Raw genomic sequence first — 72,089 nt, forward strand, 5'->3', positions numbered from 1 at the left:
CACACGCCTTTTCAGCGTTTATAATGTTCGTTGCTGTTAAATAAATTCCCCGATAATTATACATTTTGATTTGTAAAGAGATTTTACATGTTTGTACTAATAGCTTAAACTTGTATGCGGAAACAATTTATGTTTGCACTTAAAATACATACAATGCATACAAACTGTAAAAAAAAGAACATTTTTAAAACGATTGCTATAAAAGGAGCAGACATAAACAAACAAAGTTTATTTTTTAGCTTTGTTTTTTTTTTGTAGTTCGATCAAGCTCTTTTGTTTGAATCTGTTAGAAAAAATAATTGTCTGTTACACCAATTTCTACACGGTATTACAATATATTTTATATATTGAATAAGTTCAGTTAGTCTTTAAGAGTAATAAAACATTAAATTTAGATATTCTATGACGTTAAGTCGCCGGTGTTTTAGTAGCCTAGCAATGAACTAAAACTACCTAAAAAGAATTTATATAACCCTCAGAAAGATAGAGTATTTATAAATGCTTTTACGTTTATAGTCTAATTTTTTTGACTTGTAAAATATCAAGTTATAATTTCTTATAGTTATCATTGTTAAGTTATACATTTATAATAAAGTATTTGCATTACATTTTATGCTTACGATGTTTTAACTCAAATTTTACAGTTGCTAGAGTCGAGACGTAATAACCATGTATATTATTTTACTATACATAGTGTTAAACTAATGGAAACATAAATATTTTTTTTGTTTTATTAGTACAATAGACGTTTTTAAAACAATAAATTACAATGATTATTGAAGATTAACATTTTTATGGTTGAATTTAAAATTAGAAATACTCTACTTTTTACTTGGCTTTATAAAGGATAATCTACATAAAGTAACATGAGACAAAAAATACATAAATCACTAAAGTTTGAACACGTAAAAACTAATTGAAGCGTTTTTATTACTTTACTAAAAAGCGTTTGAAGTTTTAATATAATGAGTTAAAGATGTAGATGCTTTCAAAAGTCCATATTTTTCGTTACTGTTTGTTCTCTAACTGCTGTTTGGTTCAAGTACTTGATATGATATTTTAAAAATCAAGTTTAACTAAAAATTTTTCTAGCTACAAAATATTGTGTACTTTTTACTTTAGAGATTACAATAAAATTTCTCGACTTAATGTTAAGAAGAATAATATCACTTAGAATTCTTAATTTTTATTGTATAATCAATGCTTTACTCGTTTGAATCAATTTTGGTAATAAAATTCAAAAATTTGAAGAGCTACAGGATATTATTATTTTTAATATTTGTTTTTCGTTTTCATTCGTCATTATTGGCACGTCAATAATTAATTCTTTTATAAGGAAAACATTTTAATTAATCGTTTAACGTTAAATTATGTCCTTTTTATGTTTTATTTTATTTTTATGTTTTATTTAGTTAACAGATTACTTTTATATAAGTTAAAACTGGTCAGTTCCCATAAATTTATTTAAGATAATACATGCATTTCAAAGGTGCATGAATGCATCTATTGATTTAAAGCTTTAGTTTAAGTGAGATATAGTAGTATACTTTAGAATAAAGCTACTTTTTAAATTTATTTAAGTACATTCGAATTTTTCAAGCTTATGAGATTCGGAGTAAAAGTATTTTGAATAACTTTTAAATAAGGTAGTTGTAATTTGAACTGATATGATGTGAATTAATTCATCATGGAACCAGTTAAGTGTTGGTAAAATAAGGTAGTCCTGGACAAGACGTTAAAAGGTATCAGTTGTGTGCGGCTCGATAACCGTAAGGTTCTTTGCGCACCAGGTCCTAGAACCAAACTTTTTGAGCGCTTTTTTTTGTCGCTCAATAAACTATATAAATGCTGCAAATAACTTTACTTCATCACCTAAGTGTGTAATTAAGAGCTGAATTTGATGTGCTGTAGTTATTGAGTAAATATATTATAAAGTAAGTAGAAAACTGATAAATAGTTACGATAATTTATCTTTTTATTGGTGATTAATAATTTTATTCTATTTTTATAACTAATGAGAAAACCTTACATGAAACTAAAAAAAGCTCATTGCGGGTAGGCTCTGTTAAAAACTTTCAGAGGCAAGAATAAAAAGTCATCATTCGTTCTCTGGTTCGCTCATCAATACTTGCCACTGGAGACGTCAATAGTTCCAACAGTGACGTCATAAAAAAGCCTGATTTCGTTGGAAATGCGAGAGTATTGAGCCAGGATGAACACTGGAGGTATTTCACTGATTATTGGATAGGTCTGGAGTGTTGTTTGCCAGACAGAGTTAGAACACAAGTTGAATTTTTTGAACACTCTGTGTACCTAACTAGTGCTTGAACTTGAGCTATAAGTTTATTGAGGTTTTTGATTAGTCAAGAACTTAAGTTCAATCAATCACCTTTGAATGTGTATTATTTTTATAAGGTCAGTGATTTTTTGCAAAATAAATAACTTTGTGTATAAGAGTAGTAAAAAAAATTATAGTTTTCTCATTAAGTTAGCCAGATAGTTTCATATATGATGTTCCTTTAAGTTTAAGTACTTAAAGTAAATTTTCTATCAGTTTATTTTGTAAAAGAAAATTTAAACTATTAGTAAAATTTCAAAATCAAGTGCTTATATAAACCTATTATAAGTAATAGTTTCTTAGATTACTGTAAATGGATAATAAAGCTTTTTTTACACGTTTGTTTCATTAATTTATTGTTAGAATTACAACATATTTTTACTTTACTTTTAAGCTATAATATAATGTCTAATAAACTATCATAGTCAAAAACATAATATAATCTTAATATTAGTTAATCCTTTTATCATAAATAGTTTGTTGTTTCGTGTTCTCAGTCAATTTAAATAAAATTATAAATTGTACAAGTACTATTTTTTACTATGATTTAAAAAAGCTTAGCTTCAAAGATCAAACTATCTTAAAGTAAATACGTTTTAAACTAAAATACCAATAAACTAATTATCAATAATTGAAAAAAAGCTGTTTTAAAAATGTTGTAGAGTTATATATATTAATCATTAATTTAAATGTTAGCTTTGAGAAAAGCTGAAAAACTGCGATTAAAAATTACATTGAAGATTTTTTTGTATGTACTCTTCCTAAGTTTTTGTAGAATTAACTGTAAAGTGTTTAGTATTGAATCTGTTTTTACTTATATAACTTTAAAAACAATTGTGTCTTAAATCTTTTAAATTTATAGATCAATAAAGTTATCTAGAATAACTAAAACATGTTAAGTAAAAAAGGTTTCAAAAACTGACTTAAATCAAATGATTGATTTATTTTTTTCTTTTTTTAATGAATTAATTTATAAATAAAGCTATTTTACCTACAAACAAATGAAAAAGTATTAAAAAAATATTTTTGTTTGTTTGCATTAATCAGGAATTGCACTTTTTATATTTCTAAACAACAAACTGCTAAAAAAAATTAACTACAGATAGGTCTAGGTTTAATCAGAAAAGGTAAAGTGATTAAAAGATTATTATAATTTTAACTACTTTGGTTACGTTTCTAAAACAACCTAAGTTATAAAATATCTATAATTAAAATAAGTTAGTATTACCTATTGTTCAATGTAAAAAGGTAAATTTTGTTTCTAAAATTTAAGGTACGCGCTTTTGCTTGCGTTCAATCTACTGTACATTGTTCAAATTTTTGAAACGATGCACTTTAATTGGCTAAAAATACTAATAAGTTATGCTTCATGTTTTATAATAAAAATTGTTGTAAGTTCAAATCTTCCTGTTTTTACTCTTTTTTTTTGTTATAATTTTTTTTTTTTTAATTACTGTTTAACTTTATTGTAAACGCTTAATTCAATTTAATTGTATGGTAATACTTAAAGCATTTATTATAATAATAATGCATAAAATGATTTTCATCATTGGTAATTTATTTGTACTTGAACATCTGCCTCTCAGTGAAATTTAGTCGTACCAAATGAACATAACAGAACACTAAAATTGTTGTTTTTGATCAATTGAAGTTTGATTACTTTTTTAAGCAGGGAGTATTTAAAAGCTAAAGAACTAGTATATTTTTAAATTATACTTTTTTTTTTTGTTTTTGTATTATATTTTCAATCAGTTTGCCAGTATTATGATTTTCAAAGTATACTTATAATGTTGTTAATTTAGCAGCACTAGTGTCTAAGTCACTTTTTAAGAGTTAAAATTATTTATTTTGTTATAATAGAAATAGTTTAATCTATTAAAAAGTGGTTGCAAATAAAAGCTGTGACAGTTTGGTAATTGAATTTTGTGAATTTTGTTTAATCAACTTACAATTAGTGATTACTTAGCAACCTTTTTTAATGTGTTTATCTAAATATTTAAGCTTTAGTCAATTTGTTTAGTTATATTCTATTTATTTATGCAGTTAAAAGTATGCATTTGCATAGGCTTTATGATACAAATGTTTTGAATCAGATAGTTTGAAAAGTTTAAAGATTTAGACAAACATTTTGTTTAAATTAAAAAAAATTAGTAGATAACTAACACAAAAAAATTGTTTAAGAAACAAAGTTTTTGCAGTAATAAGCTTAAACATTTCAATTTAGTTTTTTTTTTTTGATAGTTTGTTTACACTCCGTACACTTTTTGATAAAATATATTCTATATTTGTTTGTCTTAACTAAAAATTATTGCTCGATTTACTGTAATGTATAGAGCTTATTTAAATAATGAATCTTAATATTAGTGCAAATTTAACATTTTAATCACTACCAGGTTTCGGTGGAAAGAAAGTTACGACCTTGTCAAGTTTAATAAAATAGTAAACTGACCTTAACAATGTTGCTACCGACAGTTTTATTTACAATAAACTAAACACCAGACTAATTAATCCATGTTACTAAGACATAGGATAGATAAATAAAACTTTAAAAGACAAAATTAACAACAGTTTAAGAGAAATAAACCTATTTGACCAATGGAAAAGTGCATAGTAAGTAATCAAAAGGTACAAAAATCTGGAAATGCATAAATACAAGCTAATAAAACTTGACACAGAAAACTTTAATCCATCAATTGTTTATTGAATGACAAAAATAAAACGCTCAAAATATTTGGTTCAATGACCTGGTACACGAGAAAACTTTTCAGTTATCAAGTCGCACACCACGGATAACTTATAACGTCTTGTCTAGGACAAACAGCTTACTGAAAGATACTTTAAACTTTGCCAACAAAGTCACACAAATAATAAAACAAAATAAAATGAGAACCCTTAACGCATCAAAAACAGTATCATATAACCAAGAAGAAAAATTACAGAGACTACGGACTAATAGCTAAAGAAAAGAAATTAATCAATGTAGTAATAGTATAAATAGAAATAAAAGTAAAAGCATGCACAAATCTACTAAAAGCATAAGCATACATTTAGTAATAGAAAACCCCTCTTGGAAGATTGACTACTTAGATCTTAATTTCAACCTCCTGAGCCATACATTCTACCCATACTGGAAAGACAACAACAAAATAAGTTATATAAATTCAAAGTCAAACCACCCACCAACCATACTCAAACAAATCCAAAAAATGATAAAGATTAGATTTTCTTAAAGTTCAAGGAACAAAAACCTGTTCAACAACATAAAAAAGACTGTAATGATGCTTTAAAGAAAAACGGATACAATTATGAAATTAACTACAGAGAAGAATGCAAAAACAAAAAAGTAGCAAAAAGATCAAATGTATATATATCAACCCCCTATACTGTAAACCTTTATAAACAAACACAGGAAAAAATTTCTTAAAATAATAAACAAGCACTTTGGAGAAAATAGTAAACTAAAAGAATAACTAAACAAAAACAATATAAAATTAAGTTACAGCTGCATGCCAAATATCAAAACGGGAACAAAAACCACAACAATAATAAACAAAAATTAATCATGTAACTGCAGAAAAAAACAGTCATGCCCCCTGGAATGAGGAGATTGTATAGCGGAAAACGGAATTAATTTACCGGACAACAATAAAACAGATAGTTCATCAATAGTATACATTGGACTAAGTGCCAACCAGCTAAAAAACCTTACAGCAACACACAATACCACAGTTGATATTAAACCGAACGATAGAAACTACCTTTTATACAAACAAACCATCGAAATTTCAAAACTAACACACAAATTAAAAAAACGAAAACGAGAACTAGAAACTAACTTGGTAAATACTAAAAATGGAGAAAAATTAAATCAGGAGTAATAACATGCAGATTGTGCTTGAAAAAAGCTTTGCTAATACTTGAATACGATACAAATTGCATCAACAAAAGGAAAGAATTAATGATCTCAAGCAGACACAGGAACAAACTTTTATTATTAAAGTGGAAAGCAGATAATACTTAAATAAATATACAATACTATTACAAAATAGGTTTTTATTCTTTATTGATTTTTGAATTTTGTCGATACTTCCTTTAAATTCAGATGTTTAGATAGTTTTAATTCCATTTAGATATGTTTTTAGATAGTTCTGATTCCATTTATATTTTGACCTGTAACATTGATTTAATCAAAGTTGTTTTAAAACTAGCACAAACTTAACCCAATTAAACAACTATAAGTTTGAAGTTTTAATATGCAGCACTTTTGTTTTGTTAAGATTTTTATTTTTCATTCATGATTAAGTTTGTAGATAACATTGTAGATAAACAACGTTATTAAGTGCAGCTTACTATTTTATGAACTAGAATACTAGTTTATTATACTTGAAAAGTTTGTGATTTTTTTTGCCACCGAAATTTTAGTGAATAAAATATTTAGTTTGCACTAATGTTATTGTTTAGACAAATAGTGTTCAAAAACTGTTTTTTTAAACCCAAAGGTAAGCTTTTTAAAAATACTTTGTTTTGAAAACTTGTACATGTTTAGATGCAGCTGAGACAACTTTAAGCTGTACGCAAAGCTAAGTAGTATTAAATCTACCTTTTGGCAGATTACTTTGTACTTCTTTAAAAATAAACAATGTTTAGCATGTTATCTTGTAGAAAGCAAACAAAGATTACAAGTTGCTTATGAACGTACAATTTTAACTTGTCTTTGAATTTTTAATTATTAAAAGTTTGCATACTTAAACCCAACTTATTCAAAAACAGCAAAGAAAAAACTTTAGAAGCCAGATAGATGTTAAATTTTGATAAAAATGCTGTGTAGTCTTATTCTTAGAACTTAAAATTCGTTTACTTAGATGTTTCAAACACGTTTTGCAATAAAAAAGCTTAAAACGTCAATAAACAAACACTACCATGTTTACTAAAATTTTTTTTTTATATAGTATAACAATTAATTACACTTTTGGAAAAATGAAAATTCATTTTTTAATCTTAAAACCTTAACAGTTTCTTTAGTTGTAATATTTTTTGGTTATATAAAGTCTGTAAACATTGTTTTCAGTTTTATAACTTTATGTAAACAGTTATTTTTAAAAATAAATTTTTGAAACAAAAATAACTTCAGCCCTCAATAAACAAATAATACCAGGTTGCTGTTTTCTCAAGACAATGTATAAAAGAAAAGCAGTTGAACACAAATTTATCATTTGATCAATTCAATATTTGAATCAGAAATCAAAATGAAACTTTTCATCGTTGCTTTGCTCGTTGCAGTTGCTTCTGGTATGTTTACATAGTTTTCAAACTAAATTATACGAAAGTCTTATATAAAGTTTTTAATTTTATATCAACTCTAAAGTCTTTTAAAGCGTTTTAGTTTTCTAGGTTGTAAATGCTAAGCCGGTTTTTGTTTTTAAAGTATAAATTAAATTTTTCTAAATATAATTGATAACTATTGCAGAACTTTAGGTTTTTAGATTATAAAAAGAAAAATGTATTTTCCTTTTGTATTATTGTGCAACAGTTAAACAGAATTATTAAAATATTACGAGCATTTTTATATCTATTAACTGTTAAAAAGTTAAAGAATGTAATGAAATATCGGTAAAACGCTGTTTCAAAAATTAATAAAATGCAGCTTTTTTTAACAGGAAGGAGTAAATTTTGCTAAAATCGCATAGTTAATTAAAAAACTATTTTACAGCCAATGACGACAAAATCGTCAATGGACAAATTCAACCAGCCAACTCAGTTAAATTCATCGCCAACATCAAGAGATCAGGATCGTTGATGTGCGGAGGATCCCTTCTCACCACCAAATACGTCGTTTCTGCCGCTCACTGCGAATACAGGTTCTTATTTTACTTATGATTTGTATATTATAGCTTAAATTAATTTTTTATAGTAATAAAATAAAATAAATGTAACTATAAAAGCATCGAGTTTAAATATTCTTAACAGGTAGTTTTTTTAATTTGTCTAGAATTTTTTTAATTTTTTTAAAACTTAATTTTTATGCAAAAAAGTAAACAGTATTTTCATTAAATGTAAGCATATCACTTTTAAACTTATAAAACTTTTTGATAATTAGACAATATGTAAGCATATCACTTTTAAACTTATAAAACTTTTTGATAATTAGACAAAATAGAATTTAGGTAAATTTAATTTACTACTTTACAGTATGCCATCTCGTCTTACTATCACCGTCGGAGATGTCACTCTTGCATCAACTGAATCAACTGAACAAGTCTTCAAAGTTGTCCGTCAAATCCCACACGAGTCATACAGCTCAAGCGGTCAAGACAACGACATCATGCTTATCGAACTTGACGTTTGTTATATATATAAATTTAATTCAAAGCTTTTTTAGATTAGTATTTAAATTATTATTAATAAATTACATATTAAAATAAAATTTTATTTTAAAGTTTCAAGCTAAAACCGTACTTTTAAGTACTTTTAAATTTCAGGGAACTGTCACCTTGAACCAATACGTTGAAACCGTCAGACTTCCATCATCATCACCAGCCGTCGGTACCGTCTGCACTGTCTACGGATGGGGAACTACTTCATCAGGAGGTAAAAATTATAAAACTACAGAATAAAGACTGTTCTTTATTAAAACAGTTCTTTAAACCTTTTTTTTAGTAATCTATATCTTGAACATTAAAAATGTTGTAGGATCAATCTCAAACAACTTGCGTGGAGTCAACGTTCCAGTCATCTCAAACGACGATTGTGACACTTACTTGTACTACAGAGGTGCCATCCATGATGGTATGATCTGCATGGGATTCCTTGAAGATGGTGGTTACGATTCATGCCAAGTAAGACTTCTTATTAGTATTATTTCAAGGTGTTTTGCACAAAAACTTCTATCTTACTTTTGATTTCTAGTAAATGAATAATTCTATAAATAAATAAAAAATTATAGGGAGATTCTGGTGGTCCAGCTATTTGCAACGGAGAACTCGCCGGAGTTGTTTCATGGGGAGTCGGATGCGCTGAACCAAAATACCCAGGAGTCTACACTCGTGTCGCTAACTACGTCAGCTGGCTCAACTCCAACGCTGTTTAAAGCTATTTTGTTTTTGTTTATTTATGTTTAGTTTTGCGACAAAATAAAACTTTAATAAACAAAAAGCTTGTTTTTTTACATGTTAAAATGAGGTATTTTTTGTAGTGTCAGCTAGAATAAAAAAAACGTTTTACGCAAAGGGAAATTATTTTTTACTTGTTTAGAGCACTAAATGATTTACATAAGAAATAATTGTTTAGCCAAACGTTCAATTAAAGATAAATACGTAAAACGGAATCATGTTACAAAAAGAAATATTTTATGTATCTATAAGTATTTTTATAAAAAAAAATTGAAAGGAAAAATTAATAAATAAAAGCCAGGTTTTAATAAAACTTTCAATAATAAATTGTCAAAATAAGTAATTATGTCGTCACTAGACTAAAATATTTAACCTTCCCGATTAAATCATCGTCAACTTATTTCACAAGAAAATGTTGATACTTTATGTTTTTTTGTGAAATATCGATTTGTAAATGTGAAATTAAAAAGTAAGTAAATATTAGATTTTATAGAATGCTGCTTTGTAAAGACTAAACAGTGTTTGAAGAAATGTATAATTTCAAAGCGTGTTTATCTAAATTTAACTTTTTATCATACTTGCTAGACTTGCAATACATTAGTACGAAAAAAAATTGGTTGTTATAATAACTAAACTAAACTTTTTCAGAAAAAAAAACAATAAATTTGTATACGATTAATTTTTTTAGATTAGGCTTTACTTTAAAGAAACTAGCTTAGTTTACACGTGTGTAGCAGTTATAAATAAATTTTAAATTTATTATATGTTTTGCTTGTATCTTTTAAAATAATACTTGACATACTATTTAGTATGTTGATCATAAATAACAAACTGCCATAAATAAAGTGTTTAAAGTATAAATTAATTTTAGTTTTATATGCTTAGTTTTGCTTATTACAAAAAACTGTTATACTTTTAAAACCCATTGAATTTAAATAAAATTGTCACTAAACATTAGTTTAAAACTTTTACACCCAAAATTAAGAATAATACTTCTATACAGTATATTTTAATGATTCAAAATCAAAACAAGTTGAAATCTTTTTTGAGCAACATATAAGGATTTTTAAAAGACATGTATAGGATTACAGTTCAAAAACTTTATTGTTTTTATAATGTATGTACAATAAGTGTTTTTGATTTTTTTTAACTTGGCTATAAATAATAAAACATAAACTTTTAATAGAAAACAATTTTTACGTGATTATTTTAGAAATTTAAGCTTAATACTATCACGCACACGCCTTTTCATCGTTTCTTATGTTCGTTGGTGTTAAGTAAGTTCCCCGATAATTATACATTTTGATTTGTAAAGAGATTTTATATGTTTGTACTAGTAGTTTAAACTTGTATGCGGAAACAATTTCTATTTGCACTTAAAATACATACAATGCATACAAACTGTAAAGAAAAAGAACATTTTTAAAACGATTGCTATAAAAGGAGCAGACATAAACAAACAAAGTTTATTTTTTAGCTTTGTTTTTTTTTTGTAGCTGATCAAGCTCTTTTGTTTGAATCTATTAGAATAAATAATTGTTTGTTACGGTATTACAATCTATTTTATATATTGAATATGTTCAATTAGTCTTTAAGAGTAATTTAACACTATATATAAATATTTTATGATGTTAAGTCGCCGGTGTTTTAGTAGCCTAGCAATGAACTAAAACTACCTAAAAAGAATTTATATAACCCTCAGAAAGATAGAGTATTTATAAATGCTTTTACGTTTATAGTCTAATTTTTTTGACTTGTAAAATATCAAGTTATAATTTCTTATAGTTATCATTGTTAAGTTATACATTTATAATAAAGTATTTGCATTACATTTTATGCTTACGATGTTTTAACTCAAATTTTACAGTTGCTAGAGTCGAGACGTAATAACCATGTATATTATTTTACTATACATAGTGTTAAACTAATGGAAACATAAATATTTTTTTTGTTTTATTAGTACAATAGACGTTTTTAAAACAATAAATTACAATGATTATTGAAGATTAACATTTTTATGGTTGAATTTAAAATTAGAAATACTCTACTTTTTACTTGGCTTTATAAAGGATAATCTACATAAAGTAACATGAGACAAAAAATACCAAAATCACTAAAGTTTGAACACGTAAAAACTAATTGAAGCGTTTTTATTACTTTACTAAAAAGCGTTTGAAGTTTTAATATAATGAGTTAAAGATGTAGATGCTTTCAAAAGTCCATATTTTTCGTTACTGTTTGTTCTCTAACTGCTGTTTGGTTCAAGTACTTGATATGATATTTTAAAAATCAAGTTTAACTAAAAATTTTTCTAGCTACAAAATATTGTGTACTTTTTACTTTAGAGATTACAATAAAATTTCTCGACTTAATGTTAAGAAGAATAATATCACTTAGAATTCTTAATTTTTATTGTATAATCAATGCTTTACTCGTTTGAATCAATTTTGGTAATAAAATTCAAAAATTTGAAGAGCTACAGGATATTATTATTTTTAATATTTGTTTTTCGTTTTCATTCGTCATTATTGGCACGTCAATAATTAATTCTTTTATAAGGAAAACATTTTAATTAATCGTTTAACGTTAAATTGTGTCCTTTTTATGTTTTATTTTATTTTTATGTTTTATTTAGTTAACAGATTACTTTTATATAAGTTAAAACTGGTCAGTTCCCATAAATTTATTTAAGTTAATACATGCATTTCAAAGATGCATGAATGCATCTATTGATTTAAAGCTTTAGTTTAAGTGAGATATAGTAGTATACTTTAGAATAAAGCTACTTTTTAAATCTGTTTAAGTACATTCGAATTTTTCAAGCTTATGAGATTCGGAGTAAAAGTATTTTGAATAACTTTTAAATAAGGTAGTTGTAATTTGAACTGATCTGATGTGAATTAATTTATTATGGAACCAGTTGAGTGTTGGTAAGATAAGGTAGTCCTGGACAAGACGTTAAAAGGTATCCGTTGTGTGCGGCTTGATAACCGTAAGGTTCTTTGTGCACCAGGTCCTAGAACCAAACTTTTTGAGCGCTTTTTTTTTGTCGCTCAATAAACTATATAAATACTGCAAATAACTTTACTTCATCACCTAAGTGTGTAATTAAGAGCTGAATTTGATGTGCTGTAGTTATTGAGTAAATATATTGTAGTAAGTAGAAAACTGATAAATAGTTACGATAATTTATCTTTTTATTGGTGATTAATAATTTTATTTTATTTTTATAACTAATGAGAAAATCTTACATGAAACTAAAAAAAGCTCATTGCGGGTAGGCTCTGTTAAAAACTTTCAGAGGCAAGAATAAAAAGTCGTCATTCGTTCTCTGGTTCTCTCATCAATACTTGCCACTGGAGACGTCAATAGTTCCAACAGTGACGTCATAAAAAAACCTGATTTCGTGTCTTGACTAGTTGTCGTTGGAAATGCGAGAGTATTGAGCCAGGATGAACACTGGAAGTATTTCACTGATTATTGGATAGGTCTGGAGTGTTGTTTGCCAGACAATAGTGAGAACACAAGTTGAATTTTTTGAACACTCTGTGTACCTAACTAGTGCTTGAACTTGAGCTATAAGTTTATTGAGGTTTTTGATTATTCAAGAACTTAAGTTCAATCAATCACCTTTGAATGTGTATTATTTTTATAAGGTCAGTGATTTTTTGCAAAATGAATAACTTTGTGTATAAGAGTAGTCAAAAAACTTATAGTTTTTTCATTAAGTTAGCCAGATAGTTTCATATATGATGTTCCTTTAAGTTTAAGTACTTAAAGTAAATTTTCTATCAGTTTATTTTGTAAAAGAAAATTGAAACTATTAGTAAAATTTCAAAATCAAGTGCTTATATAAACCTATTATAAGTAATAGTTTCTTGGATTACGGTACATGGATAATAAAGCTTTTTTTACACGTTTGTTTTACTAATTTGTTGTTAGAATTACAACATATTTTTTCTTTACTTTTAAGCTATAATATAATGTCTAATAAACTATCATAGTCAAAAACATAATATAATATTAATATTAGTTAATCCTTTTATTATAAAAAAATTGTTGTTTTGTGTTCTTAGTCAATTTAAATAGAATTATAAATTGTACAAGTACTATTTTTTACTATGATTTAAAAAAGCTTAGCTTCAAAGATCAAACTATCTTAAAGTAAATACGTTTTAAACTAAAATACCAATAAACTAATTATCAATAATTGAAAAAAAGCTGTTTTAGAAATGTTGTAGAGTTATATAATTTAATCATTAATTTAAATGTTAGCTTTGAGAAAAGCTGAAAAGTTGCGATTAAAAATTACATTGAAGATTTTTTTGTATGTACTCTTCCTAAGTTTTTGTAGAATTAACTGTAAAGTGTTTAGTATTGAATCTGTTTTTACTTATATAACTTTAAAAAAAATTATGTCTTAAATCTTTTAAATTTATAGATCAATAAAATTATCTAGAATAACTAAAACATGTTAAGTAAAAAAGGTTTTAAAAATTGACTTAAATCGAATGATTTTTTTTTTTTTCTTTTTTTAATGAATTAATTTATAAATAAAGCTATTTTACCTACAAACAAATGACTTTAACATAAAAAGTATTAAAAAAATATTTTTGTTTGTTGGCATTAATCAGGAATTGCACTTTTTATATTTCTAAACAACAAACTGCTAAAAAAAATTAACTACAGAAGGTCTAGGTTTAATCAGAAAAGGTAAAGTGATTAAAAGATTATTATAATTTTAACTACTTTGGTTACGTTTCTAAAACAACCTAGGTTATATAACATCTATAATTAAAAGAAGTTAGTATTACCTATTGTTCAATGCAAAAAGGTAAATTTTGTTTCTAAAATTTAAGGTACGCGCTTTTGCTTGCGTTCAATCTACTTTATCATTATATCTACTGTACATTGTTCAAATTTTTGAAACGATGCACTTTAATTGGCTAAAAATACTAATAAGTTATGCTTCATGTTTTATAATAGAAAATTGTTTTAAGTTCAAATCTTCCTGTTTTTACTCTTTTTTTTTTGTCGTAGATTTTATTTTTTTTTGTTTTTTTTTAATTACTGTTTAACTTTATTGTAAACGCTTAATTCAATTTAATTTTATGGTAATACTTAAAGCTTTTATTATAATAATAATGAATAAAATGGTTTTCATCATTGGTAATTTATTTGTACTTGAACATCTGCCTACCAGTGAAAACTTAGTCGTAACAAATGAACATAACAGAACACCAAAATTGTTGTTTTTGTTTAATTGGAATTTGATTACTTTTTTAAGCAGGGAGTATTTAAAAGCTAAAGAACTAGTATATTTTTAAATTATAATATTTCTTTTCTTTTTGTATTATAATTTCAATCAGTTTGCCAGTATTATGATTTTTAAAGTATACTTATAATATTGTTAATTTAGCAGCACTAGTGTCTAAGTTTATTTTTAAGAATTAAAATTATTTATTTTGTTAGAATAGAAATAGTTTAATCTGTTAAAAAGTGGTTGCAAATAAAAGCTGTGACAGTTTGGTAATTGAATTTTGTGAATTTTGTTTAATCAACTTACAATTAGTGATTACTTGGCAACCTTTTTTAATGTGTTTATGTAAATATTTAAGCTTTGATCAATTTGTTAAGTTATATTCTATTTATTTATGCAGTTAAAAGTATGCATTTGCATAAGCTTTATGGTACGGATTTTTTGAATCAGATAATTTGAAAAGTTAAAAGATTTAGACAAACATTTTGTTTAAATTAAAAAATATAAGTAGATAACTAACACAAAAAAAAAATGTTCAACAAACAAAGTTTTTCCAGTAATAAGCTTAAACATAAATGAGATTTTGTATACAGACCTAATGTAAAAAATGATAAATCCAGTAAACTTAAAGTTTTGAATTGAAAACAAAATTATCATAGAAGTAATTAGCTATATTAAGCTGACATTGTTGATTATGTCTTGGCATTGGGTTAGTACTTCATTAAGATACTTAGTTTAAAAATTTAGTTCATTACTCTTACACAGTTAACATCAGAAGACCTTTCGTGCAGCTTCTAGTTAACTAACCAAAAATATGGATTCTAAAAGTGATTTTGAAAAATTTTGTGAGGCTTATCCCGCAGCCTTCGGACCAGCCTTCCACAATTGCGCCAAACATTTCAAGGATCAAGTTCATCCCCTGCTTACATCATCCTTTCCAGATCTTCGAATCGAGTTCACTCGTGGATTTCACGCGGCTAAGGTCTACTTCGGACGGAGCAGGGTCTACGAGGGGTTCCGTTATGATGCAGCATCCATCAGTGTCGCCCCGGATCGCTGGGCAAACCGCCTTAAAGACGACAACGGGATAGATTATTCCACCCCAAGATGCATCGAGGGACTTTTGCTGATAGATGGCCGCCACCAGAACGATTATGATTTGTTGGAGTGGTATTCATTGGAAGACATGATCAGTGGCGTGAAAAAATTGAACGGTGAATAATTTTGTTGTGAAACGTTTTGTTGTTTAAAATGAATTTTGTTTTTACTTATGTTTGTGCATCAAAGAACTATTTAAGTTAGTCGTAATAAACACCAATAAAGTTTTAGATTTTTTTTATCATCTAAGCTATATCTTAAAATACAAATAGTTGTAAAGCAACGAGATCACTAAATGTTAATGTTAGTTTGTAGTTTACGAAAAATCATTACTTCTACATTGAGATGCCTTAATATTATTTGAAAGCAGCTTATATAACTGCGATTATAACACAAAAAAAAAGATAAAAACTAAGCATTTAATCTTATGTAAAACATTACTTATAAATAACATAACTCCTGATAAACTGAGCGAAACGTAGATTTTTTTTAATTAATAGCGAAATTTATTTACTTTAGTCCAAATAAATTAACAGTGTCCAATACAGATTTGTGACCTGTTATAGACGTCATTTACCTTTTATTAAAAACGGCTAAACTTAAACTACCTTTTATTAGAATTTAAATGTAAAAAAAATTAACGCGAAGAAATTTAAAATTGTTTGATCAAATTATGTTATTTTAAGTTTTTAGGTGCATGTTAAAAGTTTAAAATATTTAAACACTCAAGTACGTAATTTTGATAACTTAAAATAGAATTTAAAAAATTATGAGCTTAAGTGGCGATTTAAATGGTACATAAAAAGTTAATAGATTTATTAACTATATGTTTAAGCAGCCTACAAAGTCATTAAATAAATTAACTACAGACGTTGCTTCACATTTAAGCCACTTTGCAAAACGCTTACTTCAAGTTTGATGACATCTACATTTGTATAAAATTTTGGCAACTTATAAAGAAGCATTTTTTCATATTAAGTGCTGTTGTGTTTATTTACTTGTAACTTATATGTAGTTATATAGGTTAAATCCCTTTTTGTATCCTTTTTTTGTAAATGTAAAACAAAATTTACTGTTGAATAACAGTTCTATTTAGTTTGTTAATTTATAAAAAAAAATATAAGTATTTTGACTTTACCGCTTTTTCTAAACCAGTGCCCAAAACTAGTTTGTACTTATTGTTAAGATTACACAGTAAACTACTAAATATTTAGTAAAAAACAAATTCAGTTGTTATAAATTTGTTCTTTACTATAGCACTTTCGATTGAGGAAATACAGAAAGAGTGAAAAATAAATCCCAATTACTACTTTCAAAACTAAATTTAACATGATTTAGTAAAAATATTTCGTTGGTTGATAAAAAGTTACAATGAATAATGTACTAGTTTACGTTAAACTAAAAAGCATATCTAAAAATTTTGTAAAAGTTTTAGCAGAAGTTTTGAGAAATGCATATTTTTTTATAATACTTATGAAATCCTAGTAGTTATTATAGTTAAAAAACATTATAAAAAGGTTATGTTAAGTGTAAAATTTATAATTTTGCAGAAAGAAATTTATCTTAAAGCATTATTTTTATTGGAGGTCTTTTAGGATTTCTGAAACTTTTTTCATAAGGTCTCCTGTGAAAAACTACAACAGCAATGATTCCCTCCCATATTATTTGTCTAAAAATTGCTATAATAACAATTTTTTGTGCTTCATCATCAACTTCAACAGTATAGGTTTAAAATTTTCCCGTAATATCTGGTATTAGTTCCAAAACTACCCTAAAGTACACCTAAAGCCTTTTTTTTCATCCCCATCTCCAAAATATCTAGTAAAAGTTACAAGTTATAGCGTTTAAAACCCCTGTGGACTCTTTGCAGCCCTTTTGGGCTCACTTTGGGAAACCCTGCACTAAAGTAACTCAAAGTCAGCAACTTTTTAAGGCAAAATGTTTACCTATACTTCTTTAAATTACAATTTTGTTTCTTATCGAATTACCACTAGCACATTAGGCTAATCACAAAATATCTTAGTTAATTCAACTGAACCTGGTCGAAAATTATAACAATAAGAAAATTAAAAGGTAGTTATCATTTTTAAACAACGTATAAAATAATCAACTACTCATACAATCTTATTGCTTAATAAAATGCAATAAATCGAAAACTAAAAGTTTAAGTAGTCTTTATTTAGTGAGTTTTATACGCAGCTTAGAAAAACTAAGCTCAAATACATACTAAACAAATACAGTTGAAGGAAACATAGCAACAACTAAAATAGTTAAATTATTAAACTACTTTTTTTTTAATAAAAAGTTTAGTTTTGGTTAGTTGAAGGCATTTTAATGTTTTCAACATATTGATGTATCATTAATTTCTCTAAGCCATTCATTACCCTAATAAAAAACCCTAAGACATAATACTGTAGCCGACCCTTATAAAATACGTTTTTTGACTCAAGTTTTTGTAATTATTTGTAAAACAAGTGTATTTTAGCTTAGCATATTTTTATTATGCATACATTTTTCTAAGTTTTTTATAAATATTAACAGTTAAAAAACTAATACATACTAAAAGAAAGCATAACATTTTAAAACTAAACTTTTATTTTTTATACATCTGTGTAATGTTTTAAGCTATTTTTATTTGAAACATTTATGTCTTTATTTTCTGCAATATTGATATAATTAACAAAACTATACAAGTAATACTATACTTCAAACTACAACAAACTTTAAAAAAAATTCTTATTACGTAGTTAGTTGTTAATCGAATTAAAAAAAGGAAAGCTTAAAAAGTATGGTCTCAAGACCTGGTATACAAAAATAAAAATTTTGGTTATCGAGTCGTACACCTTTTAAATACTTTTTATCGTCTTTTCCAGAACTATCTACTGTTCTAGTCGCATAACTTTTTTAATCTGTTTTATTAAATCGAACCACTAATTTTCACCATCAATATTTCTACTTACATGCAAACTTTGTAAATTTACGAAATAGTTGGAACAATTAACATCTCAAAAGCAAAGAAACATAAAACAACCCAAGCTGTAACTATTTAGCAGTATAATAGTTTTTTCAAAATTCATTTAGCCAAAAATTTTTAAAAATATTTATAATAAATAAAAAAGTAAGCAGTACGTTGAATATGCAAAGTGTCACTTTAGTTCAACACGTAGAGCTGGAAAGTAAATGGAAAAATTAATCTAAATTGTATGGTTTTTGCTGATTTTTGTGGAGATGGTTACAATGAGTTTGCCTGTTGTAATTCTTGTTAGTTTTTGTTTACTTGTTTATTATAATTACTTTTATTGTAAAAATAGTGTATGGTATTAAAATTTGATTAATTAGGTATAATTGGTACTGAAAGTTGATAAATGGTAAAAAAAAGTTAAACATTTAATTTAAAAAAAAGTATGTAAATATGCTATAATCGAAAATTTTACAATATAGACATTGTTGCCAAAAAACCTGGATCCTAAAAAACCTAAAATTTGAGAATTTAAGCAAATATCTGGAAACACCTGGAATTGGAAGAATTTTCAACAACTTTACATTTCAATTAATAAAATTTTGATTTGACACAAAAATTTATTGTATAGATAACACTTTTTTGTTGTAAATCTATTTTTATTAAAAAACACATTTAAAGAAGCTTTAGTATATGTTTTCAATGTCAATATATTATTTAACCCAGTTTTCTACCTTAAACTTAAATCAGACTTAATATAGATCCTTAAACATGTAATTTTAAAAACCTGAAAAATTTTTGAAAACCTGGAGAAAGTTTGACAAAAAACAATTGACAATTTACTCTGTATAGAGTAACTAAAAGGTGTTGTTCTAATAATGACTTTATGTTTTATAAAAAGGCCATAGGGGAGGGATCCAATATTTTTTTCTACAAAAATTAACATTGGCTTTTACTTAATTACCAGCCAGATTTTATAGAGTTTTTAATTTAATTATAAATTTATTGTTTTAATTTTTGTTTTCAAATTTGCCACCTCTTTCATTTATACTTTTATTAAGTTTCAATGAAATATTCTATAAAAATATTAACTTAATGTAGTTTAAAGTACAAAATTTATTATTTTAAAAAAGATGTTTTCTAACTTTACATCAGAGAAAAATCAAATGGAACGCTTTCGCATACTGTTAAGAAATACAGAATACTTGAAAATGCCAGTCACGTTCTGTTGGACGACATAAATAAAAATGGCAAATTGGAACTTCTTGTTTCTCACACTGACTGCTATGTGTCTGCATACAGGTATTAAAGCTATTTTTTAACAATTTATTTTTGAAGTATTTACACCTTGAGGCTTAATATAAAATTTACTTATTTTAAATATTGTATTTATCGTTATTTTATGTATAGTATTACATAACTTTACTAAATTTGTAAAGTTTTTGTTTTAACAATAGATAGTTATATAGTTTGATTGGGAAATTTAATGTTTCTACTGTTTTTTATACTTTTGGTTCAAATTAAATAATTAAAGTTTTTAACTTAAAATTTGGCAACATAAATTAACCCTTCAAAAAACATTGCACATAATTATTCTACGTGCAAAAAGCAGTACTGCACTAGCAGTAGTATACTTAAGGTAATGTTTTAGTTTGCAAAATAAATATTGATATTAATATAAAAACATTCTTATAATAACCATTTTAAATAAAGATAGAATTCAAAATAGTTTACATAAAGTAACCTCTTGCTTATTTACGCACATTGTGTCCACAGACAAAATGCGTAAAGATACAAGAGATTGTAAAGATACAAGAGTTACCACATGTACTTACTATAATGGCTGTTTTTTGATACTGCTTCTAGTTAAAAGTAGACTGGGGACTTCTCCAATTTTAACAATTTGTTAACTTTTATTTATAAAAATGAATACAAAAGATAAAACTATGTATACATATGTGAAAAAAAGGATTTAAATTTATATAAAATAGTAATATTTGTTGAAAAAGTTTACTAATTTTAATAATTAGTAGATTTTATCTTTATCTTTATTTATATGTGACTTATTATTACTTCAAATTTATATTCTATTCTACTTAGCAAATTCAATTTATAATTAAGCATTTGTTTAGAATTAAGAAATAGTGTGGTTTCTGTATTAAAATTTGTTTCTATAACCTTTTACAAAAATATGCATTTGGTGCTGTGCTGGATTTCTTCTTTTGATCAAAAATATATAAAATATAAGAAAAATGTTTAATAAAAATTGTTTATGCTACTACAACTTTTTTAACTTGACCTTTGCCCACATAAGGATAGACTTGTCTTGCATTGTGTTAAAGATATATTAATGGATTTTTTGAGTAGGAATGAAATTTCATGCTATAAGGATTTAAGGAATTAAAATATTCTAATTGTTTAAGGCCATAGGGGGAAAACATTTTTTTTTACAAAAATTAACTTTGGCTTTTATATGAAAGCTTTAAGTACAAACTACAAGCCAGTTTTTATAGAATTCAAAAATATCATTTAAATTTTGAGATATTTGTTTTTTGTAAAAGTTTTCCAATATAAATGTATGGACCGCAAATTTTTCTAGGTCAATTTTCTTGGAAATTTTAAAATTCACAAAAATCTATCTCCTCCTTCATTTTTTAAGCAATCTTCTTCAAATTTTAAGGAAACGTTCTTTATAATAAAAGGAAAAAACGTTACTTTAGAATTTTATTAATTTGAAAAATAAAAGTTTTATCACAAAAATTAAAAATAAAAGTGTTTTTTTTTCAAAAAAAAAAATATTTTTACAAGAAATTTGTTTAATTCCAAGTAACGTATTCTTGTTATTGTATAAAGATTAGACTGTGAAAGTTTTGAGAAAATTGCTTGAAAAATGTAGGAGAAGATAGATTTTAAATGAAATAGTCTTTTTTTTGCTGTTTTAGTTTTCCCTTCCCATAGGGAACCTATTATGCGGCCCGACTTTGACTGGTCATATCTCAAAAAATAATTCGGATTTTTTAAAATGATAAAAACATCTTGAAGCTTAGAAAAAACTTTATAAAATAAGATCAATTTGTAAAAAACATGGCTTACCCCCTATGGCCTTAAAGGTATAAAAGGAGGGGTGTTAAGACAACTAAGCTAGAAAAATCAAAGTCATAGAGTACAATAGGATCCTTATGGGAGGAACAAACTAAAAATGTGCAATGTGAATTTTGATTTAATCTCTTATTGTTAACAAAATTTATGATATACTGAGGTATAACTAAATGTTTATCAATTAGTCAACAAACATAAGTTTACAAAGTCTAAAGATATAGAGAGGTGAGTTAGCATTGAAAAACATATTTTAAATTAAAAATATATAATAAACCTAATTTGTGCAATATAAAAAAAAAAGTTTTAACTTTTTGAATTTTTTAGAATTCTAAAATGTGTAACTAAATGAGAGTGCGTAACATTACCAGTGCGTAAAGATGCAAGAGGTCACTGTATTTCAAGAATAAGAATTTCATTTTATGTGAATCTATCAGTACATTTTTATTACAAGGTGGAATGAAAAGAAGTGCAAATTGCAGACGTTGCAGATATGGAGATTGCAGCATTTTGCAGGCAACATTGCAATTCACTGCGGTGAGAACGAGCAGGCCAAGTTGATGGTTTCCCAACCCGGTTGCTCCTATGCAGTCCTGAGAATCAACAAGAAAGACTGGGTTGGTCTGATATAGTTTCTGAATTATGTTTAGTATTTGTTTGTTAGTTTGAATCTTAAAAAGTTCCAGGTTGATTGTAAGTATAATTTTGATGAGTGTTGCAAATTTGTTTAATTCACTTTAGCCAACTTAGCTTTGAACAAAAATCACATGTTACTTGTTATAGTAATTGTTTTTTTGCGAGTTACCACTTTTAAATAGTTTCAATTTTTTTATATCCTTCTAAATGTTAAAATTTAAAGTTTTGTTTTTGTAGAAAATACTTCTACAAAAAATAAAGCACTTAAAAGAATTAATACTTTAATTTAATTATGAACCACATCCCTAAAAAATATAAATACTTCTAAAAAATGTACTTTTCACATCTAACAAATAAACTTTATTTTTTTAGATGAGTCCAAAAGTAGGTTTTAATCTTGAAATGTTCAATTATTATTGTTAATAACCATTGATCTTTCCACTTTACTAAATATCAAAAGTTAACATGATTTTTATTAATTTATATAGAAAAATCTGCTAGTTTTTTTCATTTAATTTAGATTTCTTAAAACTATTATAATACATTTTATTGTTGGTACTTTACTAAAGTTATTAAAATATTTTCGCTTATAGCAATTTTTCTAAAACTTTCAATTTTTTTAATACTTGAAACTTTAGATAAAATCTATATTTTTTAAGCTGCTACATGAGCTTTTTCCATTCGATATAAACTAGCTATCTTTACAAGTTTTTGTTTAAATAAGCAATTCTTTACAAACTTTAAGGCTTAAACTTATTGTCTTATTAGTAGCCTTTCAATAGCCCTTTGACTATTTTTGTTTTTTGAAAAAAATAATTACAAGTAGAGTGCTATAGTTTATTTTGTTTAACAACAGCTGTTTCGAAAGACAGATAGTCAATCTCTTCAGGCTTCAACAAAATAAGAATAAGCACGTTTTAGGCAACTATTAATAAATACAAAATAACTATTCATGCGTAAAAAGAAAGTAAATGAAAGTAAAAAGAGAGAGAAAGTAGAAATGCTTTTTGTTAATTATTTAGATTAGAATAAGTTAGCAATTAGAAAAATATATTGTATTGTAATTATAATAATAATAATATCAGAATGTTTGATTATAGTAAATTATAGTAATAGAAAAAAATAATTAAAAATATTAGCAACATTGTTTTGATTAAAATATTATATACTAGTTTTAATGTTGTATTCTGATATTGTTTAATGGTCTTAATAAGCTACAATAATTCTACTACTGCCATAGGGATCAAGGTATTTTTGTTGATAAGTTATAAAGTTTTATACAAAAGCTTCAAGCAGAATTATAAGTCACTTTAATATTAAATTCCAGTTAAATTTCAAAACTTGTCAGACTTGTTAAAAGTTTCTGTTCAAAATTAAAGCCCACAGTTTTTTATAATCATTTTCCCACAAATTGAAAATGTCATTAAAACTTATCTCAGGGTTGCCAAAAAACCTGGAATCCTGGAAAACTTGGAATTTGAGAAATAAAAAAAAAACCTGGAATTTTAAACAACTTTTACAGTTTAAGCAGTAAAATTACGATTTAACACAAAAATATATCTTATCAATTTTTTTTATTTTAAAACACATATAAAGAAATTTATAAATATCGTTTTATGTCGTTATACTTTTTAATAAATTTTTTTTTAACTTAATTTTAAACTAAAAAAGACCCTTAATTTATGTGTAATTTTAAAGAACTGGAAAAAAAAATTGAAAATCTGGAAAAGTTTTTAAAAACTTGGAAAATTTGCCATAAACATTTGACAACCTTGTTATCTTCTTTTTTGTTGGAGTTAGAGACTTCGAATGTAAATTAAGAAATTTTAATTAGTATTAATATCTGAAATAATGGAATTCGAACAAAACTTTAAATATAAACTTTCAACTTTAACTCCAATATAAATGATCTCCCTTTTAAATAAATAAAGAGACTTTACCTCCAAATTAAAAAGTTCCAAGTCTTAGTATTTTAAAGTTTATTAAGAGTTAATTGTAAAAATTGTAAGAAAATGTATTGAAAAATAAAGGAGTAGTTAGATTTTAAATATTTTTTTTGTTTATATTAGATCGCACGTACTAAAATTAAACTTACAAAGTTATCCTCTTAATTTAAAATTCTACACTGTGTTTTTAAGCTGTGAAAACTTTCTGGTAGCTGAGATAGTATTATAGAAATTAGAAACCCCTATCGGACCCCTATGGCTTTAACATTGTATATTGTTCACTTTTAACTTTACACCAAGAAAATCAAACCTAGACCACCTAAGTAAACAACATATGTTGAAAAATAAAAAAAGTAAATGACAAACTTAAATAATCAATTTTTGCTACTGACTTTGAAAATTAATACACAATAAGTTTATAATTAATAATAATAAAATAGGTTGCGCCTCCCATAAGGATCCTATTGTTGTTTCCGACTTTGACCAGCTATATCTCAAAAATTATTTTGAATTTTTAAATCTGCAAAAAGTGTCTTGTAGCTTAGTAATCACTATATAAAATAAGATCAAAAACCAAAAAGGGTATTTACCCCCCCCCCCCTATGCCCTTAAGTTTTTGTTACATACATAACTGACCATTACGTTTACAAAGCTCTAAAATTTCAACCTTAAAATTTTTAAGATTAGTTATTCAGAAGTAATTTCAACAAAAAAAAAATGGAAATTATCAGCTAGCAAGGAAACAAAAACAATTTGAAAAGATAATCATTTTAAGAGGAAAGGAAAGTGTAGCTAATAAAATAAAGATAAATAAAATAAAATTTTTTGGGGTCAATTTACTCAGATATTAAAAAAAATACTAAAAATCTATTTTCTTCTTCATTTTTTTAGCTATAGACCTCAAACTTTCAGGAAACGTTCCTTTTATAGTTTAAAAGACTTTGAATGTTGGAATTTTAGAAATAAAAAAAATAAAAATTTCAGATAAAAAAAGGTGGTTTTTCATTTAATAAAAATTTTATTTTTTCTTATTCAATAATACACTTTCTGTGAAAATTTGAAGAAAATTGCGTAAAAAATGAAGGAGGAGATAGATTTTTAGTAAAATGGTCTTTTTTCGCGTTTTTAGTTTTCGCCTTTTATAAGGAACCTAGGTCACCAACTTTGATCGCTCATATCTCAAAAGTTACTTTGAGTTTTTTCAAGCAGTTAAAAATGTCTGATAGCTCAGATAAAACTCTATAATATAAGATCAACTTATAAAATTAAGGTACACCCCCCCCCCCTACGCCCTTAACAAAGTCTGCTCCGACAGTTTTTGAGCATTATTTTTTATAACTTACCAGACTAATATTTGATAAACTACTGACAACTTGTACAAAATTGACTATAAATTATTAACTAAAGTATTTTATACCGAACTATAAATGTAATACTCAATTTTTTGTTTAATATACTTCTAAATATGTTTTTGCCGCTTTTCACCAAAATGTATTAACACATTTACTAAAAAGTGTTGGGATACTTTATTTATATGTTGATAAAATGTACAAAGGCTTATTTATTGTTAAAATGTATAAGTATATATGTTTTTAATTAAACAAATATAAACTATTGAACTAAAATCAAGTAGAAATAGTTAACTTCCTTTTAAAATTCCGTATGATTGAAAAATATCTGAAACTTGAAATAAATTTCTTTTAAACTGTATAAGGGTAGACTTGATATTTTGATAAATTTTCTAAGTTCTGAGATAAACAGCAATGAAAAATTTGTTCTAAAAATGTTTGTAAGAGAAATTTTCACAAATCTGTTTGTATCTTGTAAAATAATTAAAACATTCTTGTTCTGTTGAAGTATACTTTTAACTTTTATTTAAGGACAAATGTGAACTCTTGTAAAAGCTGTTTACTCCCCTATTGCCGCAATAAGATTTACTATGGAATATTTTATTAAATATGTTTGTTAAAATATCGTGCTTTTCACTGGTAGTCATACAATATTGCAGTTTCTTCTTTATATATAGTTAACAGTAAAAAATGGGTATAACATTGACAAATAATGTCATTATACTAAATGGTGATCCTGTATGTATTTCTTACTGGTTTAATTTTTTAAATTTCTTTCTACAAACTTTTTCTTCATACGTGTGAAAGTTAAATTATAATTAAGCTGATATGAATACGAAAATAGTTTAGAACATGTACTAATTAATTTTAGTAAGTTGTATTATATTTTTTTGTGTTTTTGTAAAAATCTTTTTTGATATCTATAATAACTAAATTGTTTTATTTTTCGTAAATTTTCTTAAATAAACAAAAAACTACATTTTTATTAAAATGTTGTATTCAACACCTTACACGTTGCATATCACACTACTTTAATGATTTTCAAAGCTATTTGTTTTTATTATATGAAGTTTATATAAATTGTTTAATATTTACTCAGGAATCTAGCGTGAAAGACATTGATGAAGACGTGAATCTTATCAGTCACTACAATGTTTGGGGCGCTGGATTCGTTATATTCACCACTTTGTCGAGGTTCTTAATCTTTTACATATATAAACTAGCTTAAAATATATTGTTTAAATTCATGAACTAACATCGAGAATAAAAAGCTGAAGAAAAAAAACTATATTTAGAAGTTTTAAAATTAATTACAAGCAAATATTTTTACTATGCTTTTATTGTAAACGACCTTTGTATGATAAAAATAATGCACTCATGAAAGCCTAAATAAAAACTTAATAGTTCTACTTTAGTTGAAATAGTCCTTCAAGGATTGACTATTTTTCTGCCACAACTGAATTTTGAGCCTGATCTGCTCTACACATTGCTTGAGTTTTCTCTCACAAGTCTTGCTAATTTTGTCAGTCAAAAACTCTTTCACTTCTTTTAGCATTTCTTCAGTCGCAAAATTAGGAGTAGAAGCTTCAACGATCTTGCCCAAGTGGTGACTTCCCTTGAACTTCCCGTAAAAGACACCCCACTGTTCCTTGACAAACTTCCAAGATTCGTCTCGACCCAACTTGGATCTTGTTGCCATGCCATTAAGGATCTTGTATTTTTCGTTGTCACGCACGTGGCTTGACATCATGTAGTTTTGAACAAGTTTGAGACATTCCAAACCCTGTACGCATCCCAAAGCTGCTTCGATTTCACTCTTCTCTTCCATGGAATCAACTTTCTTGTGGAGCTCTACCATGATGTTTAAAGCCTCAAGACCTCCTTTTGAAGTGTAAACTTCGTAGTCGGAAGAACGAATTTCTGGACTGATTGGTGTTGAGTTCTTGAAGAAGTTGTTCATAATTTCCATGCACTCTTGCTTGACTTGGTCGTCGTTTGAAACTGTGATGAGAAGCGCTCTCAAGCTGGCATCCAAATGAGATTCATTTTGTTTAGCTTCCATACCAATATGGGCCATGGCGCTACTGAAAAGATCTTTTTTGAATTGAGAAAACTTGTTTGAAGCTTCATCGTCATTCCACATAAGCTTAGTCATTGCGCTTAGGCTTTTGACGATCTCCTTCCACACTGGATACTCCTTTTCGCTTTTGAAAACTTTTAGCAACTCAAGATATGTGGCAAACGAAGTTTGTCCAGTTGTAGCCATTGCATGGACGTCACTGACTATGTTGAGACGATCAAAGCAGTTAAGTTGTCCGTTTTCAATTTTGGTAATTAGTTTGGACAAAATATCTTGGCTGTAATTCACTCTGTAGAAGCCAATAAACCCTGGGTTGATTTTAAACCAGTCGTTTGCACCAACACCTTCCACTGTTATCCGATCTGACTTTGATGAAAAGATAAAAGATTGTTGTTCTTCAGAGGTTGATGTGGATATTGTAATTGGCACTTGCCACGAGCTGCCACTTTCATCACATGAAGAAATACAAAACTTTTTCTGGGATAAATTCAGTGTTACAGAGTTGTCGTTTTGGCTAGCAACATACACGTCAATAACAGGGTACCCCATCTGTTTGGTCCAAGTTGACATAACCTCTTCAACTGGCTTACTGCTAGCATCTTCGAAACATTTCCACAAATCTTCTGTTTGTGTGTTGGAGTATGCGTGCTTTTTAAAATACGCCTTCATGCCTTCTTTGAACTTATCTGCTCCGATCCAAGAGTGAATCATTCCTATGATGTTACTTCCTTTTTGGTAAGAAATAGCATCGAAAATTTCCCCAATTTCACCTGGATGATTGACTGGAATTTCAATAGCGTGACTGTTTTCTAGGCTGTCAGCATCTAATGCCTTTATTGTGACATCATTAACGTACTGCTCCCAAACTTTTAAGTCATGGTCACAAATGTGTCCTGCATCGTACATCATAAAAGTTGCAAACCCTTCGTTGAGCCACAAGTGAGTCCACCATTCCATGGTGACCAGGTTTCCGAACCACTGGTGAGACACTTCATGGCAAACAACTATTGTTACCCAACATTTCTGCGCTACGGAAGATTCCATTTCGTCTACGAGAAGAGCTGACTCTCTGTAAGTGATCAGTCCCTAGTTTTCCATGGCGCTGCAAGCAAAGTCGGTGATAGCAATCAAATCAAGTTTGTTCATTGGGTATGGGCAGGAAAAGAACTCTGTAAAGTACTCCACTGATTTGATAGTGACTTCCAAAGGGTAATTTCCTTGACTTGATTTTCCTGGTGGAGTGTAAACTTTGACTTCGACCCCGTCATTAGTCTTGCCTTGAACGTAGTCGAATGCTCCAACTACAAAAGCCAGCAGGTAAGTTGACATCTTCTTTGTCTTTGCGAAGACGACCTTCTTTGTTACTTTATCTTCAAGAACTACTTCGCTGATGACATTCATGTTTGACAAGGCAACGAGGTCTTTTGGTACAATTAAAGTAGCATCAAAAGTTGCTTTCAATGCGGGCTCGTCCCAGCAAGGAAGGCAACGTCTGGCGTCGGTTGCCTCGAACTGAGTGATCAAGTTGTAATATTCAACACCGTCCTTGTTTGTGACTAAAGTGCGGTAAAATCCGGCCATTTCATCGTTGTGAATTCCTTTGAAACTCATTCTGAGGACTGCAGGACCCACAGGAATCACATCCTCGAAAACCAGAGTGCAAGTCTCATCGTCTTTGTTGAGATTCACCTGAGTTGGAACGACACTAACTCCTGAATGTTGAAGGCTGCACTCTTTGATTTTCAATTCTTTGCTGTTCATTTTAATTTCCTTCGTGGCTTCATTGACCTGTTATAAGTTATTTTTTTTAGTCCTTAAACCGTTTTTGATTACACTTTTAATCAATATCGTCTATGATGTTGCGTGATTTTATTCAAAGTTTTCGACTTAATTAGATTTAAGAAGATTTTTATCTATTCTTATTTTTACAGTTTATTATCAACAAAACAATGTTTCACTCCTATATTTATAACAACTGATGATCTCCTATATGCCATTATAGTTTGTTGATAATAAGTTGTATGTTGATAGTTAAAAAGTATGTTTAGGTATTTAATACTTAATTAAAAATATAAAATATTTAAATACACTTAAAGTCGAAAACTACAAATAAAGCAAAAAATAATAATGAATATAACTATCGTCAGCATAAAAGTTTTACTGAAATCAAAACTTACATATAAGTCAACTGATTGGTTTCCTTCAAAAGTAAAAGTTTCGAATGAAGGTGTCAATGTGACATCATAGTTTATAGGTGTAACGTTGGTAGGCAAACGAGAAAACTCCATTGTAGTATTTATTTTAATTGTTTATATACGTCTGTTGAGTTAGAATGTTTAAATATATTGAATTTTTTATTTAATAATTATCTATATAATATAGTGTTTGAAGATTAACTTCACTATGCAAATTTAAATCCTAGGTAAACATAGTGTAACACAGTGCTTCTGAACCTTTTTCTAGTGGCGGAACCCTTTTCCAAAGTTCAACTTTTCCGCGGAACCCCTAATTTTAATTTTACATAAAATGTTTAATATAATATTTCCTGCAGAAAACAAAAGAATTTCAGTGAAAAACGATTTTTTAGCAAAACTATATCATTGTTAGAAATTATACCAATTGTAATAGTATTAAGTCAAGTCAAACTCAAAGTGCGCCAGAGGCAATAGATATTTTATGATTCTATAATAAATAAACGAAAACAAACATGTTAAACGCAACGTCATAAAAATCTTTCCTTGCATAATAAAAACAAAATGAGAGCTACAAATAATAACGAAATGAACATGAACCTAATCGAATTCACAGACTACTGTAATGAATGGGTAAGATGCCAAACGAAAAATAAATAAAAAACATTTAGTGCGAAACTTGAACTTGTCTTTTAGCAACAAGCATGTCAATATGCATTTTCAAAATAAAAATTTAAAAAATTTGCAAACATTTTTGCAAACAGGGCACCTATTAATAATGAACACCCATTAAAAGTCCTACCGCTAGATACACACTAAGCAGATCAATGAATGCTATAATTATATATGTTTTCCATTTTATGTGTTCTATTTTTTTTAAGTTTTATGATTATGTTTCTTTTTCTTTCAAATTTCTTTTTTAAATTTCGAAAGGCTTCCCGGAACTCCTGAGAGGCGTTGCGGAACCCTAGGGTTCCGCGGAACCCCATTTCAGAAGCACTGGTGTAACACAATAAGTTTATTATTACCAAATTAGGCTACATCGCATATTGTAAAAAATTATATGCTTTATTTAATTTATTATATTGTTACAATATTATATTATCAGCTAATAAAATGCCATTTATTATATTTTGTTGCATTTTATTTTTATGTGGTTGTTAATATTAACAAGTATATCTAATGTTCACAATAGAATCCATATTTTAAACATTTTGATTTAAACAGGTGTTGTATGGCTATATAAGTTTATTAATAAAGTAATGAAATTGTATAATACCAAACATACGACATATATCAATTTAAAGTAATGGTACTGTTCACTAAACTCATTTTAACATTCTTACATATTCGTAACATAGTTATTTATAACAACCAAAACAATATCACCAGTCACTTCAAATATGTTTGAATAATTGTTTTTTTTTTTCAAAAAAGCTTATACTCTTAGTTGTCAATACAGTAACCTCTCGCTTATTTACGCACATTGTGTCCACAGAAAAAGTGCGTAAAGATATGAGAGATCGTAAAGAAACGAGAGGTACCAAATATACTCACTATAATGGCTGTTTTTTAATATTGCTTTTAGTAAAAGCAGACTGGGCACTTTCCCACTTTTAATTATTTGTTTACTTCATTTATAAATATGGAAACAACAGATAAAACTATACATATATTAAAAAAAAGGATTTGAATTTCTATAAAATAATAATAATACGAGTAGAAATAATTTTACTATTTTAATAATAAGTAGAAATTATCTTTATCTTTATTTATATGTGACATTTATATTCTATTCTACTTAGCAAATTCAATTTATAATTAAGCATATCTTTACAATTATAAAATGGTGTTTATTAATATATAGGGCAAGACTGCTGTATTATTTCTTTGTGTTTTAAACTCTCATTATATCATTATTAAACACAGTCATGTTTATTTCTGAATTTTGATTTAATCTCTTATTTTTAACAAAATTTCTGATATACTGAGGTATAACTAAATGTTTATCAATTAGTCAAGGAACATAAATTTACGAAGTCTAAAGATATAGAGAGGTGTGTTAGCATTCAAAAACATATTTTAATTTAGAAATATACATTAAACCTGATTTGTGCAATATTAAAAAAAATTAAAATTTTTATATTCTGAATTTTATAGAGTTCTGAAATGCGTAACTAAACGAGAGTGCGTAACGTCACGAGTGCGTAAAGATCCGAGAGGTTACTGTACTACAACTAATTTAAACAAAATTCAAAGTGTTAGCTAAACAGATGAAACCATAAACTGTTGATTTAACATCCTTACACTTAACAAATACTTACAAATAAAACAGCATAATCTAAAACTTTATTTATATGTGATTTATTTTACCTACCTCCAACTTTTAATAACTGAACTGAATGCTTAAGTAGCAAACAGCTGTTTTTTTTATCCACATTCGTTTGTAGTGTGAAGTCATAATTCTAAACAACAATAGTGGGCGCCCCACCTACACAGTATATCGAGAGAAAATAGAATTTCATAATCTGATGATATAGATCAGGGGTCGGCAAACTGCGGCCCGCGGGCCAAATGCAGCCCTCAAAGTTAAAGTTTTCGGCCCGCTAGCTCCTTTTTAGCCGAAAATATACATTTTAAAAACAACAAAAATTAAATATTCAAATATACTCTTTACTTGTCCTCTAATATTGCTTAATTTATTATATTTTTGATCTTAAATAAGATTTTTCTTTTGATAACTATTTTTTTTTAAATAAATGCAGCCCGCGAGCAATTTTTTCTAGGAAAATTGGCCCGCGAGTATCATCAGGCTGCCGACCCCTGATATAAATTTTACTTTGTCAAAATATTGCAAAAGGTAAATTCAAGTTTAGAAGCATTTAGAAAATAATAAAACTCAGAGTTTTTATTATTGAAACAGAAATAACAATTTAGACAGTTCTCTAATACATTAGATGTTTTACTTTTTTCACGACCAGTTTTTTGTGAATGCTATCAATTTAGGTTGTCATCTAGTATATGATTATATTGTTATAAAATTTACAACTTAAGTTTTTACTATTCACACTTTTAGCTACAACTGACTTTAAATAATGCATGCTGCTTTGCTGTAGTTAAATTTTCAAAACTTGTTGTGCAATATGTTGCTATAGTATTTTATAACTCACTTGCCACTGATAAACAGCTTTAAGTAGTTCAGGTGTTGTTAATAAAAATTGATAAGACTTTTAGTGCTTTAAAAAGGTGCATATTCAACATGAATCAGTAATATAATTAAAAAAATACATTAGAAATATTTAAAACTATCAAGGCAAACTTTGTTACAGCTAACAAAAATGTTAATATTATACTATTTTACTGAAGATTAAATTTAAAATATAATTGTTCACTAAGCTTCCCATAACACAAATATTTAAAGTAAACATGACAACATAACCATAAACTTTTATATTATTTGTAAATTTTTGGCTTACATCTTAAGATGTTACTCTTAGCTCTTTTACCTACAACTGATTTTATAAAATGCATTTTGCTATAATATAGTATCATCTTCAAATATTTCTGATTCAAGTTTTTAAACAGTATCAATTAGTAAATAATTAAATCCACTAAACAACACTTTATAAAATATATTATTTTCTTTTATATCAAATAATATTTAAATCATTGGACCCCATTTAATAAGTTGTAAAACAATATCATTCTTTTAATATTTATTACTACTAAGAATAAAAACTTAAGTGAAGTTTCATTCACCTTTTTTCTCTTGTTAGTTTATTGATGAAGGGGAAAATTATAGAACTGCATTATATTATAATATAAATTTTGTAAAATGAAACATATTAATAAAATGTAGAAACTAAAAAAATTATAACTAATTTACAAAAGCATCTTAATATTTTTCTAAAATTTAATTTAAAACAGGAGTGGGAGGAATAATTTTTTTTAATATGTTAATGAAATTCTATGATACTTAATGTATGACATATAGTATCTTGAATCAGTAGTACTGTTCAACAAATTCATCTTAACAATTTTACTCTCTCATACCATAGTTACTTAGAAATAAATAGAACTACATAATCTGAAATTTAAAATGTATTTGATTTTAGTATGTATTGCAATTAAGTTGTTACTGTTAGCTCTTTAGCCACAGCTAATTTAATTTTGAATATTCTGCTGTTATATAGTAACATTTCGAAATCATTTCTGAAGTAAAACTTTAGCATACTTTTTAAATATCCAGTAGCTACTTTTTACTAGCATTAAATTATTTTAAGTACTTTCAATGTGTTTTCATACGGTTTTTTTTTAGTGCTTTAAGTAAGCACATATTCAACTTATTTCACACACATTCATCTAAAAAAAAGTATTTAATGTTTTAAAAATTACTAAGGCGAAGCTTCAGTTAGTATATAATGAAAACAATGTTTTTTTTTAAGTTTTTAATCCCAATTCAAAATAATTATCAGCTAAACATAGACACTTAAACTTTAAACTGAAGATAAATAGTTTTAAAAAAATATAGTTTTTTAACTTACGCTGTTCCTCTTGGCTCTTGAAGCTACAACTGATTTAATAGAATGTAATACTGGTATATTTGGTTTTATTTACGGAATTTATAATGTTAAATTTTACATACTAACTTATAACTACAGTTGCTGCTTCTAATTAGCTTTGAGTTGTTTAAAATATTTAGTTTTTTAAACGTTAAAAAAAAATTAAAGCGCTCTAAAAAGGCGCATATGCAACATTTATCCGAGAAATGAATTAAATTAAACTATTTATTAAAAATAAATAACACTAACAAGGCTAAATATTTAACAGCTAGAATAGATAGTAAAACCTATAATTTCATAAATATTTAATGATTTCACCTGACTCTAGTTTTTTAATTTAAAACACGTGTGGGAGGCTGTAAAAACAATAAAAAAAGCAATAAAATTTTATAGTACTTAAAATATTAATGACACATAGCAACTAAAAATAGTGTTATTATTTACTATACTCATCTTAACATTGTTAAACTCTCATAAAACTTGTATTTAAAAAAAAAACAGAACTGTGTTTACATTTTTACTTAGCATTTTAAGGTGTTACTCTTGGCTCTTTTAGCTACAACTGGTTTTGTAGAATGCATTTTGCTTCAAGTTTAATTTCATTTCTTTATTATTTCTGATTTTAGTTTATAATTATTTTCATTTATTTAACAGTTAAGACCACTTAATAACACTTAGTAGAAACAAGTTCAATATTCAATATATTCAATATATCTATAGTCAACATTTTGCCCAACACTAAAGTTTCAAAATTTTTATACTACCAAGGTAAAAGTTTTAACTTGTAAGAATAACAGTTTAAATAAAATATCTTTTAATTTTTTCTTTAAATTTTATCTAAATTTTTTTTGATAAAGAGGGGAAAAGTATAAAAAAGTGTTTAAAAATAAATTTAAATTGTTTTATAAATTGTACTAATGAAATACAGTAATTAAAAGCAGTAGTACTGTTTACCAAAGTTATCTTAACATGCTTACACACTAACAACCTTTTTTGTTAATTTAAAAATAAAATTTTAAAGAAAAACTTATTAAGAGACTTGAACTATACTTATTTTGTATAGAACTTTTCTTAAGGGCATAGGGAGTCCAACATTTTTTTTACAAAAAATAGATTTGGCTTTTATTTCAAAACTTAGAGTATACACTATAACTATAAGATAGTTTTTACAGAACAAAAAAAAATTCAATAACTTCTTAGATACAAAAAATTTGTAAAAGAATTCCAATACAAGCGTATGATTCTCAAGAGCAATTTTCTTGTAATTTTTAAAAATTCACTAAAAATCTATATTCTCCTTCATTTTTAAAGCAATTTAATTCAATTTTTTTTTAAATGTACTTTTTAACATTTCAAACAACTTGTGGAAGCGGATTTTTGAAAAAAAAAAAGTTATTAAAAAAGTATGACCAAAATTAAAAAATAAATAAATATATTTTGTTTAATTTATTTTAATTTTTTTTATTAAAAAATCAGTTTCCTACAAGTTGTTAAAATTTATTAAAAATTTGCTCTGAAAAAGTTTTAAAACAATTGTTCACAAACTGAATGAGGAGCTATATTTTTTATTAAATAGTCTATTTTTGCCGTTTTAGTTTGCGCCTCCCATAAGGACCTATTAAATGATCGCTTTTATCTCAAAAGTTACTTTGAGTTTGAACAAGCGGTAAAAAGTAACAAGTAGCTTATCTAATTATGTAAAAAATAAGACTAAATTTTAAAAAAATGTTTAATCCCTCTATACCCTTAATAGAATGTAACCTGCTATACTGTAGTTTAATTTTAAAATATTTCTGATGAAAAACTTTAGCATACTGATTTATGACTTCAGATGCTTTTCTTATTTGGCATTAAATAGTTTTGAATACTTTTAATGAATTTTGATAAGTTGTTTTTTTTTCTTTTTTTAAGTGCCTCATAAGGTAGATTAACAACATATTTCCCACACATACATTTGTAAAAAAAATCTTAATATTTTTCAAAACTACTAAGGTGTATCTTTTATCAAATGATAAAAATTGAAAATAAACTAATATGTAAATTAAATTTTATGTATACTTTTTTAATATGAACCCAGTGTAGTGTGAAGGTGTTTAATATTTTTTCTGCGCAAAAATACATAATTAGTAGCCCTTTTTAAATTTGCTAAATATTAACACCTTTAAATTTAATTGACTGATAACTGCTTTTAGTATTTAAATTCAACAGGTGAAACCATAAAGCTCCCATAAATTAAAGATCCCATACATATTAAATATTTAAAATGTCTGCATAGGATCTTTAATTGAAACACCCGACTGCTTCTTTATAAAACAAATATCGATTACTTTAATAACTTTTACAAACAATATATATGGATTTAAGTCATTGTGGTTTTATGTATGTCGCTGTGACTTAATTATCGGTCAGTGCTTTGTAATAAGTTTGTTTTTGTGCTTTGTTTTATTTAATTTTTACATTTAAACTAAATCTGCTTCCTAATTACATCTAACTTTGATTTTTTTATAATTTAGACTTAATCATTATAAACATTTAATAAATTAAAATTTCACAAAACAAGTTCCTGTGACTTTTATTTTCTTTACCGTTGTTAAATTTATTGATTCACTAATTAATGGTTATTGTTTTACTTGTTATTCAAAATAGATTACATACTACTTTACATATTAAAGCGCTTTACTTATTTCCTAAACACAAAGAATAAATTATCTAACTTTATAATACAAATTAAGTAGCTTTCCTAATGTTCATATATATTGTGATGTAATTATTAGATATATTTTGTTCAATCATTAGCAACGGTAAATAAATTTGAATTAGTTATTCTTTCCATTCATATAAGTGGTTTATATTATGATTTGTTGTTTTGTTGTGTATTTTAGTTTACTTTACTTAATTTAGACTTAATAATTACTAATATTGTACAGTTTCATAAAAGTCGGATTTAACATTAAGTATTTTACTTATTATTAACTATTAACCTCTAAAAATCTGTATAAATTATTTTTATTTTAATGAACACATATACACCTACTTTAGCTTCTATTCTTTCATTACAGTTTTTATTTTTTTACAGAACCCAGTTGAAGTGTGTTAATCCGTTAACACACAGAAAAATATGTTGGTACAATAAAGGAAGATTACTGTATAATTTGTTTTTATTTTATATTCCAGTGAACTTGTTTCACTAGGATCTTTTGTTAACAAACACTAAATTTAAATTTTGAATAGTTATAACAATTATAGCTACTTGCTAATAATATCGTTACTATTTTTTATATCATTGTAAAAAAATTAATTTAAGTAACAACATATATTAAAAAAGACACAAAGTTTAAAAAGAAAGTTGTATTTAAAAAGCAAGTAAGATGTTAGCACAAAATGAACCACTGAACCTAATTAAATTAGATAGTCATCCTTACACATAATAACTTATTGACTATTTAGTTACTATGTTTAATTTATTTAAGCCGATTGTCTTTGTAGATTGTTGTACAGACATATAAACAATTTTAAAAACTTTATACCTTTGGAATAAAGCTGAATATATTTGATTTAGCTTAATAAAACACTTTAAAATAAACTTTTAGTAGTTATTCAAGCAGTTAAATCATGCGAGGAAAAAATTTGCTAAATAATACATTTGTTGAAACCTGTAAGAGATTTTTTTAATATTTTTTAAAGCTAGTTACCACTATCAATATTTTACCTCAAAACTTTCAAAAGATACTTTAGATCAAAAAACATAACCAACATTGAAATTAAATTAAACAGTTTACAAATACCTCTTGAAGCTTAAAATATCTTTCTTTTATAAACTGCATTTTAAAAACAAAAAAAAATCATTATTTAAACTGTTTAAAGTTCTGCCTAAGTATACTTTAACTAAATTTCTGAAAACAAACAAAGTCTGAATAAAAACACTATAATGTATAATATTACCTTAAATTAACAAAAGCTTTGAATGAAATACTTGTCCATCACTCATCATTTAAAGTAAAACAGTTTTTTTCAAGTTATGCATATTTGTAGTTAAAGCGTGAGAAGATGAAATCTATAAATTCTCTCATAATTAAAAGTTATTTTAATTACTCTATAAACATAATAAGTTTAAAAGTCAAGTTGAGTGTAAAACAATTAGTTTTAGTACTATACAACACAAACATATTTAGCTAAATTTACAAAAGCTGTATACAAAATATTAAAAATATACACTGATGTTATTATAAAACTCTATATCTTGAATTAATCTTAGTTAACAACCTTTCAAAGCTTAACATAATCAAATTATTATTCGGCTTCACAAGTTTTCTTTTAGTTTTTAATTTTTTTCTCCATAATGCATTAATAAAGCAACTTTACTACAATAAACATTTTCTGCTTGCAGATGTTTATTTTTCTTTATAATTATTTGTTTATGTAAAGTTTTTTAACTAATAATTTTTAAAACTTTTAACTCATGCTGTAAATTATGCACGTCACTATCAAAAAGCTTAGTTTTATATTTCTTTTTTTGCTTCACAACTTTTTTTCGACTGCTTGGCCAATATTTACAGCAGTCTAACTCAAAATATTATACTTTGTTTTAAAAAATAATTCAACCAGGATTTCCCAAACTTTTCTCAAAAGGCTTCCTTTAAAGAAAATTAAAAAGCTATGGTCCATTCCAACAACATTTCTCAAAAAAGCACCGTTAAAACTGCTTAAACTTTTTTATTATTGCTCTTCATCATCAACTCCAGATTATATAGTGTAAGATTCAAACTATAAATTATAACACTCTTAAATAAGTTTTTCTCATTAAGCTAGTGTTGCCACAATTGGTCATAAATATTTATTACAAAGCTTTAAATTCAATATTTTTATTAACTCAGTTCAAATCATTATTAAACTAGGATATTTTTCAAACAGCCGAACAAGGTCCAACCCGACGGTGACGTGCCAGATAATCGGCGACATCAAAAAGACAGCAAAGTCGACCGCAACGGCAAGAAGGAGCCGGGATATTTCGCGCTTTGCACGCTAGATGGCACCATCAAGCTCATGGAAGAATGCACCATTCTGTGGTCTGTGCAAGTACGTTTTCGTATGGTTTTATTTTTTGTTAGATAAAATCCAATAATAGACTTGTTAGGAGGTCAAAAGGTGATGTTCATAACAAACTCATAAATAATATGTTATTATTAATACTTAAAATAAAAATAGATAGATTTAATTTAGAGAAGTATAATAAACAGGTGGACCACCAATTGTTCGCCATGGCCAAGTTGGACGTGTTGGGGGACAGTAGGGAGGAAGTGATTGTGTGCGCGTGGGACGGACAGACGTACATACTGGACCACGACCGCAACGTTGTCAGGTACCATTTCCACAAAAACGTGCAGGTTGTATGGGTTGTTGTTTGATTTCGTTCCTAGTACTGTTATTAACTATATTCCAAGAAAAAGTGTTGATGTTTTGTTAGTAAACATCATAATTCTTCAAAATTTTAAGCTGGCATTTGAAAATAATTTTAGTTAAAGTTCGTTCCGTAGTGATTACAGCTATGTCATTAATTTTTACTAAATATCAATTGTTTAAACAACTTTGCAGTCGTTTTGCGCGGGAAAGTTCAGTTACGACGTAGCGGAAAATTTTCCCAGTCTGGCCTACGCGGATTTCACCGGCAAAATATATTTGTATTATGACGTCAGACTGCCGTTTCTAACCGCCAGCGATCTGACCACGGAAGCTGAAAATTGTCAGGTAATAACTGAAGTTTTCAGAAAGCTATTGGACAAAAAGTATTGGACCAAAAGGTTTTTGAACTTAGTATTTAAACTAATGTTGGTTATAGTTAACTTTTTTAAAATTTTTTCTCCTAGTAAAACTGTGCTGGTTAATAGCTTTTTTAGAAATAATTAAAATATATGTAACAATTAGTTTTTAAAAATGTGTTCAAACCAAAGTGTGTTTTTTATAACAAAAGTATATAAGTATTGAAGTATACAATTAAAAAAAAAATTGTAAACACATACCTTTCGTTTATAAGTTTAGATCAGTGTTCCTGAAGTTTGTACTATACCGTAGACTGCAGAATTTGATAAAAATATTTTTAAAGTGCACATAAATTAAAATCATGTTAAAATATACTTTTAATCATTATGATTTATTTATTGTGATGCTTATTCAGAAGTTTCAGCGTGTTTTACTCTAGTAGATACAATCAAACCACAGTGCATCAACATGTTTAAAAAACCTAAGTGCACAGCATTTATCATACAATGGTATTCAATTTGCAATTTTTAAAGTTAAAAATCACAAATTTACAAAAAATTGCTCCTAAACACAATAAAACTCTTAAAATAAGTTAAATATATTTTTATTTACAGATTTGATTAAATAAACTAGATAAACTTTTTAGCTTTTTTACAAATTTTTGTTCAGAAATTTGACAGTGCTCGAATAAAGTACAAGGTGATAAAGCAAAAGTTTTTTAGTTATTAAACTTAAAAAGATACTATTTAATAGATTTAAAATTTTTATAAAAGTAAAATAACATTTTAGTTTGACATAAATATTTTGATAACCTTAACATAAACGTATCATGTGTTTTATGTAATTTTTTTACCTCTCTTTTTGTAGTTTCTTGTTTTATTTTAGTTATTAGTTATGATGACTAAAAAAAACATTACAAGCTTATAAATTTTTTTCCATTAACATTTTTATTGTATTAAAACTATTTCTTATAAACTATTTTGTAAAATAGAACTTAAAAATATAAAATAAATTCATATACTAAATGTATAGTGAACTAACTCAAGTCTTTATTTTTACTCAACAGGGCAAAAAATAAATATTAAAATGTGTCTTACATGAGAAGCCAATGTTAGACAGCCTCAAAAAGCTAAATGAGCTCATAAACACGTGGTCACGAGAAACAGAAAAGATAAAATGAAATTTAATTTTAGAAAATTAAGAAATGGTTTTTAATATGTACTTTTAGAATTTTGTTTTGTATTATATGTAAATCAAGTTTTTAACTTTTTACTGTAAAATTTTATTAAGTTTAATTAAGGTTAAAAAAATAGTTTTCAAAAGCAATTTGTTTTTAGTGGTATTTAATGAATTTATTGTTTATTTCTATGTTTTCATGTTCAATAATTCAAAGATTATGTTTATTTTTAGCGTTTTATTGTATTATTTAAAACTGCTTTTTACTATCTTTGAAAATTATATTGAAAATTTAGTTGACAGAAATTTTAGTAATTTTTAATACAAAATAAATTTTAGTAATTTTTAATACAAATAGTATTTAGCATTAAGTGTTTACATTAATTTTTGTTTTAAGTATAAAACTTATTAAAAAAAGTTACAAGTTTTTTATAACACTTAACTGACTGTGGCATTTTTTTTTCCTACAAAAATCATTTTTTTAAACTAATTAGGAACCTTTATAATCATTGTTCTTCTATTAACACTATCTATAAATAATATATGTTTAAGCATTAGGTAAATTACAAATATAATGGTTCATGTAAATTATTTAAGAACACTTCACTTGTTTTTTTATCATAAAAATTTGTCTAATAAAAGAACATTTAAGTATAATTTATTATGTGACATGCTGACTTGATATGTATTAGGTCAAGTTGTTAGAAAAATAGAGCTCATAAGTATAAATTTTACCTAGACTACAATTAAAAAGAAAATACTATCCCCAAAAAAGTAATTACGGCTAATACATTTTTACAATTCACAAAATGAGACGTAACAATTTTAATAAAACAGAATAAATTTAATACAAAAAAAAAGGCTTGATACTCTTTGGTAGAACTGTTTCATATTTGTTAACAATTTAACTCTATTCGGCAAAACCGGATAACATTTTCTAATTTGAATATATTTATTGATATAAAACGCAATTTATCAAAAAAAAAAACTAACAGTTAGAATTTCATTTGAAATCAGAATCTTTTGAATAAGAAACTTGTAGTAATTATGACTTATTAAAAGGAAATGTGTACTCAAATGCGTAGTTTCCTTTTATTTGGTTCCAATTTTTTAGCCAAGTGGTTTTTGTTTTCAAACAAGGTCTCTTTGAGTTTAGCGGTTTTTAGTTTTTTTCACTGAAAATTTTTGGTTCTAGACGCAAACCATAGCGTTTACAACCTCTAAACCAGCAAATGTTAAAATTACAAAAACATGCTAGTCTATAGTTTATCGCAATTTTACATTTCAGTGTTAAATTGAAAATTATATAAAGCTATTTTACCAAGTTATATCATGTCAAACTAAACACTTTTTTAAACATATTTTTGTTATACCTTCTATTTAGTTACACCACTGATGTAGTGCAATCGATTTTTAAGTAAAATGATAGAACTTCAAGTTTTACTATAAAGTCAACTTCAATAAAAAAGTTATACCTCGTTAAGCGTAACTTTAAAACATATTGCTTAGTGCTTTTTTATCGGTTCTTAATTACCTTTCAAAGTATACTACAACTACGTATACTGAAATCTTAGTACAAGTTTACTTTTTTTTTTACTGAAATATATATATAAAATTTGAGGTAAGGTAAAAAGCTAATTTGTATTTTACTTATGTAAGTTTAAAAAAAAACAGCACTGAAAATAAAAAACTATAAGTTTTATTTTTATCTTCACATCTTTTTCCAACTCCAATAGATTTTGAATTTAGGAATTTTAAAATGATTGTTTAACCAAATTATAGGTTTAAAAAAGACATCTTCTGTCAAAACACTTTGATCTCCACCACAAAACTTTTGGCACTTAATGACACAAAACAACTAATATGTTACCAATTGACACATATGTAGTGATAATATTTCTTTTAGTTGAAATTAATTACAGTTTTAATTATAACAAACCTTGTTTTTGTGGAGTCATACATTTCACAGAAAATAATAGAATCACCTCTAATTGCAACAGTTTATATTTGACTGCAATAAGCCTTTGTCCAGATATTCTATCCAGCATACTGGACAGAGCTGACCATTTGTTATCAACGTGGTAAAATGCCTTAGCTAAGTTCATAGGATGAGAACATTTTCAGTAAAGTATTTTTCAATAACACTTTTTATGTCTACACAATCAGATAAGTAAACATTACTTTTTAAAATGTTATTCTAGATCTTGTTAGCGAGAGACTGAGGTGTTTTGTCAATAAACTATGAACTTTTGAGTTTTTTTTTAGGATTTATCGTTATTCAAATTGGCAAAATATGAGTCTGCTCTACTTGATTTTTCATTATCTTCAATAATATAGTTTTTATTTTATTTTCGTGATAAAACTTCACTTAAAATCTTTAAAGATTCGTCAGCTGTGATTAAAGATACGAAAAATTGGATAAAGAACGCTTAGGAAACTGTTTACAAAATGTTTTGTGTATGCTTCTGTCTCTAATTATAGTTGCAGCTTATCTAAAAAGTTGCTATAAAATCGGTTTTAAAATTCTGAGTTAACTTTTGTTTTAAGCTTATAAATGAAAGTTAAAAAACTTTACTCTATAGTTAGAAAAAAATCTGTTTACATTTAAAGTGTTATTAGTAGAAAAAAAATAGTTATGTCATACATTATAATTTTATCAATAGAAAATTGTATAGGCAAACTTGAAAATTGTAGTATAGAACGGTATTAAATTTACAAAAACTAAATAGAAGAGTTTAAGATAGAAAGAAACAAAGATACTTTGAAAAAATGTAGAGTTTATTTTGATTTAACTTTTGTAGTGTAAGTTTTAAGAATGTTGTAAATTCGAATAAATAAATAAAAATATAACCTTTATATGAAATCTTTTTTGTAAAGCAATATTTAAAAAAAATTCAAATTGAATACTGCTTTTCAAGTTTGTAAAAACATTATTTTTAATGCAATATGAAATTTTATGACTGTTTATCTTAGCTAACATAGTCATTTGAAAAATTGTTGACAATTTCAAACGAGCTGTCTACAGTAGTATTTATATAATTGAAATAGAAACATAATTTGTTATATTTTGAAACTAATTTCATTTCGTTTTCAAAGCAATCGTTTACAGATTAATTCATTGAAAAACAATACTACTGTTTTCAATTTTAGTGTTAAAAACAGTTTATATTTTATTTATTTTTTTCACACTTTCTTAAAAAGTTTTCACTCTTTCTTAACAAGTAGAGCAGTTAAAAACGTTTTTTAGTCTACTGTAACAAGACTAAAATGTTCATGATGGTGGATAATTTAACCAAACATTCTAAAAAAAAGAATATTAAATTTATTGCCTTTAAATAAAAAATTTCCTGACTTTTAATAAGAAAATTTGTAGAATCAAATACTGGAGTTGTAACACTTTTATTTAAAATTTCTATAAAATAGATTCAAATTTAATATTAAGTTTTGTAATATTACATTTTTTGAATACTATTTCACCAGGAAAATAAAAATTTATCATTTTAAATAATATCTAAGTTTAACTCTAACTAAACACTTGAAGTTTAAAAAGTGTAGGTGTAAACTATTCAGTTAAGGTTAAAGTTAGATTAAATTTAAGTTTTATGTCTAGTTTTTTGAAACAATTCTGCTTTTCATACCCTCTTAATTTTTTAGTTTTAAATTACTTTCCTTAGTTAGAAAATCATATCTTGTTGTATTAAAAATTTTTTTTTTTTTCAATAAGAATCTTAGTTTTAACTGTTCTAATTTAAAAATAATTATATTTTTAGTGACACAACATCAGTTATCAACATTTTTACTTTATTTTAAAATAAAAATTATAATACTTTAATTAAAACAACCGAGTTATTGCTTTGTGAGATTATTTTCGTTATGTCAACCAAAAAGTTTTTATGAATTAACAATAAAATGAGTTTAGTTCAGGATTGCCAAAAAACCAGGAATTTGGCAAAAAATAAACAGGAACTTTGATCAAAAATCACTAAAAAACCTGGAATTTTAAATCGATTTTACATGTTAGTAACGAAATTTTGATATATTAATAAACAGAAATTGTATCATTTAATATATTTTTCTTTAAAAAACACATTTAAAGTTGCATTACAGTACTTTTCATCGAAATAATATAATGTAGAACAGTTTTTTCACAAAAGTTTAATTTTATACCATAAAGTGTTAAGCTTATATAAAACTATCTAAATATTTTTTTTCTTTTTTGGAGAAATTTACAAAAATTTTTGGAAACCCCGTTCAATCCGTTTTTCAAGTTTATAAAACTAAGCATATTTCACAATGTTTATAATATTTAAACATGTTTTTACAAATAAGTTTAACAATACACAATACATTTTTTTTTTTTTTTGATAATCTTATAGCTTTGTGTCTATTTTATTTAGTTTTTATATAAAAGTTTTTTTAGTAAAACTAAATATAACGGTTTTAGATTATAAATATAAGTATTAATAATATTCAAATTTTAAGAACTCTGAGTTATTTTTATTAAACTTTTTTATTGATGTTGAAAAATCATCTTGTTTTATCAATAAGACCTACTACCCTATTTCCATTGAATAGAACTAAATTTTAAATCAGCTAACAAAGCGATAAAAATATTCAAGAATTTTTTTAATATTAATTTTTTTCTTAACTAGGAACCCCGTCACATAATCACAAAATGTCATTTTAGCACAGTTGGTCACTTTTGCACGGCGTCATTTTTGCACCGTATTTTTGTTCTTCTGAATTTGCTTGGAGCGTTTTTTTAATCAGTTTTTTTTTTGCACTGAGCAATATTTTTGCTGCAACCAATCCTTTTTATAACGTTTATTTGAAAAAATTTCGCTAATACATTTTTGAATATAAATATTTATAACCCTGTATATATATTGAACGATAAAAAAAGACCTCAAAAAAATTGGTCTAAGGACCTGGTGTACAAAAACCTTTCGGTTACGAGTCGTACACCGCATGCTTTTACAATTTCTTAGAAGCTTTTCTATTAAGTCTTTCAATTTGAACTTTTTAACCTTACGAAATAAAATAATCAACAAAATCAAAGGATAAAAAAAATTAAACTAAAATTAACAAAGTTATGTGTTCACTTAAGAAAGTTTTATTCATAATACACTCTAAGACTTGTCTTACAAGATAAAAAATAAATTACAGTCTAAGCCTAGAACTTAAAATAATAAACATAGAAGTAAATAACATTTAAGACTTAAAACTTAATTTAAAAATCGAGATAAATAATACTTGAAAATAGGTCAATTTTTTTAAATAAGGTAAAATTGTAAAAGCTGAAATACTTTTACGTTGAATTTTATCAGTATTTTATGCTAAAAGTTTAACTTTTTTTTATTGATTGAATTAATTAAAGGGGCTAGTATTGGAATAAATAGCTATAAAAATATTATAAAACTTTTATTACTTTATAAAGAAGTGAATTTAACTATAAACTGAATTTAACTTTTATAAATAATAATACAAAAACAAGTACTGTGACATTTATACGTTATACAATCAATGAGAAAAAAATACAATGAATATAATAAAAACAAAATAATTTCTTCCATTAAACCGTTTATTGTTATTTTTTTCTGAATAAGAATTTAGACTCAAAAAGTACTCAACTAATTAGTGCACCGCTGTAGTATAACCTTATGAAGAACTTTTCTACTAAAAGTTTACAAAAATACGTCACGCTTAAAGGAAAATCAAACAATTTTACAAGTTTTTTTTATGCTACAATAAATGTTAAGACTACTGCTAATTTTCTGATCTTTATTTTTGTAAACATATAAGAAAAAGCGTGTCGGCCTATGAGAAATAAACTTGGTTTGTGATTTCTATTCTAAACAAATGCAATCAGATAAATTAAATTTAAAAAGTATACTTTTACTATTATACAAAGTTGTAATTTACTGTAATAACAGTTATAAAGTTGGTCTATTTTAACTTCTGTGTAACTTTATTTAAATTATGTGCAATGAGGTGTTGTTATCACTGTTGTATTATATATTAAAGAGATTAATACTTTTTTGGAAATAAAACAGATATTTTCGTTTTATTGAATATATTCATTTTTAAAGATATAAAGTTTACTATAAGTAGTAAAAACATTTTTTATTTATTAAGTTTAAATTTGTGCAAGTGTAAGCAATTGTAATGAAACTTATACTTTATTTTTTAATTGTTTAATTTTGTAATATTTAAGTATTTTTTAAAACAATAACTTTGAACTTATTTTACTTAATGAATTTTTTTTCAATTATACTACTTATAAAAAGATTTTTTTATAGCTAAATACAAAAGTTTTAATTTAGGGTTTTTTTTCAGAAAAAAATTTACGCACCCTCTGACCAAAATACCACGCTACGCCACTGGTGTACACATAAACAGTTTTTGTTAAAAAACGTTTCGCATATATGTACAACTTGAATAAAAACTATTTTTTTAAACAAAACAACTGCGAAAGTCCCCAATCTGTATTTAACCAAATGCATTATAAGAAAGCAGCTAATACAGTAGTGACGCCGTGCTAAAGTTACCCATCGTGCTAAAGTGGAGCTGTGCAAAAGTAACCCACCGTGCTTAAGCAGGGGTGGGAAAACTTTGGCTCTCGAAGACAAAGATGTGGCCCGCGAGGTACATTTCAGCTAAAACATACTTTTTTAAAACAATAGAAAAAGTTCTGGTTGTGAAAACTTGCAACTAGGGTATAATTTAATAATTACGCATTACTAGTGCTGTTTTATAGCTTGTTTTGTCACATTTTTTGGTTAAAAATAGTATTTTTGCATTAACTATTACCATAACTTTCTAAAAAAAACGCCTCCCTCCTACAAACTATTGGTTTACTTATTTATTTTGTAATTAAGAATTTGGTTTTATTAGCGATGATTTTAGACAAACTTCTTTATTGTGTGTACTAAGTAATATATAAGTTTGAAATTTTTGAATTGATTTTTTTTTTATTTAGTTCATTTGTATATCATATTGTGTTTAACTTTGTGTTTTCATTTAAATTATGTTTATATATACATATATAATATCTTAAAGTGTTGAATATAAGTTTATTTTCTTTTTCTCTTTTTGTGTGTCCTGTTTTAGTGGCTCAGGTTTTAATGCCTGAGTCCAACATTGCACAATAAACAATACAATAATAATAATAACTTTCTAAAAACTGCGGCCCGCGAAGACTTTTTCTGTATAAAGCGGCCCGCGAGCAAATTTTTTTTTAATAAACTTACCTGCTACTAATATAAAGCTGCCAACCCCTGTCCTAAAGTGACGCACCGTGCTAAAATGACCCACAGTGCTAAAGGGACCAAGCGCGCTAAAGTGTCGCTGTGCTATTCTAATACCCACCCTTTTTTTTTGTTAAAATTTTTCTTTTTTATGAAAAGTGTCAGGCCTTATTTTTATGAATTGTAACAACGTATTATATTAACTGTATTAATATTTTTTTTTGAAGAAAGCTTAGGTAAAATCATACTTTCAAGCTCAAATACTCAAAATTTACTAGCTAACAGTTTGCTTATACAGATGCTAACGAAGCAAGTTGGCTGGGATGCATGGTAATAACAAAAACTTGCACATTACTTTTCTTTGTTCAACCAACATAACTCTCTTTATCAAACCAGTTGACACAGTTTCACGGAGTTCTGATGCAAATTAGTACTGCAGAGAATTAGTAATATCATAAGCAGTCATTTTAAATTGATTTGAAAACAATTATATAACTTTTAACAGTACTTAAGCTTAAATTTATTATTAAAGCTTATTGATTTACTCCATTTCACAATGTTTTATGTATAACACATATTGTATCTACTAGATTAATCTATAAAAGCTATAGCTTATATTCTAGTAAATACACATACTCATCTGTTATTTTGTTAACTGGTTTAATACAGAGAAAAATATGTTAGTTGAATAAAGAAAAGTAATGATCCGTTTTTTGAATTTTATAAGAAATTTGAATAAAAAGTTAAAATAAGCACAACTAAAAAAATGTTATAAGCTTTTTTTATCATACAATTTTTTAAACAAGTAAAATATTAGCAATATATTTTTTACTTACCTAATGTTTAAACTTATATATATTTTATAGTATTTATAAAACAACAACTGTATAAGGGTTACTAATTAGTTTTAACAAAATGATTTTTGTACAAAAAAAATCAAATAAGTAAGAACCAGTTAAGTGTATGACAAACTTTGAAAATTTTTTGTTTTTTGACTATTTAGAACTAATATTAACTTGAGCACTAAAGTTTGAAAAGCAAAATTTAATGATTATTATTTTTCGTCGTAATATAACTAAATTTGTCAACATAATTTTCATAAACAGTTAAAACTTTTTTTAATTAGTAAAATAATACGTGTAGAGCTAGTCAAATCTCACGATTATTCAATATAAAAACGTATAATTAAAGAATAAAGTCATAAAAAAAACTAAAAACAAACTTATTACTTTCAATAAAAGTTGCAAAATTTGACTAAAATTGTTAATCAAAATACATCACGGAAATATTACAGTGCTAAGTTGAAAACTTGATTTATGTTAATATCATACTTAAGCCTGAGTACAAATGTAAAAAAGACTTTTTTCTATAAGTACATACTAACAACCATTATTATACACCATCGTCTCAAAACGAGTTTCACCCCATCTCACAGTTTCTCGTGATCACGTGTTTATGAGCTCATTCAATTTCAGATTGTTCTTTTTTGAGACTGTCTAATATTGGCATCTCGTATAAGACATATTTCAGTATTTCTTTTTTGCCCTGTTGAGATGTAATAAATACCTAAACCTAAAGTATACTATACAACTAGTAAACAAATATTGAATAAAAATTGCTTCAGCTAAAATATGTTTTGAAAAAAAGAAAACTATAAGCTTGTTACTTTTCTAATAGTTCTTTACAACTAAAATTTTTTTAAATAACTTTAAAAGCGGAAAAAGCAGTGTTTAAAATGTATGAATACGTTTATATTTAGATTATGAATACAGTTATGCCTAATAAAGTTTGTAACATAAAAAGATTTTATCTTTAAAAATGTTTGAAAACTTATAGTTAGTAGACTTTGAAATTGAATAACTAAAAAAAATATATTCTATCATTTAGTAATTCATTCTAGCATAATAAAACTTTTGAATAAAATATTATAACAAAATTGAAAAACTTTGTTTTTTTTTAAACCAAATCAGTGAGTGTAAATATTTTGTAAGTCTTTTAAAGAGTAGTTGTTATGTTTATAAGGGTATTTTTTAGAAAAGTAGTTTCAAACCTTACAAAATTGCATATCATTGTACGAAAAAAAAACCTGTGCACTTAGAATTTTTCTAAACATGTTTTAATTAAAAACATAATTAAAAAGACGCAAGAAGATTTAGTTTTAACTACTAATGTGATTTCGCTAAAATTTCTGAAAATCATCATAATAAATGGTATGATTCAAAACATGTTTTAACACTAATAAAGTTAATGTATAAAATAATTGATATGCGCCTCTACTGTACAGTACAAAGTCACACACTAAGAAGAACACTGGTCTAAATAAATAAATTAAATGTACGTAGTATTTTTTTTTTCTTTACTAACTTTGTTATATATAACCCTCATGAACTGAACATCATTTTCTAAAATCTAATTCTTACATACGTTTTAGTTATTAAAAAAAATCCATTAACCAGTACAATTTCATAAAAAAAAAGTTTGTAAAATTAGAAAACTTTAAGTTAAACACAATAAAGATTGTTTTATAAAATAAATTCAAAAACCTTTTCGTCAGTGACTCTGAGCTTCCTGAAAATTTCAGTTATTTCCTGACAATTTTCAGCTTCCGTGGTCAGATCGCTGGCGGTTAGAAACGGCAGTCTGACGTCATAATACAAATATATTTTGCCGGTGAAATCCGCGTAGGCCAGACTGGGAAAATTTTCAGCTCCGTCGTAACTGAACTTTCCCGCGCAAAACGACTGCAAAGTTGTTTAAGCAATTGATATTTAGTAAAAATTAATGACATAGCTGTAATCACTACGGAACGAACTTTAACTAAAATTATTTTCAAATGCCAGCTTAAAATTTTAAGATACCTGTGTTTCTTGTAAAAGATCCGATCTTATTTTTTAAATGTAATAAAAAAAAAACTTAAATCGAATCAACCATAAACCATATAAAACCAACAACCATACTAAAAACATCAACACTTTTTCTTGGAATATAGTTAATAACAGTACTAGGAACGAAATCAAACAGCAACCCATACAACCTGCACGTTTTTGTGGAAATGGTACCTGACAACATTGCGGTCGTGGTCCAGTATGTACGTCTGTCCGTCCCACGCGCACACAATCACTTCCTCCCTACTGTCCCCCAACACGTCCAACTTGGCCATGGCGAACAATTGGTGGTCCACCTGTTTATCAAAGCGATTTAAATTAAATCTATTTATTTTTATTCAAAATATTAATCTAATTAAACATATAGATTAAAAACATATTATTTATGAGTTTGTTATGAACATCACTTTTTGACCTCCTAACAATTCTATTATTGATTTTACCTAACAAGAAATAAAACCATACGAAAACGTACTTGCACAGACCACAGAATGGTGCATTCTTCCATGAGCTTGATGGTGCCATCTAGCGTACAAAGGGCGAAATATCCCGGCTCCTTCTTGCCGTTGCGGTCGACTTTGCCGCTCTTTTTGATGTCGCCGATTATCTGGCACGTCACCGTCGGGTTGGACCTTGTTCGGCTGTTAATAAATGTTTACCTTGTTAAAAAATAGTTGTACCAACTAATTTAGATCAAGTTAGTTTGATGAGAAATTGGGTAGAATACAGGGTTCGTGTGCGATTTTTTTTATTAAGCCTGACTGAGAACAATTTAGCCTGACATTTTTTTTTAAAGTAAGGAAAATCCTCATTAGAAGTCATTTTAGGTATTTGGGGGTCTTGATTAGTACTATTGTAGTCTCCGACTTCAACCAGTTTTATCTCAAAAGTATTTTGAGCTTTAAAAATCTGCAAAAAGCAACTCATAGCTAAATAAAAAAAGACTAAATTGTGAAAAAGGTGATTGACCCCCCTATGCCCTTAACCATGGTTGCCACTGATCAAGCAGAGAAAAATTTCCTGACTTTTCCTGACTTTTTCCTGACTTTTTACCAAAATTTTCCTGACTTTTCTAAATCAAACTCTTAAATTAAACTTATTCTAAAATACATAATCTAACAATTGAAACTATTAAAAGATGTTCAAAATGTTTTGAGAAAATTTTTGCAGTTTTATAAAGGATATTTTACTAATTTATACCAGATGAAGGTATTGGAAATAAAATTAAATATTTTTGTAAATTTCTAGGAAAATTTTGGAATTTTTTTCTGACTTAAAAGGACTTTTAATTAATTTTTACCATTTGAAGGCTTTGGAAAACAAGGAATTTTGTAAATTTAAACTGACAAAATCTGACTTTTTTTTATTTTATTTTATCAAATTTCCTGACTTTTCCTGACTTTTTTTCATAACCCCCCATTTTTTCCTGACTTTTCCTGACTTTTGTCATTTTCTAAAATTTTTCCTGACTTTTCCTGATTTCCTGACTTTTCCTGACCGAGTGGCAACCCTGCTTAACATAACAAATTCAGTGATAAGTTTTAAAATAAGTGTTATATATAATTTATTACTATTGAAAAAATTAATTTGTATTACTAAACACAATTGTTCAACTTAATTAAGCACTCAGTAAAAACATTATAACCAGAAGATTTATAATAAAACGACGTGCATTGTTGTGTTTTATTAAAACTTAAAATGAAACGTTTACACAAGTATTAAAATAAGTAAAAATGTTTATTATAGTATTTTGACTAATACTTAAAATTTATACATAATTACAAATCCTAAACTCTAAATAAATACAGTGATGTTGACGTCATATCAAATTTAAAAAGCTTACACTTAAATTTAAAAAAAACTTTCATGTTTTGTTCTTGTAAAGAAAAAAGAATTGTACCTAAATTTTGTACTTTTACAAAACTTAGTACTTAAATCTTAAAGCTAAGTTTTAATGTTGTGAATATCTCTAATAACTTTATACAAACATTAAAATATATAAATAAACTGCCAAGAGTTTTAATCTAAAAAGTATTTCGTATAAAGCCTTTAAATTAGAAATTAAAACAGTTCAACTAACTAAGCTCTGAAAAACATAGCTGATGTAAACGAATTCAAACAAACAGCTAAGTTGTTGAACTGTAATGTTTAAATTGTACTTTTTTTTATGAATTTTCATAATCATGACGAAGATTCTTAAAAATTTATATTTATAAATACTGACTTATTTTTCTCTAATAACTAAATCTCTATTTAGAAATAAATTCACCTTTCAATTTGATCTTAAAAAGATTTCTCAATTTTTTTAATCAAAATTTTCAAGCATTTGAACTGAGAAAAACTGAGATTCTCAAACTTTTAAATAAAAAAACTGATTTAGCCTGACGTTTTTCAACTTTCTTCAAAAATACTGATTTAGCCTGACTTAGCGTGATTTAGCCTGACGCGCACGAATCCTGAGAATGGTTATAACTGTATACAATAATAATTGAGTAATCAGTATTGTACATGCTATCTAAAAGCTCGAGATATCTAATGAAGGTAATAATGTTTAATTTTAATAATTTTTGAACTATAGGTTTGTTTTTTTTTTCAACATAACTTATACAACTGGTGTAGAGAAAACTTATTTCAAACACGTATTTTAGAATCTAAAACGTTTTGCTTAATGATAGCTTACTGCTCTGCTTAGAATTTTTTTTTCTTAAGTACACAAATTTTTGTAACAAAGATAACATTTTGAGCTTGGGTACTGTAAAAGATGGTCTTAAAGCCGAATAAAAATTATAAAGTATAAAAATAAATATTAAATTAAATTTTTTGTTCAGTGACATGCATAATTTACAGAATGAGTTAAAAGCTTTAAAAAATATTGATTGAAAAACTTTTATTATAAATAAAGACTTAGAATTTCATAAACAGATGTAAAAACTAAAAAGAAAACTTGTGAAGCCAAATAATAATTTGATTCTGTTTAGCTTTGAAAGGTTGTTAAACCAGAGTATTTCAAGATATAGAGTTTTATAATAACATCAGTGGATATTTTTTATATTTTTGTATACAGCTACTGTTAATTCAGCTAAATATGTTTTTGTTTAAATTTAAAAAAAATATTAGAACTTTAAAATCAACCTAAGCTTTAAACTAATTAGGTTTACAGAGTAGTTAAATTAACCTTTAAATATGAGAGAATTTATTGATTTCATCTTCTCACGCTTTTACTACATATTGAATAATTTGAAAAAAAATCAGTTTTTTTTAGAAGTATTTCATTCATATGGTTTGATAATTTAGAGCTATTGATAGTTGTTTTATATATAAGGGGGGTAAATCACCTTTTTCACATTTTAGTATTATTTTATTGAGTTTTAACTAAACTACAAGTTGCTTTTTACAGATTTTAAAAGTTCAAAATAACTTTTGAGATACTGCAGGCCAAAGTCGGAGGCAACAATAGGTTCCAAATGGGAAGCGCAAACTAAAAAAGATTCAAATATGCTTGGGAGCGCTTCTCATCACAGTTTCAAAGGAGAACCATGTCAACCAAACGTGCATGGAAATTATGAACGTCTTCTTCAATAACTCAACACCAATCAGCCCCAAAATTCGTGCTTCCGTCTACGAAGTTTACACTTCAAAAGGAGGTCTTGAGGCTTTAAACAACATGGTAGAGCTCCACAAGAAAGCTGATTCCATGGAAGAGAAGAGTGAAATCGAAGCAGCTTTGGGATGCGTACAGGGTTTGGAATGTCTCAAACTTGTTCAAAAATACATGATGTCAAGCCACGTGCGTGGCAACGAAAAATACAAGATACTGAATGCCATGGCAACAGGACCCAAGTTGGGTCGAGACGAATCTTGGAAGTTTGTCAAGGAACAGTGGGGTGTCTTTTACGAGAAGTTTAAGGGAAGTCCCCACTTGGGCAAGATCGTTGAAGCTTCTACTCCTAACTTTGCAACTGAAGAAATGCTAAAAGAAGTGAAAGAGTTTTTGACTGAAAAAGTTAGCTTAGACTTGTGAGAGAAAATTCAAGCAATGTGAAGAGCAGATCGCGCTCAAAATTCAGTTTTAGCAGCAAAATAGTCATTCCTTGAAGGAATATTTTTCAACTAAAGTTTATGTTCAAGTATTTTTGGATTTTTTCAGTGCATTATTTTTATCATACATGGGAGTGTACAACAAGTATATGGAAAAATTATGCGGTTGTTATTAATTTAAAACTTCAAGTTATGAAATTTTTTGACTTTTTTAGTTTTTTATCACTAATGTTAGTTTAGATTTTATAGTTTTTTATAAACAAGCTTATATATGTATTCAAAGTTTAAAAACCTAGACAAAGGAGTGAATTCAATAAATTCAGGGCCACAAACATTGTAATGACTGATAAAATCCATATCTTCATCAATGTCTTTCACGCTTGATTCCTGAGTAAAATATTAAAAAATATATATAAAATTTCAAATATAAAACAGTATATATCGAATATTTAACATTAAATTAAAGACTGATATGCATCATGTATGCTGTTTTGTATAAAAAATATTTTAAGGTATTCTAATAAAGAAGAGTAGCAAAATATACTAAAAAGTTTCAAAAAAAAATAGAGTAATATATTCATGTTTTGAAATAAAATATTCTAGTTAAAAATTTACAATTGTATTTCCTACATGTTGTTAATAGCTTATTAAAATTTGACTTGCAAAGTTTTAAAAACAATGCTCTAAAACTGTAGAAAAAGACTTAGTTAATTAGTCTTTTTTGTCTATTTAGTAGTTGCTTTGCACAGTTTAAATTTCAAAATTTGATCATTTACATTTCAAAATTTACTTTAAATTATTAATGAAGAAAAAAAATAGCTTAAAAAAGTAGTTAAGGGCATAGGGGGGTTAAACCCCTTTCTTAATTTTTGATCTTATTTTATAAAGTTTTTACTTAGCTACAAAATGCTTTTTACAGATTTAAAAAATTCTAATTATTTTTTGAGATATAGCCGGTCAAAGCCGGAGGCAACAATAGGTTCCTTATGGGAGGCGCAAATTAAAACGGCAAAAATAGACTATTTCACTAAAAATCTATCTTCACCCACGTTTTTTGAGATAACTATCTCAAATTTTCAGGAAATGTTCCTTGATATATTTATAAAATTCTGTCAGAAAGAATTTTCAAAAAATTTAAGAATAAAAATTTTATTTAAAAAAAAACAAAAAAAAACAGTTTTTATTTTTTTTTTTTGTTATAAAATATTTATTTTTTAATTTTTTTAAATTCTGTTCCGACCGAATTTTTTAAATATTGCAAGGAACATTTCCTGAAAATTTGAGGTAGTTATCTCAAAAAACGTAGGAGGAGATAGGTTTTTAGTGATTTCTAGTTATTTGCCGTTTTAGTTTGCGCCTCCCATAAGGATCCTATTGTTGTCTCCGACTTTACCGGCTATATCTCTAAAATTATTTTTAATTTTTTAAATCTGTAAAACGCATCTTTTAGCTTAGTAAAAACTTTATAAAATAAGATCAAAAACCAAAAAAGAGTGTCTACCCCCCTATGCCCTTAAGTCTTTCCCCTTTTATTTTAATTAATTAACTTGGATATAAAACACTCCAAACAAGTGCTAAAAATAAATTAAAAATTTTAACTATTAACTATTATTTCAATTGCAGATATGTTTGTTTAGGTTCAATTTTCTTTGAATAAAGTAAAATAGTAAACACTGTAAAATGTAAGGGCCATAGGAGTTTACTTTGTTTTTTAAGAGTTTTTGTAACTTTTATATTTTTACCTCAGCTACCAGAATTTTTTTACAACTTAAAAATTCAGTGTTTATTGGAGATAAGGAGGTTTAACTTTGTGTGTTAGATAGGTTACTTTATGTAGGTGCAATCTAAATAGGAAAATAAACTAATATTAATTTTAAAAAATATCTACTCCTTGAATTTTCAATCAACTTTCTCTCCATAAATTAGAATTTTCTATTTGAAACATTAAGACTAGTACTTTTCAGTTATGAGGTTAAGCCTTCTTAATATTAAAAAGAGGAACTATTTTTTGTGGATTTTAAGTCAAAAGATTAAATTAAAAAATTTGTTTAAATTTCTATACTTAAAATTATGTACTAATTAAATATTCTAGTTGGAAATTTTAAGTCTTTAACTCTAAAAAAATCGTGACATTTTTACTTTGTAAGAAAATGACAACCAAAAATTGTGGGCCATAATTTTGAATCAGAAACTTTTGACAAAACAGACCATATCTTATATTTTAACTGTAATTTAATATTGCATAAAAAGTGACTTATGTCCAGCTTGAAGCTTTCTTACAAGAGCTATTATTATCTTTTTCTTAAATATGTTGACCTCCTACAGACTATATAGAATTCTTTAATTTTATTGTATACAATTAAAATTAACAATAATTTACTCAAAACAATGTAGTTACTACAGTGCTTATTCACTTATCCGGACGCTTACTTATCCCGGACAGTTTCGGTCAGAAGAAAATTCAAAAAAAATTCAACAGTAAAAACAAAAATTCATTCAAAAAGTTTCACAGCTTTTTGAATTCCATGAGTTTTCTGCTGAAAAACGTGGAAAAACTATAAAACAAACGTTTATTATTTCTTATTTTAGTAAAACTTCCAATAAAAACTAATTTGTTAGGAGTGATATGTTTCCGTAAAATTGACTTTAAACTTAGTCAAAGTTTCCTGTTTACTTTCTGTCTGTTTTTTTTTTTTGTATAAAAAAAAGTCTTTTATTTCATTTAAAGAGATAGATTTACATTATTTTTTGTTTTTAAAGATACATTTAATTTATATTTTCTCGTAAAGAAAAGTTAATATTTTTTTAAATTAATAGTTTGGGCAGGTGGAATTTTAAATGATGAATTTTACTTATTTGACCCTCAAAAAACGTATACAGTTGCAGAGGGTTAGTAAGTCTGATGTTATTTTACCATAGAAAAAGTTAATCAAGTAACCTTAAGTTTAGCTTTTACTATTTATCGTTTTATTATACATTACTCACAATTACTATGTATTTGTTTTTACCATAAGATTTTTATTATGCATTGCATTATATGCAGCAGTTATATTATTATATGAAAAAAATGATTTTTTGTAGTTATCCGGATTTTTAGTTATCCGGACACGTTTACAGAAAAATCTTGCCCAACGTGTCCGGATAAGTGAATAAGCACTGTATTATAAAATAAACTTCTTTGAAAAACAAAAATATTCTGAGGACTATTGACTGGTATGGAAAAAAATTTATAAATTTAAGCCTTAAAGTTTGAAAAAAAATTACTTTTTTAATACAAAACTTAAAAAGCTAGTTAATCTATGTCCAATGAACATTTTCCATATAGCAACTTAAAAAATCAAAAAACATATTTAAATTTGTATTACCAAAAATTGAAATTTGAAAAAAAAAATTAATAACTTAAGCAAAACTTTTGATTATTTTAGTAAAGTACAAACACAAACATTTATATTAGTTTTAACAAGTTTAAATTTAATAAAAAAGATAGCATTTGTTTTTAGTTTTTAATTAATCATATTAATTTTTTGGATATATTAAAATAAAGTTTGAAAAATCAATAGTTATTAACAATAATTATTGAACACTTTAAGATTAAAACCTTCTATTGGACACATATCTAAAATGTAAAGTTTAATTGTTAGATGTTAAAGGAACGTTTAAGACAAATGTAGGTTTTTTAGAACTTAGTTCTTAACTTAAGAAAATCATTAACTTTATTATTCTAGCGCTTTATTTTTTGTAAAAGTTTTTTTTTTAATATATCATACTTTAAATTTAAACTTTTAGAAGGATAAACATAATTGAGAAAAAAATTTAAAAGAAAGATCTCTCAAAAATTTTTTTTATAACAAGTAACATGTGTGTTTTGTTTAAGGCTAAGTTAAATTGGCTAAAGTGAGAAAAGTTAATTTACAATGCTTATAAAAATCTTACTTTTTAACTAACCTGGAACTTTAGAAGATTCAAACTAACTACTAAATGCTAAAAATAATTCAGAAACTAAATCAGACCAACCCAGTCTTTCTTGTTGATTCTCAGAACTGCATAGGAGCATCCGGGTTGGGAAACCATCAACTTGGCCTGCTCGTTCTCACCGCAGTGAATTGCAATGTTGCCTGCAAAATGCTGCAATCTCCATATCTGCAACGTCTGCAATTTGCACTTCTTTTCATTCCACCTTGTAATAAAAATGTACTGATATAAAAATTATATATACATTCTTATACCTGGAACATATAAACAACTTAGGAATTTATAACTACTTAACATGGTTATTAAAAAAATGTTCTATATTAATATCAATTTTCATTTTCTAACTAAGAATAACTACTTAAAAAAAAATATTTCTATGCTGCATTTTTGAACATAATAACCAAACTTACTTGTGACACTTTTTTAAAGACTGATTTATCTTGTGTAAATGTAAGTGTATAACTGTAACTGTTTAATTTAAGACAGAGTATTACTAGAAAAACATTATAAACAATTTATTTTTCAGTCAAAGTATACAAGTATTTAGTACTAAAATATTTCAAAAAATATTCACATACTTAAAAAATTTTATAAAAGTTTATGTATAATAAAACCAAGTACCATATTTAAAACAAATAAAAAGATGTATACTTGGTCTCAAAGTGTAAATAATTCAAATATATATTGTTATTTATTAACTAAAGGTTTTAATACCTGTATGCAGACACATAGCAGTCACTATGAGAAACAAGAAGTTCCAATTTTCCGTTTTTATTTATGTCATCTAATAGAACATGACTGGCATTTTCAAGTATTCTGTATTTCTTAACAGTATGTGATAGTTTTCCATTTGATTTTTCTCTGATTAAGTTAGAAAAATATCTTATTTATAATTTAAAAAATATGTTCATTTAAATATTGTAATTCAGTATTGTAACTCATTACTTTATTAAAACTAATATTAGTATAGATTAGATAATAAAAAGTTTAAAACAAAACATAAAACGTATAATTACATACATAACAACTTATATTGTCTATCTCAACAAAGCTCCGTTAGTAAAAAAATACTTTATCACTATTTATTTTCAACAAATGCTAATGAATATTGTAAAATTACTCAACAGCCAAACATAATTAAAACCACAACAGTATAAAGAAAGTGCAAGTTATTTTTTGTTGAACGTCTACAAATATCAAAATATATTTTTTAAATAAAAATTCTTTAAAACCGATTTAATAATAAAATGCCAAATATAATAAAAATCATTAATATTTAATCTTTGTATCACAAAAAAATCAAATCAATATTTCAACAATTGTTTTAATACTGCCAGATTAGCATACCTTAATTTAATTAAAATAATTTTGTATTGTTTACACAACTTTAACAATCTTTTTTATAACATAAATAATTGCACCTTGAACCCAAGCAAAAGTGTGTACTTTACAGCTTTAAGACAAGTTTTACTATTTTCACACTAAACATAGCTAATATATACTTACTTTTAATAAAACTTAATTAAATACTTTTTGCATGAATCATTTAAATAATTGTGTTATATTTATCTTAATTGTTATCGGACCATGTTTTTGTTTGTTAAATATAGAATATCATTAAAAAAAATTATACAAACTTTTTTGAACCCACTCAGGGATATCTAGTACAAACCTAACGCGAGTGGTTACTCTGGTTTCTAAACTTCTTTGAAGCACAAATTCATAAAAAGAGGAAAAAAACTAACAACTCAACAGTGAACATTTCTCCTGAGATGCTGATAATGAGCAGACAATTTCTCCCATTGTTGTAAATATCACCAGCAGCCAAACAGGAAACATCACAATTTTCAGTAAATTTGTACAAAGGCTTGTTGCTCTTTCCTTTGAATATCAGTGTTTCTCCAGCTGTACAAAAATTTCTAAGCTTTTTAGTTAAAAAAGACTTAAATAATTAAGATGTGATTATTTTATGCTCAAGTCACTTTTAAAAATAATTTTCAGTTATATTTTAATTTTATACTCTACATATATAGACATATATTTTCTAAAAGTACTACCAAGTTTTTACACAAATTTAGTTTATATTAAATAACAAAATAATTTTCCAAGGTTTGAGTAGTAAATATAAAAACTTTAAAAAATTCAACTTGTAACATTCATTTCAATTTTTATTACAAACTTATTAATTGACTTACAAAATGTAATAAAAATAGTATAAGGAAAGCATTGTGGTGGTCAAAGTAATTATAAATATCTAGTAACGTTCTAAATTGTACTATGTATTTCATAATATTATTTTTAAATTTGATAGTTTAAGTTAAATAGTAAGCAAATACTACATTTTTAAACAACTTTTCTTGTACAAAATATTTTTCTTACTAAAAAAAAATTTTATAAAAAATTTATTGATGTTTATACTAAAATAAGTGACATTTAAATAACTAGTTCATTAATTACCAACTTTTTCACATTTTTCCTGAATGAGTTCAATTTAATATTTTTTTTTATAAAAAAAATTTGATAAAGTTATATAAATATTTATTTAAAAAAATTCTGCATTTTTAGTATTATAATATACTATGAACACAATGTTACAATGAAATTATTACTGCTGCTTTTTGAAGCTAAAAACATTAAAACAAATAAAATAGAAAAAATGTTTAAAAAATTATAAACTTCATCATCAATACACCTCAGAGTTATTGCTTAAATTTATTAAAGACTTTAAAGCACTATCTTCATTATTAGGAATTGCTTTTTAAATTTATTGTAAATACAAAATACATTACATTACTAAGGGGTCAGCAGCTTTTTTTAATTTGTGGACCATTAGATTAAGACACACTTATAAATCAACTTGATTTAATTATTATAATAATACAAAAATATATACCTACTATAAATAATAATAAATACTAAAAATATGTACACAGTGGGTTCCCAACTGAAAGTAAACACAACTAAAACTTGAAATATGTTTATTACTTAAAAATTAGAACCAAATTATCCACTGTGCATAAAAAGGACAGTATAAGAGATTTAACGTGCACAGTTTTTCAGTTGGCATACATTTTATTTTAAGGTCACTAAGAACAAAAAAGTAATAAATAAACTTTATGTTTATAAATTATTAGAAAAAATACCTTAGTTTTATTTAAGGGTTACATGAACATTAAAATAAGGACAATTAAAATTCTTAAAAAATGTTTAGAGGCCATATCTCAAAAAGTAAAATATATTTGTTAAAAAATAAAGGTTCTTGTAATCATAATTTATAAGATTATGGCAGTAACAACATTAGTATAAAAATAATTAAAAAATAATTTTTAAAATTACTATAAACTACTATTTTTAAAAACATTTTTAGACATGTCTCAAAAAATATTATAAAGTCTGTAATAAATATCTAAATAAAATCCTGAGTCATTCTGTTTTTTTTTCACAAATTAACTATTTAATAAATTAATTAACAAACATCAACTTCTTGAACGGAATTTGTTTTAGAACCAAATAACAAAATGTAGAAACTAATTCATCTAAACCTCACTCAAGATCTATAAAAAACTGGCCTGATATTTTCAAACAACTGTAAAATTATCCAGATTTTTTATTAAATTCCAAACTGTCCTGAGTCAGCCTGAGTTTTTCTAAAAATTTTAAACAGACCTTAGCTTTCCTGAGTTTTTTTTTCAAAATTTCAAGGTGTTCAGAGTTATCCTTATTATACTAGGTATCACGGGTGTGTAGCAACCAAGTTCATTAATGGAAATGTAAGGATTAATTTGTTAGAAATTTTATTTTAAGTCTAGTGTATCCATCCAGTGTTTTTAAAATAAAGTTTCAACCCTTTTAAAGCTGAACAAGTTACTATTAATTGGCAATTTTTATAATATTTTTTTTGTTTCTTAAATTTGGTGTAGCTCCATTTTATTTTACATTTATTTCATGTTAAAGTTTAAAAGGAGATAACTTTGTCAATGCATCACTTAACAGTGTAACAAAAAGTATTACTGTATTTTTATCAGTATTGTATCTAAGTTTCGGTTGTATATATTAATAATTTTTTGTATAATATATTAAATTATACTGGCATACATTAGCTTATTTTTATGGAGCCAAGAAAATTGGAGGGAGTTCAAAGTATTTTGAAGTAGTTCGTTATTTGTACTTAATTTATACATAATATGATGTTTTAGGTCAATAACACTTTAAAAAATTCAAAGGAGTTTTCTTTTAACAACAGTATATTTAAAAGTAAACTTACAAGAATTACAACAGGCAAACTCATTGAAACCGTCTCCATCAAAATCAGCAAAAACCATACAATTGGGATTGATTTTTCCATTTACTTCCAGCTCTACATGTTGAACCAAAGAGACACTTCGCATATTCAACATACTGCTAACTGTTTATTTATTATAAATATTTTAAGAATATTTTGCTAAATGAAATTTGAAAAAAAACTACTGCTAAGTAGTTGCAGCTTGGGTTGTTTTATGTTTCTTTGCTTTTGAGATGATAATTGTTCAAACTATTTCGTGAATTTACAAAGTTTGCAAGTAAGTAGAAAATATCTAGTAAAAGACAAGAAAAGTTATTAATTTTAAAAAGACAATTTAAAAAATATATGTATAACTAGAATAGAAGTAAGTTTTAATTTAATATAATTTATACATATGAGGAGTTTTTTTGATGAAACTGTTGTAGATTGTATTAGTGTACTACTTTTTTAGCTAATATCTTTTATATGATCACCATTGGGCAGTTGTCAAATATTCACGGAGGAAACTTTCGCACAAAGGGTCACTTTTGCACAAAGGATAACTTTTTCACGGGTTAAAGATAATAGTTTTTTTTTTATTGTTACCCCTAATTTTTAGCTTTAGTTGGTAGCGTTTTTTCTTCTTATTATTATTTTTTAATATTGTTTTATATAAATTTAAGAATACATTCCTTTTGTTAGATTTTTGTAACTATCACTATTATCCCTCCTAACCTTTACCCTTGGTAGGCAATTTTTATTTATTATATTCTAAATACTTTTTAATCGCGAGCAAAAGTGTTTTCGTGCAATATTGTTTTCATGCGTATTTCACCAGTCCCAATGACTATGTAACCTATATAGACAATATCAACATATTATAAACATTTGAAAATAAACCTTGCTTAAAACATTGGTCCTGGTCAAAACATTAAACGGTGTCTGTACTCTGTAGTGTGCGACTCAATAACCTAAAGGTTCTTCGTGCACCAGGTCCTAGGACCAAATATTTTAGGCATTTTTGTGTCGTTCAACAAACTATAGAGTACACAGCTTTATAAAACAGGAAATCTAAGCTTTAACAGTTTAAGGCTTCATAATAAATATTGAACAGAAGTAGTTAAAAAGTTATATGTACAATAGGGTGCTTATCAAAAATGCTACCTTTGAGCTTTCAAGTAGAAAACTCATATTTAGTTAACAATTATCATTAAAACGCCATTAACAAAATTGTAATTTTTTGCTTGTTTAAAAAAGTTCTATTAAGACTAATTTCGATATTCTAAAAATAAATTGATACAAACTAACTGTGTGGGACCCAAAAAATGCAACAATGAAGTTTTTAGCTGAATCACAAAAACACATTGTATAGAATTTAAGGCGGTTTATAAATCGATTCAAAGAGGCATTTTTTGAATTTATGTAGTTTTCATAGTTTTTGTACTTTTTTTATAAATTCTAAAAAAAAAAAAAAAATTTCTTCGAAAAACTTTCTCCAAATCTTTTTTAATTCCGCAAAATGTGTTCAAGTCGTAATAACCACAAGTCAAACTATTTTCAATTAAAACTCCAGGTTGCATATTTGGGTCCCACACAGTTTGCATTGTGGTTGTTTAAAGAAAATCAAACATAGCCTCTATAAAAATAAAATTGTAATTCAGCATAAATCTTGCAGAAGGTGTTTTTGTGGTATTTACGAAATAAAATTAAGTTTTCTAGATAAAAAGTTAAAAGTCACATTGTTGGTTAAAATTTTCTTAATATTTATTTAAGCTTTGACATAAAAAATATAAACTAAAAGTCCTTAAGTTTTTTGTCCGGTGTATAATTTTTCAACAAGTAGTAATATATAAGCTGTTATTTCATTTTTTGACTTGATTGAAATTAATAATTACCCTTAGATTTTTTGACTGTTACAATTTTTAATCAGGTTTAGTTAACTAAACAAAAATATTTTACCTTTTCTTCTAATGTAACAACAATAATTCTATGATAATTTAAAATGTTAACTATACAAGCAAAAGTTTATACTTCAACATAGAAATTGCCATCTTTGAGTTACTTTAAAGTTATTACTAACTATTAAAAACTACTAATTATTTTATTTTAAGTGTATTTGACTCAGTATTATTATTTTTTAATGAAAAATCTTTAAGTTTTTCACACTGATGTCATTTGGTTTTGTGTTATTAAAAAATATAGCGGAAATTTTCCGCCGGAAACCCTTTAAAAAATTGACGTATGTATATACTTTTATCGCTTTTCTTAACCTGTATAAAACCCTTTACTATTTTTAAAACTTTTGACCTGGAAACTGTTGTTAATAAAACATAAAAAAGTATAGTTTAACTTTGAACGAGTAAATAAAATTTCTTTATACTCTATATACGTTCAAAATTTATATTAACTGATGAAAATTTAAACAAAAACTAGAATGATGATATTTAGTAGGTAGTAAAATACTTTATTTATTTGAGATTTATAAGAAACTTATTATATACACGAATCGAAGAACATACAAGCATAAAATATGAATTGTTGAAAGCACCCACATATTTCATTCCCAAAACATTAAACTTTCGTAAAGTAATTAAAACGCTTCATTTAGTTTTTAGCTGTCTAAATTTGTGTTACTATGCTATTGTCTGTGTTTAGTGATACTTTATGTAAACACAGTTTTGTAAAGCTAAGTAATAAAACTAACACAATACTTTTCTGACGGTTTTTTAATCGCGAAAACGTATATTTTTTTTACATTCCAATAAACCTTATAATCAAAGGCGTCGCGTCGCATTTGAGCGCATGATCCGCCTAAAAACATTAAAGAACTCATTACAAAGTTATGAAACCGTTCAAATTATCTTTTTTTAAATAAACCTTTGTTTACAAACGGTTTGTTTTAGTTGTGGTTTTTTATCTCACTAAGTTGTTATTAACAGATTTCTTAATACTTTTAAACTTTTAACAACCCCTAGCAAAAATAACACACATTACCACTTGTTGTCGCGTTTAAATGGAAAAAAATTTGATTTGTTCTAAGTTTTTTTTTAAATTTTATCCTAAACACAAGATAAAGGTTAAATACAAAGTAATGTACTAAGTTTATTAGTAGTAATGTTTTATTTGAATTACAGCAAGGTACAACATAAGTAAAACATTTTTAAGTGCTTAATATGTATACAGCTTATACAGAAAATAAGACATTTATGTTAGAAAAATATACACGTTATACAATGCATTGCTAGTAATTATAAAAACTTATAAAAACTGTTGTTTTCAAAAACCACGTATTTACACTAAAATAGATATCAAAAGTAATTAAACAAACATGCCAATCAAAAAAAAATTGAAAGTTTGCTTTTGAAATAAAAGAAAAAATCTATATTAAATTTTTTAATTCACAGTTCTGTACAAAGTAAAAATGTTATAGAAGTTTTTAATTAATTATGTAAGACTTTATTTTGTCATTTAAACAGAATAAGTCTGCAATCCATTGCTACTAATTATATAAATTTACGTAAACAGTTGTTTTCAAAACAACACCAAAATAAGTTTGAAACGTCATAGTACAAATAGTATCAGGTTGCCGTTTTCTCAAGACAATGTATAAAAGAAAAGCAGTTGAACACAAATTTATCATTTGATCAATTCAATATTTGAATCAGAAATCAAAATGAAACTTTTCATCGTTGCTTTGCTCGTTGCAGTTGCTTCTGGTATGTTTATATTACACTAAATTGTAGGAATTTGTTTTTGTTTAACTAAACTTTAAATTAGCTATGAGGTATTTTACAAATTTTAATTTTATAAAGTTATAAATTTTAAAAGTCTATTTTAGTTCATGTAATATAAAACCACAAATTTAATTAAAATAAACTTAGTAAAACTATAAAAAAATATCTAAAAATAAAAATATATATTGTAACATTTCTAAATAATATCTATTCTTATTTACTACTGTAACATATAATTAATCAATTTAAAAATTACTATATGCTTAATAAATTTAATATCTATTATTCAACTGTAAACTGTTTTTAGTTTATGATAAAAGGTTAAATGACAATTCAAATTCGGACGATCAAAATTAGAAAAATATTTAAACGACCGCAGCTAAATACTATATCTTTGAAAAAAAAGTGTATTTAGGTCTAATAACAAAAACTTTTTTTTTGGGGCAAAAATATAATTAAAAATTAATTATGTTAACTACTAAAAGTTAATGAATTTTAATACTTTTTATTAGCTATAACAAAAAAATAATTAAAAGTTTTTCAAAAAAAATAGTAGATTTTAGTTTGACCTACATACAATAGTTTAGTTGTCGGAAACTTTAAATTTAATTGAAAAAGTCGTGAACCCATAGTAAAGTCGGTTTTACAGTTGTTTACAAAATAAATAAAAAATCCAGTTGATATGACCAATTTTTACTATAATAAGATACCTAACTGAAAAAATTTACAGCCAATGACGACAAAATCGTCAATGGACAAATTCAACCAGCCAACTCAGTTAAATTTATCGCCAACATCAAGAGATCAGGATCGTTGATGTGTGGAGGATCCCTTCTCACCACCAGATACGTCGTTTCTGCCGCTCACTGCGAATACAGGTTAGTATTTATTTTAAAACTAGTTGTTTAAGTTAAACTTTTATTTATTTAATTTTGATTTTCATTTGCATAAAAACATTACAGTTGTCATATTAAAACTAGTAACTCATTAAGTTACTTGAAAATTTGATAATTGTTAATTTTTTAGTTTAGTATATTGTTTGTTGATGTTTATAATTTTTGTTTTACAGCATGCCATCTCGTCTTACTATCACCGTCGGAGATGTCACTCTTGCATCATCTGAATCAACTGAACAAGTCTTCAAAGTTGTCCGTCAAATCCCACACGAATCATACAACCCAAGCGGTCAAGACAACGACATCATGCTTATCGAACTCGATGTTTGTTTTTATTTAGAATTGGCTAATTTTGAAATAAACAGTATATTTAAACATTCTTTTATTTCAGGGAACTGTCACCTTGAACCAATACGTTGAAACCGTCAGACTTCCATCATCATCACCAGCCGTCGGTACCGTCTGCACTGTCTACGGATGGGGAACTACTTCATCAGGAGGTAAAAAGTAAAAAGATATAAATTTGAAATAAGTTTTTGTAAGACATGTATTAAACATCACTTTTATTAGCTTTTTATTTTGAATATTTATCATCATAATTTGTAGGATCAATCTCAAACAACTTGCGTGGAGTCAACGTTCCAGTCATCTCAAACGACGATTGTGACACTTACTTGTACTACAGAGGTGCCATCCATGATGGTATGATCTGCATGGGATTCCTTGAAGATGGTGGTTACGATTCATGCCAAGTAAGTTTTTTTCTCTCAAAATTTATTTAAAAGGTTTTTACAAATAATTTTCTTGTTGCTATTTATAATCAAAAGCAGATAACTTTATAAATAAAAATGAACTTATAGGGAGATTCTGGTGGTCCAGCTATTTGCAACGGAGAACTCGCCGGAGTTGTTTCATGGGGAGTCGGATGCGCTGAACCAAAATACCCAGGAGTCTACACTCGTGTCGCTGACTACGTCAGCTGGCTCAACACCAACGCTGTTTAAATCCATTTTGTTTCTGTTCAACATTTTGTATTTTAAACGAACAATAAAGTTAAAATAAAAACAAATATTTTGTTTATTTGTAACATTTAAATTATAAGCCAGTGCAGTTATTGTCAGTAAGATTTTTTTGTCTTTATTCTAAGACTTATCAGGCATACATATTCACAATTAATAATTGATAAGAAAATGAAATAAAGTTAACAACTGTTTTACAATTTAAACAATACTATATACTAATCTAATCTATTTATTGTTTCTCATTTTTATATTATTAATAACAAGTAATTCTGTTAAACTCATGTTATAATCACAAAATTTAAGTAAAAAAGAAAATAATAACTATTTGCTACATATTTTCAACAATTAATAAATAAATCGAAATTGCACTAACATAACAGTACATCTTTTTTTCAGTACTTAAAATAAAAGTACTTATAAAAATTCAAAGAAATAAGCTTTCAAGTCGAAAACTGTATTCATAAAACAATTTAGTTTATTAAATCTCTCTCTCGTTGAAAAAATGTCTTTAATACTCTTAACGTTTTGTTTATCTGACTTAAGCATTAGTTAAAGTCTATGGAAATAGGTTTGTTAACTTAAAATTCAATTAAATGTAAACGTGTTAAATATTAAACGCACAAAACTAGTACCTTTTGTTTTTATCTAACTGGTACATATAAACTTATCTTGCATTAACTCTTTTGTAACCATGTTCGTTGACTCTATTTTAATTAAAAACTACTGCAAAAAGTTATATATATATAAAGACCATCAATATATAACATTTTAGATAACAGTCAAAATGTTACAATCCTAAAAATAACATGTAGTTAAGGTATAATGTTTTAAATTCCTAGTTAATAACATGAAAAACTAAAAACTATAATAAATACAGTAGTAATAAGTGCATTAAGACTTTTTTTTATCTTATAAACCTGACTGAAGTATTGAAAATTGTATAATACGTAGCACCGAAAGTTTTAAAAGTAAAATTATCTAAAACTTATAAACTAAGATCCGGATCAAAATCACATAATAATTCTAAAACTGTTAATTCTAAATTTTCTTCGTATATACCGTTTTTGTTTGTTATTTTTACGTATAACTGAGTTCGATTTACTAGTTTATCAAAACAGTTTCTGGTTTATTGATTTTCAATTCAATAAACTTTGTTATAAAATAGGAGTAAAAAAAATAATTTTTGTAGGTAGAATCTGGCATTAAAAATTTTTGAAACAAAAAACTTTTACTAGACAAAGTAATTTTAAAAGTTTACCAGTATCATAAATTTAAATTGAGACTAAACTATGGTGCAAAAGTTATATTTATATTGTTATAGTTTGGTGTTAAGAAAAATTAAATGTTTTTCCAGTATATTTGAACAAGAGTAGAACAACTACGATTTTTCTTTGAATATGTACTGTAAAAAATATAGAAAAACTTAAATTACGTAACATTCCTATCATTTGACAAGTTTGACGTAAGAAAGAAAAATATTTTTTAAAAGTTACAATTTAAAAAAATACTTGATTTTTTTTTATTAAAATAGTTTCTCAACACTTTCGTAAATAAAAATATTTTCGCAATAAGAAATTTCAAAATTCTATGTGAAATCTACATACTTTAAATACATCTTTAGGAACAATATTACCTTTTTTATAAAAGTTACACTACTTAGCTCACTAAAAACATGTAGAAATTATACTAAATGCTTGATTATGTAATACAAATGCTTTAAATAATTCTTAATAGTTGATTTATTTTACTATAAAGTATATTTATCATGGTTTAGTGTTTTAAAATATAAAAACAAATTATAAAAACTTTCCAAAACTTTAATCATAAAAGTTAAGAAATATAGCTGTCTTCTTTGTATATAAAATAGAAATTTATGGCTTATTTTTTAAATATACAGTTCTTTAAATAGTGATATATTTTTCTACACCCAGTTAAAAATTCTTATTTTTTTAATGTAATGTAAAAGTTGTTCGAAAAAAAAAAGAACTTTTAAACATGAACCAGCTCAAGTTACTTTAAATCTAAACGCAACAATTTAACTTTTATTTAGCAGCAACTCGTGTTGGAAAAACAACACTTTTAAAACACAATTCTAAACTTAAAATTTTTTAATACGCTCTCTCAACTGACAGCCTCTCTCGTTCGCGCTCAAACGGCCTTTGGTCAGATGATCGTGCAAGGACTTGTCTCTGCTGGAAACGAAAAACTTTTCTCGCAAGCCTCCCACCACCTTCCACGCTTCCCTGTCCCGCTCGTAACCGCGAGCCTGGTCGAGGCGAGCTGCAACTCTCGAATAAAACTCCCTCCTCCCGATTTTGTTTTCCGGCTTCGTTCCCTCTTTCCTGATAAAAATTTGCTTTAAGTGTTTTACTGATCAAAAGTTATTACACACAAAATATTTTTTAAGTATTTAGCTAAGAAACCAAGCTAACGGAGTTTTTTTGTTGAAACGAAGCTGCTTGGTCAGTTGGCTTTC

At 26.1% G+C, this 72,089-nt stretch overlaps 4 protein-coding genes and 1 pseudogene across 4 annotated transcripts; 3 read left to right on the plus strand and 2 right to left on the minus strand.

Annotated features, from left to right (window-relative positions):
* The first annotated feature begins 7,584 nt into the window (after positions 1-7,584).
* Positions 7,585-9,425, plus strand: LOC145828800 (trypsin-like). The gene is made up of 6 exons (XM_082936553.1): positions 7,585-7,627; positions 8,049-8,196; positions 8,528-8,678; positions 8,818-8,926; positions 9,029-9,174; positions 9,282-9,425. The coding sequence occupies exons 1-6, from the start codon at positions 7,585-7,587 to the stop codon at positions 9,423-9,425; spliced, it is 741 nt and encodes a 246-aa protein (XP_082792679.1).
* Positions 9,426-19,041: 9,616 nt separating this feature from the next.
* Positions 19,042-41,489, plus strand: LOC145829366 (KICSTOR complex protein ITFG2-like). Its single transcript, XM_082937134.1, is given in 9 exon segments — positions 19,042-19,066; positions 19,920-20,066; positions 22,315-22,477; positions 26,891-26,985; positions 39,537-39,583; positions 39,586-39,701; positions 39,863-40,009; positions 40,218-40,370; positions 41,449-41,489. Coding segments are annotated over 7 exon segments (627 nt in total). The 5' UTR covers positions 19,042-19,066; positions 19,920-20,066; positions 22,315-22,420; the 3' UTR covers positions 41,461-41,489.
* On the minus strand, positions 27,203-30,159 carry LOC145830193 (puromycin-sensitive aminopeptidase-like; annotated as a pseudogene).
* An 8,342-nt stretch (positions 41,490-49,831) lies between the features above and the next one.
* On the minus strand, positions 49,832-64,095 carry LOC145829593 (KICSTOR complex protein ITFG2-like). Its single transcript, XM_082937433.1, has 9 exons — positions 63,965-64,095; positions 61,446-61,605; positions 60,415-60,561; positions 59,743-59,905; positions 56,021-56,115; positions 52,166-52,331; positions 51,840-51,986; positions 51,349-51,546; positions 49,832-50,350 (listed from the first exon to the last, which is right to left on the minus strand). The coding sequence occupies exons 1-9, from the start codon at positions 64,086-64,088 to the stop codon at positions 50,267-50,269; spliced, it is 1,284 nt and encodes a 427-aa protein (XP_082793559.1). The 5' UTR covers positions 64,089-64,095; the 3' UTR covers positions 49,832-50,266.
* Positions 64,096-67,634: 3,539 nt separating this feature from the next.
* Positions 67,635-69,595, plus strand: LOC145828801 (trypsin-like). The gene is made up of 6 exons (XM_082936554.1): positions 67,635-67,677; positions 68,426-68,573; positions 68,765-68,915; positions 68,983-69,091; positions 69,198-69,343; positions 69,452-69,595. Exons 1-6 carry the CDS (start codon positions 67,635-67,637, stop codon positions 69,593-69,595), a joined length of 741 nt encoding a protein of 246 aa, XP_082792680.1.
* Positions 69,596-72,089: the final 2,494 nt, after the last annotated feature.

The sequence above is a fragment of the Thalia democratica genome, chromosome 2, assembly GCF_965202585.1.
Source record: "Thalia democratica chromosome 2, ktThaDemo2.hap1.1, whole genome shotgun sequence".
Lineage (NCBI taxonomy): Eukaryota > Metazoa > Chordata > Thaliacea > Salpida > Salpidae > Thalia > Thalia democratica.

Coding starts and splice junctions, on each gene's coding strand:
- LOC145828800 (XM_082936553.1), top strand. CDS start 7,585: ATGAAACTTTTCATCGTTGCTTTGCTCGTTGCAGTTGCTTCTG. Junction 7,628..8,048: donor GCTCGTTGCAGTTGCTTCTG/GTATGTTTACAT, acceptor ACTATTTTACAG/CCAATGACGACAAAATCGTC. Junction 9,175..9,281: donor GTGGTTACGATTCATGCCAA/GTAAGACTTCTT, acceptor AAAAAATTATAG/GGAGATTCTGGTGGTCCAGC.
- LOC145829593 (XM_082937433.1), bottom strand. CDS start 64,088: ATGCGAAGTGTCTCTTTGGTTCAACATGTAGAGCTGGAAGTAAATGGA. Junction 51,547..51,839: donor ATTTCCACAAAAACGTGCAG/GTTGTATGGGTT, acceptor ACAACTTTGCAG/TCGTTTTGCGCGGGAAAGTT. Junction 50,351..51,348: donor TCAGAGTCACTGACGAAAAG/GTTTTTGAATTT, acceptor ACATCTCAACAG/GGCAAAAAAGAAATACTGAA.
- LOC145828801 (XM_082936554.1), top strand. CDS start 67,635: ATGAAACTTTTCATCGTTGCTTTGCTCGTTGCAGTTGCTTCTG. Junction 68,916..68,982: donor TCATGCTTATCGAACTCGAT/GTTTGTTTTTAT, acceptor CTTTTATTTCAG/GGAACTGTCACCTTGAACCA. Junction 69,344..69,451: donor GTGGTTACGATTCATGCCAA/GTAAGTTTTTTT, acceptor ATGAACTTATAG/GGAGATTCTGGTGGTCCAGC.